Source organism: Tenrec ecaudatus, chromosome 13 (assembly GCF_050624435.1).
Source record: "Tenrec ecaudatus isolate mTenEca1 chromosome 13, mTenEca1.hap1, whole genome shotgun sequence".
In the NCBI taxonomy this organism is placed as follows: domain Eukaryota; kingdom Metazoa; phylum Chordata; class Mammalia; order Afrosoricida; family Tenrecidae; genus Tenrec; species Tenrec ecaudatus.
The window spans coordinates 55,796,213-55,868,301 of NC_134542.1; the positions used below are offsets into that span (position 1 = coordinate 55,796,213).

Sequence of the window (72,089 nt, forward strand, 5' to 3'; positions counted from 1 at the left end):
GTGGTTAAATGGAGGGTTGAAGAAAATCAAGCTCAGCTGGTTTCTGTGACCCTGCTTCTCTTTTTGTTGGGAAAAGATTTATTTTTAAGAAGATGACAATAATATTGGGTAGGTATGACAGCAAGTAGGTGCCCAAACCAAAACCGAACTCATCACCAGTGAGTCAGTTGTGACTCACAGACTCCGTCGGGTAGAGTCTAGCTGTCCTGTAAGGTTTCCAAGACTACACAGTTGACCACTGAGCAATGTGGACATCGGGGAACCAGCCTCCTGCACAGTTGAAATTCATATATAAGTTTTGATTCCCCCAACACTTTACTACTAATAGCCAACTGCTAACCGGAAGTTAACAGTAATTAGTAGAGATTTGGGGAGTTACAGGAGCTATGAGTCAGCTTCAACTCATATAGGTCTATGAGTTAGAATTCACTCAATGGCAGTGAGTTCTTTTAATATATGTTTTATAAACTGGATTATATAACACAGTAAACTAAAGAAAATAAAATATCAAGAAAAGTGAAAGGAAGAGAAAAATACGACAGTGTTGTACTGTATTTATGGATACTGTAGGTTTATGTCATTTGCTTAAAAGATGCATTTTCTTCACATATAGAGTGAGTGGAAAGAGGAGGAGGAAGAGAAGGGGTTGGTTTTGTTGTCTCGAGGGTGAAGGAGCCTGAAGGAGTGGCAAGAGAGGCAGGCATCCTGGGTGTAACTGTTTGGAATACATTATGATTTTGGTCTGATCATTTTTGCCTTTTCATTTCTCTAAAACTGTTTGTATTTGGTTACATACCAAATTCTATTGGGGTTCTCTTCCATAGTGTTGGCAATCCTCTCCATAGCTTATTACAGCTACACCATGTGTAATAATCTCTAAAGGCCTTATGACCTCTGGATCTAGAAGCTGGATTACAGACGTGTTTAGGGGCAAGCAGACCACTCTGATACGTTTGTGTTGAATTTATGGTTCTAGGTTGCCAGGGACATGGTTCAATACCAGAACAACTTTAAAAGGTAGTTCCTTATTGACATGGTATTTCCTAAACTCAGGGACAAAGCACTGACGGGAAGCTACCCACAGAACGTGTTCTCCTTACGTAGAACTTCTTATTGTACAACCAAAAGACTATTTCTCTTTTCCCCACAATCCTTGAGTGGTGTAATTTTACAGTTTCACAGGTGGTTCTGATTATAAACCCAGTTGCATTTGCATAAGACAGTAGCCCTAGCCTAGTCACTCCCTCCCTTCACTCCCGGTGATCGCTTCTCTTCTGTACTAATAAATGTTCTTTGTGGCTCATTTTTTTGGGGGGGAGGGGAGAATAGGATACATTTGTCTACATTAAAAACCTGTTCAGGTAGATAAACTTTCTCTTAAAAGAGGGCTTTTGGTTTTTTTTTTAGATTTTAATTTAAAAAATATTTTTATTGTGAATTGTCTTCAGGGTCTCAGAGCAAATCTGTTTTCCATTTAATAGTCCATACCCATTAAATTGTTTCATGCCATTGATTGTGGGTCCCAAAATGGAACATCACTTTCCCCATTTCCTCTCTGTGTTCCCCATATCAATTTTTATTCTTTCATAAACTTTCTGGACTTTGTCCAGAAATACTCCCTCTTTGATCTTAAATGATTGATTATGCTAAATAACGGGTATGTACCTCCCACTTTGTACTATTCACCTTATAGAGCTGTCTATTGTTTGGCTGAAAATTGAGCCGCGGAGGTGAGTTCTACTCCAGACCTGAGTGTTGACAAAGAGCCTATTCTTAAAGACTCCACCAGGCTCCATTAGACAAGCAAGCCTGGCCCTTTCAAAAATTGTATATTTTTGTGACTTTGTGTTTTGTTCCACATTTCTCTCCCACTCTATCGAGGATCTTCTAATGTGATCCCTTTCAGGGGAGCCAGTCATGGTCACCAGGCACCATTCCGAGTTATGGAGACTGATGTTTCTAGTATGTAAAACAGAACAAAGTACTTCCTGGTTCTGCACCATTCTCACATTTTTTCTTATGTCTGAGGCTATTGCTGTAGTCACTGTTTCAGCCAGTCTCGTGGAGAGCCTTACTCTTGTTCACTGGACCTCTTTTACCGAGCATGATGTCATTCCCCAGGGACTGGTCTCTCCTGATAACATGTCCAAAGTTCACGAGACCAAGTCTCATCATTCTTGTTTCTAACAACCACTCTGGTTGATCTTCTTCCAACATAGATCAGTCTGTCCTTTCAGCAGTCCATGCAACATTCAGTATTCTTCTCCAGCACCACAAATTAAATGCATCAATTCTTCTTCATTCAATGTCCAACTTCCACAGGCACACGAAGCAATAGAAATACCATGGTTTGGGGCAGGCGACCTTTAGTCTTTAAAATAACATTCTTGCTTAAAAAACACTCTAGAGAGATCTTGTGTAGGAGATTTACCTGATGACTCACTTCATTTGATCTTTTGATTGAGGATCCAAGCAAGATCAGATAAATGTTCCTTTCCTATCCCGATGCTACCCATTGGTCAGCTTGTGAGGATTTCGGGTTAGTTGAATGTGAGTGTCCCCTGAGAACATGATCCTGAGCTCTCAGGCTGAGCAACCCATTCCCTCAAGGTGTGTAGTTATGTCTGAGAAGTCTGATCAGCTTTGCCCCTGTGTGCTTCCTCACCACAATGATTTCATTAATGGAGTCTGAGAATCCTTTCACTGCATCACGGTCAGCAGATGTGACTACCCTTGTTAGATTGACATTTTAAAAAGCAAACCTCTTGTGGAATTGTCCATCCGTCCTTTGCTGGCATTGATTCTCTATCTTTAGATTCTTCACCTCTTTTTGCTTTAAGTTGTCATATAATTACTTTTTATTTCTCGAATCACATTCAAGGGTATCGATATGTTTCTTATCGCTTCATGAATTCCTGTTTCATTTTGTACGATAGTCTTATGTTGGATTCATTTATCTTGAAACAGCAGGTGACCACAGCTGTGGATTTCAATCTATGGTACATAACAATCTATTAAGTTTTTTCTTTTAAAATATGACTTTTCTTTGTTTCTAGGGAACACATTCAACATCACTAGGCCCTTCATACAATTCCAGAGTATTAGTGCAGGGTAGTAATATTGCACGAAGCATACTGAAAACACAGGAGAATGGTGAATGATCGTTATTTCTGTGGTACATAATTTACTGGAGAAATGAACTGCTTATGTAGAGATGATTAGTGTTAAATGGTGTTTTAAGTGGATACTTGCAACACTTAAAACTCACTGCAATCCAGTCAAGGCTGACTCATAGTGACCTATAGAACAGGGCAAAACTGCCATGAGTTTCCAAGACAGTTTATAGGGGTAGAAAGCCTCATCTTTCTCCCCCAGAGTGGCCGGGAGTTTCAAACTGCTGACCTCGCTGATCACAGCCCAATGCATAGCCACTGTGCCCCTGGGCTCCTCAGGCAACAGCAGCAGCAGTGGAGCATGTGCTCCACTTCAATCAGTGCAGCTATGATGTCATACGAGCTCTTTACATTCCTGCGCGCTGCCTCTGGCCCCCACGTATGGGCTTTCAGTGCATGTATACATCATTTTGGCAGATTTTAACTTTTTTCATAATAGATTTGTATATATTTTATGGTAACAAAGGATAAATACTACTACTAATAAATAAAAGATAAAATAAACCAGTATCTACATGTAATTTATGCGTTTATGACACGCCTAATTTTTCTTATTTGTTTTCAATAATTCTAGGTTATGCGGTGCATCAGAACACTATAAAAAAGTTATTGCAAATCTCCCAAACTGATTCCAGCCTATTGGTTCATTTAGCTTTTTCTTGTGCATTAGGTGGGGTTTACGTATCAGGTACTAGTTTTGTGTTCCAAGACTTAAACAGCTCTTCAAACCTGTCAGTGGTTTTCCTCGCCCCCCCCCCCACTTTGTTTGCCCAACCTCCTTGTAGGGTACTATCACCCCTTTGCCGATTCATTCTTTCAATACCTGGGTGTCCGTGTGTCCATCCGGTTCAAACCCTCATTGTTTAGGGGTCACCTGTAATCTTCACGGACGCAGACTGCCACGTCTCTCACCCACAGAGCTGCTCGAAGATCAAATGACCTTTCCGTTAGCGGTCGAGCGCTTCAGCTACTGTACCACAGGGCTAAGAAAGTGCTAGAGCAGGCAAATGAGTTCTTCTGACTTCATTAGAGGACTCTTTCTCATATAAAATTTGTATCCATCAAGTTGTATTGTGGGAAATAGAAGACTTTCTAGGTATTTCAAGCAGAGGGAATTTATTAGAAGGAACTGGCTACCGAATAGAAGACACAGGCCACTGAGCAGGGAAGGCTCAACAGTGAGGAGGGTAACAATCCCCACGAGCTGCGACCAATCCTAAGAGGGCGGATATTGTCGGAGCCTAGCTGGTGGGAACTGAACCAGGGCAGAGGCTGCTTATCAGGGAAGAGCTGTCAGGTAGGAGCCGAGCCGGAGCCGGAGCCAGAGCACAGTCATTACTGAGAAGCCTCTCAAGGCGCAGAGAGACCAGGAGAAATATCTGCCTTCTCCCTTTATCCTCTCCCCCATTCTTACGTCTGTGTCTCTTCTTCCTCTGCCAGTTCTTCCTTGTGTGAAATAGATATGTAGTCATCTTGACAGTATTACTTAGGAAAATGGGTAGCAGTGGACTAAGGCGTGTCTAACTACTTGGCTCTAACGGTGCACATTTAAAGGTAAAAACAAACGCTGGCCAAGGTGGTTAATTGATGATTCAAATAAATATTATATGAACGGTAAATAATGAAAATACACAGGGCTGTCATTGCACATGGTCATTTTTGTCCTCACCATGCCCGTTACTCTAGTTCACTTCCTTGCTTTCTCCATCACTGGAGTAGGGCCCAGTAAGGCGAGGGGCGGGTGAGCACCGCACTAGACAGAGGCGACCTGTGGAGGGTGGGTAGATGTGAGGGTAGGGGATTTAGGAGAGGCGTGAATGTGAAGGGAATCAAGAACCTGAAAGGCAAGACTTGTAGCTACAAATGTGAATGAAAATGAAAATTGTGATTGACAACATGTGTTCAAAAGTGCTTGATAAAATTGATGTACGGACTGTTAATAAGAGCCCCCAAAAAGATGATTTATAAAAATAAATATATAAAAGCTTATTTTTTTACAGAAAAAAAGAAAATGTTTTGAGAATAATATGCACATAGAATTGTAATAGCCATTTTCCTTACTTAAAGCAGAAAGAGAAGGGCGTTATGGTGGTTAAGTGGTAAAGGCTATGCAAAAAATCCTCTGCCGACGGCCTCATTCTTCTCGAGGCTGCCCTTGATTTCTTGCTGTCAGAGCAGGTGCCACAGATGTCGACTCCTCCGAGCTGATGTACGTCCCAAATCTCAACTCTTTGTGGATATTTTGAACAACATTATTTTTCTTGTGACAGATTTGTCTAGGCTCATAGGGCTAAGTGTGGACAGCAGAAGGAAGCATGAACGGCAAAACAAAGCCTCAGCTTCCTGTGAAAATGCTTAACTATTGACCATAAAGAGGGGAGAGAAGCCAGACAGCTAAAGAACATGCCAGTTCTTTGTTCACTACTGCCTGCCAGGGCTGGTCTAGCTGCAGCTCTGAGCTAATCTCCCCGCTCCAACTTCCTCTGTGTCTACTTATTGCCTAGCCCTCATCTCCAATTATGGTAAGGCAATTATCTTGTCACCTCTTGTCTTCATTTGGAAAAGTTTATATGCTCACAGTCCTATATCGTGTGAAACGGGTCACTGATTTTTACTAAAGTTAGGGTTCTTTTTAGTTCCTGTCTTGGTTAGAAAATGCTTACTGAGGAACACAGGGCCACCATGTAAGTAATTTATACCAAAGACACCCAGTATCATGACACAGTTCAGGATGTGGTGGGAGACTGGCATGCGGGGAGGCAGAGGCAGAGGGGAGGGGTTGGCAGGACTGGTGTGTCCCATCTTCTGTGTTTAGCAGCCCATGTGCCACTTCGTAATGCTTTCCCCATTGCCATATAGTTTTAGTCTGCCTCTTCTTAGAATCACCTCTATTAAGAAGAGCACCTTCGTTAAATGATAAGTTTCACATCTTAATTCATAAGATTGTGTTCAGGAGGAAAATATTTAATTTAATATAGACTGACTTTAAATGATAAGTAGAAATATCTGTATTTTAATGAAAAAGAAATTGAACTTATCTATATAAGAAATTTAGCTATTTAATTTGTCAGGGATATAAAGATTCAATGCTCTTAATGATGCACAAACTAAATAGAAAAGAAATATAACAAACAACCCACTTCCCTAAAACACTGTATTTGAGACTTGAGGCACGCCTTCTTCCCTCTTGTGGCTTGATGGACCAACGCATGACCACTAGCTTTCAGCCCTGGAGACATTCTCAAAAGGATCTTGTAATCTGGGTTCTCTCCTGAGAAATAGGTAAAAGAGCAAGTTTTTATGGCTCACAACAATGGCCGGTGACTTAATCTCGTTAGGGGAGTTAACCGTTACTTGGACTTAAGTATCCCAGGATGTAAATTCTACTTAATTATCAAGGCACTTAAAAATGCATAACATAAAGAGACTGATGCTTTTTATAATATTGATATTTTAATTTCTGAGCTATTTGTACTATCAACATTTAGTGTGCTACAAAGCATATGAGGGGATAGCCCCCCAAAAATCTAAACTGCTTTTTTCTAAGCTATGTATTTAATTTTTTTAAAAACTAAACAACCTTATCACCTTCAAAGTACTCTCCATTACACTTAATACAGTTGTCAAATCTGAGATTTTGTTCTTGGAAACAGTTTTCAAACTCATCTGTTTCAATGGCTGACAGCACCTCCCTTGTTTTTTCTTCATCTTTTCTATGTCATCAAATTGCTGTCCTTTTATGTCCCTCTACATTCTCAGAAACAAAGGAGTGAGGTCAGGTGAGTCAAGTGCATGGGGCAAGAGAGGCATACTGTTTTTTGCAAAAAACTGGTGTACTGCTGCATGAGCAGGTATATTGTCGTGGTGGCAAAACCAGTCCCCTGTTTGCCACAAATCAGGACTGTTTTGTCACACCCTGTTACACTATCTTTTCAGAACCTCAAAGTAGAAAGCTTGATTAACAGTCTGAACTGGTGGAATGAACTCCAAATGCACTACAAGTTGACATTTTTGTCCATTTGGGAAGTTGACAGATGTCAATCGACATTTCATCTTTGTCAACAATCAATATCTCACCTTTTTTTTGAAATGAGAAAACCACTCATACGCTTGAGTTTTTCCAATAGTGCTGTTCTTGTAAGCTATGTTCAACACCACAATAGTTTCTGTGGCATTTTTCCTGAGCAGGAAACAAAATTTCACAGCCACAAGCTGTTCTCTTAAATCAGCCATCATAAAAAAATGTGGTTTGAGTGAAAGTGTTTTTACAAAAAATTCACTGTGACCAGAGAGAACATTCCCAGGCGACACCACTGGGTGCACTAAGAGCGAGTTGCTTGATGCTCGCCTACCTGGAAAAATGAGTACTATGAAAGCTCTGCCCAGAGGAGCTTGTGTGTGTGTGTGTGTGTGTGTGTGTGTGTGTGTAGGGGGTTCATCCTTGTATTGATGGCTTAGTTTGTCTGCAATATCCACATTGCCTATGCCAATGCAAGAAGGGGCCCGCCCCTTTTACAACACACTCTGTTGACGGTCCTCACCACTGCCAATTGCTTCCTAGATTTGTCGCTTAGGGGAAAGAGAACAGCTGCCTGGAGCAAACTCACTCAGAGCACACTCACACAATACAGGCTCCTACAAAAGCCAAAGGCAAAAAGAGATAATGAAAGCAAAGTATATTAGTGATATTTCTTATAAGTGTACTCCCCCTCCGTGTTTTTTTGTCATTCCCCCAAGTGTTCTGGCTTCCAGGCCTGGAGATATATGCTTATTTTCATTTGCCTGACTTCCCCTTAAAAGATAAATGCATGACTTTGTCAGACATGTCAAAACAAATGAGGAAACCGAGAAACATCCAAGTTATTATCTTGACAATTGACTTTTATAAACTAGTTGGACATCTTCAAGAACCAAAAGTTTATCATCCATTGACGTAAACCCCTAGTGTACAAATTCAAAAGCTAGGCCATGGATCCAAGATATTTCTATTCCCAAAATAGGTGTTAATTCCTCGCTTAGTAGAATAATAAAGTATGGTACGAAGGATAAAAATGATATTCACTATGATTCTTAAGACTTAGAATACAAATATGGTTCACCATGACTTTTATAGTTCATCATGATTTATTTGGAATATATCAGATATAATATCTAATTTGACTAATTCTGTTTGAGCATAAAGAGTGAGACTTTTCGGCATATTGAGTAATATTCTAGTTAACAGAGTGTATGTATATTATGTTCAGCAGCCTTCTAAAGAGGTTATTGCTAAAATTAAACAAGTTACAAAGTTTTTTTAAAAAGCACTAATATACAATAAGTACACTTAATCAATGTTCTCCCTGATCCAAGGATATGTCAGAGTTATCATTTAAAACATGAATTGTCTTTCCAGCAACTAACTACCATGTTTCTCAATAAACATGCCTTAAATAATAAATATATAATAAGTAAAGCTAATAAAGTGCTTGTTTTGGAAATGAATGGCCAAGAAATTAGTTATTGTAAGCAGAATTTATGTGAAACGTACAAAAAATTTAGTTCATGCAGATTGTTAGCAGTTTTTCAGTCCCAGTATTTTTTTCTTCCAAAATTACTTGGTAAATTAGTAGCAGTTGATAAAACTTGAGCACTTTGGTGAACATTCATGATTATGGAACACAATACATTCACATATGTTTCTAGCATTAAAACTCACTACCATTGTGACCCTATAAGGTATCTGAAAGAAACCTTTATGGGAAGAGATTTCTTGTTTAAGTGCTTTTGAGTCAGTTCCCACCCTGTACCCAACAGAAGCAGACACTGCCCGGTCCTGCGCCATCCTCACAACTGTTCCTGTGCTTGAGCCCATTGCCGCAGCCATTGTGCCATCCTCTCGTTGAGGATCTTCCTCTTTTTCCCTGGCCTCCACTTTACCGAGCACGATGCCCTGCTCCAGAGGCGGAACTCTCCTGACAACATGTCCAAAGGATGTACGATGACGTCTCACCACCCTTGACTCTAAGGGACACTCTGGCCATACTTCTTCCAAGACAGTTCCTGTCCCCTCTTAGCAGTCCGTGGTGCTGTCAATATTTATCTCCAGCATCACAAGACAAATGTATCAACTCTTCTTCAGTCTTCCTTTCCCAATGCCCAACTTTCACATGCAGATGAGGCAGCTGAAAACACCATGGATCAAGTCAGGTGTGCCGTAGTCCTCAAAGTAACATCCTTGCTTTCCAATACTCAAGAGGTCTGGCGGAGCAGATTCATTCACCTAATGCAACCCTTTGATTTCTTGACTGCTGTTTCCATGAACATTGATTGTGGATTCAAACAAAATGACTTGCCCCTGTTAATCTTTTCTCCATTTACCATGATGTCACCCACTAGTCCAGTTGTGACAGTTTGGGTCGTCTTAATTCATTGAGTTGTCATCAGTATTAAAGGTTGCAATGATTCTTTTTCAGAAACATTTATTATTAATTTGGAGTAATACATATATAATAGCATTCCATAGTTCAACCATGTAAAGCAGAACTGCCCAATTGCTACCAGTTTCCAAACATTCTTTTTCTTCCTGAAGTCTTTGACATCATCTCTATTTTACCCTCCACCACTTTACCCCTGCCTCCTGAAACCCTTATTCTACTTGCTGTCCCTATAGGTTCATCAGTCTCGAGTTTCATAGAGCAAGACACAGAAAAACATATAACACTACTTCAAGAGGGTGACCTCTGAGGTACATCGTAATATGAATGAACAAAAATATAACAACACAACAATACAAACCGTTTAGAAAACCAGCATGCAGCAGAGGGGGGATCAACTGACAGCGTTTTAACTGTTCAAGTCAGTTTTGAGCCTTCGATCTTCTCATCTCATCTCTTCAACGCCTTCAAGGTAGCAATTCTTGCTCTTCATCAGCAAGCGCTCCGAGTTCTCCTCACCTTCAGCAATCAAGGTTGTGTCATCTGCACATAAAAAATTGTTAACAAATCTTCCTCCGTCCGGATGCCACATCCCTCTTCATATAATCTGGCTTCTTTGATGATTTGCTCAGCATACAGATTGAGTAAGAGTGGTGAGGGGCGCACACCTTTCCAGACCACATACCATGCAGTATTCCTCTGTTCTGTTCACGCATTTGCCTCTTGGTCCATGTACAATTTCGTCATAGACTAAGAATTCCCATTCTTCCCATGATTATCCAGAGTTTGTTATGATTCACAAAGTCAAATATGTTTGCATAGTCAATAAAACCCAAGTAAACATCTTTCTAGTATTCTCTGCTTTCAGCAAGGAGCCATCTGATATCAACAATGTGTCCCTTGTTCCGTGTCCTCTTCGGGATCTGGCCTGAACCTCTGGTAGCTCCCTTCAATGTCCTACTGCAATCTTCCTTAGATGGTCTTCAGCAAACTTTACTTTCATGGGGCATCAATAATATTGTTCTATAATTTGAGCTCTCTTTTGGGTCAGTTGGGCCATCTTTTTGGGGAACTGGTACAAATATGGATCTCTTTTAATCAGTTGGCCAAGTAACTGTTTCCCAAAATTCCTGGGAAAGATGCATAATTGCTTCGAGTGCTTCATCAGCTTGTTGAAACATTTTAATTGGTATTCTTTTTTAAAAATTTAATAAATCATTTTATTGGGGCTCATGCAACTCTTATCACAATCCATACATATATCAATTGAGTAAAGTACCCTTGTACATTCGTTGCCCTCATCATTCTCAAAATTCACCTTCCACTTGGGTTCCTGGAATCAGCTCGTTTTCCTTTTTCCCTCCCCCTCCCTCCCCGCTCCTAATTGGTATTCTATCATCAATACCTGGATCTTTGTTTTTGGCTAATGCCTTTGGTGCAGCTTGGACTTCTTCAGCACCATTACTTCTTACTCGTATGAAATTGTGGAATGCTCACTAGTCTTTTTTTAGTCTGCAACTCTATTCCATCCATCTTCTGTTGATGCTTCCTATATCATTCAATATTTTGCCCATAGAATCTTTTAATATTGCAATTCAAGACTGGAATTTTTTGTTTTTTTTTTTCTAACTCCAGGTCTTTGCTCATTTCATTTGTCTTCTAGAGCTGTCCTTTGAAATGTTTCTATTCATCTCTTTGACCACCATTTCTTCCATTTGCTTTAGTTACTCTATGATTAAGAGCAAATTGCAGAGTCTCTTCTGACATCCACGTCCATCTTTTCTTCCTTCCCTGTCTTTTCAATGGCTGTTTGCTTTCTTCTTGCATGATGGTCTTGATGTCCTCCCACAACTCATCATGTCTTCTGTCGTTAGCGTTCAATGCAGCAAATCTGATCTTGAGCTATTCTCAAAATTCAGGTAGCTAGCCTCAAGGTTAAATTTTGGCTCTTGTAGATTTGTTTTCATTATCTGCAGTTTTAACATGAGCCAACAGATGAGCAGTTGATGGCAGGTTTCACAGCCAGCCCCTGGCCTGATCTTAGTGCTAATATTAAGCTTCTCTATCACCTCTTTCCACAGATATATTAAATATGGCTTCTGAGTATTCCGTTTGGAGAAGTCCACAATTACAGTCGCCTGTTGTGTTATTGAATAAAGATATTTGCAATAAGGAAGTCATTGCCCTTATCAAAATTCTATCATGTGATCTTCAGCTTCATTTCTATCATCCAGACCCTATTTTCCAACTACTGTTCCTTCCTCTTTGTTTCCAACTTTTGCATTCCAATCACCAATAATTATCAATGAATCTCGGTTACACATTTGATCAATTTCTGCCTGAAGGTATTGGGAGAATTCTCAAAAGCTAGAATTCACTAGCTTTTGTGGTTTATGTATAAATTTAAAACATTTTGAATAATAGTTATAAGGAGTCGATTTCCTTGAAGGCAGAGTTGAGATATATAATTCTATCTCAGCATTGCACCTCAAGGTTGATTTTGAAATGTCCTTTTTGATACTGAATGAAATGTCATTCCTCATGATTGTTTCATTCCTAGCATAGTAAATCAGATGATTTCTCAAAATGGTCAATACCAATCCATTTCAGTCCACCAAAACCTAGAATATATCTTTATGCATTCCATTTCATTTTTGATGACTTCAAATTTTCCTAGGTTCATTTTTCACACATTCCAAGTTCTGATCATTAGCTGATTTTTTTCAGTTGTTTCCTTTTACCTTAAGTTGTGCTCCAGCAGCCAATGAAGACCCCCAAGGATCCACTCAAACAAGCTTACCTGGCCTCGTGCCATTGTGGTGAGCTCTACCCCAAGAAAGAACTGCTGCACCATCCCCCGCAATGTTCTGCTTCCATTTATGAGGCTTTCAGTATCCATTAGGGTTTCGAAGTGGGCAGCCTATACCTTCTTTGTTGTCTGTTTTTAGTCTGGAAGCTCTGCTGAAACCGGCTCACTTGGGTGACCCTGCTGGCATTTGAAATACCAGTGCTGTAACTTCCAGAATCACAGGAAAAGTCATTATACCGACTTTGAACTACATTTACCTTCTTAGGCATGCATTTCTATTTCTAAGATTTCTAGCATTCTAGTTTATTCATATATGTTGTTCTTTTAATGGTGTAACTGCTATAATGGTATATCAGAGATATTAGAGAATGGTAAAACACTTGGGTTTTCTTGCAAGGAAAAATCATAAATATATAATTAATTAAATACTGAACATTCAATATTTTATGGTGCTAACAGGAGAGGGTACTGTGACTATATTACAAATCTAGTCAAATGTGATTATTAGTTATATGACCTGAGGCATGCATGCATAATATATTTATATATATCATATTTATCAAAACTACCCAAAGAGTTTTGGTAAAGGCTAGATTCCCCTTTAATAATTTGTATAGTTACCTTTCAGGAGGACAGGGTAAATTTTGGATCACTAACTACAAGGCCGTAGTTCAAACTCACTAGCAGCTCCTTGGGAGAAAGTGGAGGTAATTTGCTCCTGTAAAGACTTACAGCATTGGCAATCCTGTGTAAGTTGCTATGAGTCAGAATTGACTCAATGAGTGGATTTATATGATTTGGTTAACATTGGTTACATTTTTCACGGTATATCAACATTCTCAATATTTCTGTTCTGGTGATTCCATTTTCCTTAATCTAGTTTATGTGATAGATTTCCCCTTAGGAGCCCTGGGAATATGGTGGGTTGAGAATTGAGCTGCTAACTGCCAGATCGATGGTTCAAAATCAGCAGCAGCTCTTAAGAGAAGGACCCTGTAGCAGCTCTGCCCAGCCCTGTGGGGGCTGCTAGGGGTCCAAAGGAACTTATTGGAGGCAGGTTTGGGTTCACCTTCTTTTACCTTATCTTTGTAGTAAGGTCACTATTGACCATTTGGTTTCCTAGTAGAACTAGGACAGCCCTTGATGCTCTTGAAGAATATGCAAGTGCATCCTTGTGATGGAAAAAAAACCCAATTAATGACAAAGCTTTCCTGGCTTACTTCTCACAATACAGTTCCACTTTTCCTGAAAATGATCCCTAATAAGCCCTGATGATCACCCTGTACCCTTCCAGACACTCTACGGGCTCGGTCCCTCTGAGACCCCCTGCACAAAGCACCAAAACCTTCGGAACCGACTTCTTTGCCTTGAATTCATTTTGCAGTTCATGAAATCCTTCCCTAAAATTCACGATCCACTTAAGAATGGTTGTTTTATGTGGGCAGCTTTCCTGTGCACTTGCTGTGAAGCCTCAGTGATTTGGGAAGATGTCCACTTTTGTTAAAAATTTGGCATTAGCCCTGTTCTAAATTATATTTTCCATGTCCCCCCAATATTTTCAGAGGATACCCCAATGGGACAAAGACAAGTGCCTTGCCTGTACCCATGCACTCATTGCGCAGACGTGGTGAGGTACATTTTGTTTGTAATAAGCCCATGTGTCCATGGACAGGAATCCCGGAGTCATGTGTTTTGAGTTACTTTCATATTTTGTCTTAGCAATTTAGCTCACAACTACAATTTAGCAAGGTTTTGAAGTGGGAGAGATAAACCACTGAGGAAACAATCTCATCTTTTGTCAATCCCTTTCTAATGAACCACCCTCATGCACTGATGGCCAAATGCTCACTTCTAACTTCTTGCCTCTTTCAAGAAATGACCTGACATCTGTAAGATTCACCTCTGTGGAACTTTAGGTCAAACGTTACTTCAACCTTATTTTGCTTTTTAATGCTTTAACGTCATGATACACCAAAAAGCTTGCTCTTGGGGAGAATTTTAGGCAGTAACAAGAAAATGAGGGACATAACTGGGTGAATAGAAATAATTTTTTGAACATAGCTGAGTGAACTTCTATTCACGATCTTACATCCCAAAACTGAGTCTTAGTTTTGGTTCTGGAAGGGACAAAAACCAAAGATATATGGTATATAAATTAGAGATAAGGAGTAAGATATTGTAAGGTTTGATAAGTTGTTTAAGTTGCTTAATGCAAAGTGGATAATCTGAAGTATAAACCCCAACTAAAATCTACATACACACACACACAACACAGGATGAGCATTTCCAGAACATACATTTATATACTGGATGCAGTTCATACTCCCAAGGGAACTTGCCTTTCAATTGATTGACTGCTCAAAACAAATGTAATGGACAAATTCATTGTTTGACTAGGAAACTTAGGGAGAAAAAGAACAAACTTTGAAATCCCATGTATTTATGATGACTCTGGAACCTGTCCTGCTTCTAACTGGTCATGAGGTGTATTCTATAGAATTTGAGTGTGATTCAGATCTCTCAGGAATGCATCATGAATAAATTGTGGGGTGACCTCTATTGCTGATTTTGGCAATGGGCTATTTTAGAGAAAATGTGGATGCTTTGGTCATTTCTTAACAAGTTAGGTACAAATAGAGGAAATTATCTTCTTAAAGACCCTAAGACAGGAAAAATATCTTGTGCAAAATCCTCCAAGATATTCCCATTTAATCTAGAATAAAATAACCACATTTTCCACGGGCTTCCATGGCTCTGCATAATATGACTTTGTCCATCTATATAATCACTGTTCCTCTGGTACATCCCCGACAGAAGTACTGAGATGGCTTCCCTGTTTGTCTATGTAAAGTCTACTCCCTGAAATTCATCTCTACTCCAGTATCTTGAGTCTTTCCATTACTATTGTGGTAATGCTTTCTTTTAGAAGAATTAATATCAGAGTGGTCTCAAGGAGTTAGAGATTAAAGATATCTCAAATGTTCAACTTTTCTAAGATGCTATTCCCTCCATTTCCCCCTCCTCCTATGAGGATATTCCCTTAGGTTGTGGGCTCCATGAGTCACTGCAACATCCCATAGGAACTCACAAAACTTTGAGCAAAGGTCTCTTGATGGTGGGTGCTGCTCAGTTCCAAACCCAAAGGTCGGTAGAAGTGAGCCAAATCCAGGGTCAAGAACCAGAAGTGAAAAATGGCCAAGAGTCACATCAGGTTTTCAAGTTTCTACCAAAGCTCAGCCAAGAAATAGCAGTCTTTCGTAGGGTCCCTGTGAGATGGAATTTCCTTAATGGCAACCAGATAATGTGTAATATCATTGGAGATGAGCTGTGTGATACAATTACTTTTATCCATGAATTCTGACTTTTGTTCAGTTTGCCATTTTTAATGGGTTTAATTTTTTGCCTTTAAAAAATATTGAATGTAGACATCCAGAAAGAAATTTCTCATTGGTTCTTCACTTAAGAAGTCAAAGAATATTCCATTAAAATTCATTTCTCACAATACTAAGTAAAGCAGTTGGTGACAAACACAGGGGTTGTGTCTTAATTTTGTCATCTTAATAACAGGTTTAAAGACAGGAGAATCAGGACAAAAGGGTAATTTTCTCTTAAATTGAAAGGAACCTAAATATTCAAAACAAAGAAGGTGGTTGAGTAGTTAATTACATGCTATCAGATAATGTACAGGCATTTAAAAACATGTTGCAAATGAGAAGGCAAGAGATCATTTTCATAGTTGACAGGATTATCTCAGAAAAACACCTAATTAACTAAAAAAATTAAATGGAGATATAAAATAGCATAGGTAATCCAGGAAAATATACTAACATATTATATGATTTGATAAAGGTTATAATTCATATTAACTAGGACAGAAGAAAAATTCCATAAATGGTTAAGGACCATGAGTGAAGTATTTGGAAAATATACTTTCCCCCAAAACTCTGTACACTTCAGAGAAGCTCTGGTGGTGTAGTGAGTCAGTGTTGCTTTGTAACTGTGAAGTCAACAGTTCAAAACCTCCAGCTGCTCCTGTAGGAAAAGATGAGGCCTTCCTTGTAAACATTACAATCTCAGAATCACATAGGGCCATTCCACTTTGTTTTATAGGGTTACTATGACTCAGGATAGATGGATGGCAATGAGTATAAATATTATACATACTTACATACAAAGATAGATAAATTATGTAAAATTATCACATTAATATGAACTTGGGTATCAATAAGATTCAAATATAGGCTACTGAGTATTGGATATTGACCTGGGGTAAATATCTGTGGCAAAAATCAAGGGACCTGTGAACAAACAACACAATAGACAGGGGAGCAACTAGGGAATTAAAATCAACAACAAGGAGGACGCAGAGATCCTGGAGGTGTTGGAGCAACAGCAATCTAGCTGAGAGGAATTACTAAGCGGTGGTAGTAGAGTGTGCTGGTGGGGCAGGAGGAAGGTGAAAGGAAATGGGAATGATCTAGGAAGCAAAGCTTTGGATAGAGGTATAAGCATAGGTGTGTACATATGTAAATACATTAATTCATAAAAATACAAGTATTGGCCTATGTACATATATTTATATGTCAATACACTGAGGTAGTGGATGGACTTTGGACATCTGCTCAAGCCCTCCCTCAATACAAGAACACTTTGTTCTAAGAAGCTGACATTCTGTGATGCTCACCCTCCTGGCACAATCGCTGAAGACAAAATGAGTGTATTAGCAAATGTGGTGAGGAAAGCTGATGGTGCCCATCTATTAAAAGATACAGCACCTGGGGTCTTAAAGGCTTGAATTTAAACAAGCAGCAATCTAGCAGAGAAGAAACAAGCGCACATGAAGGAAGCACGCTAGCCTGTGTTACCATGTTGTTGGGACTGGGTAACAGGCATCAGAAGACCCATAACAAACAAACAAACAAACAAACAAACCCATATTGTTGAGAATGAGGGGGGCTCAGAGCAGAGACCCAAAGGCCATCTGTAGACAATGGGACATCCACCTACCCAAGGGGTCACAGGGAAGGAAGGAATCAACCAGGGTGCAGTAAACCACTGATGAAACACACAATATTCCTCTGGTTACTGGAGGCTTCCTCACCCCCTACTACCATGACCCAGTGCTGTCTCTCACTTTGGACTAGATCAGAGCATGTACACAGGTACAGTTAAGAGATAAGGGGGTCACAGCACATGGAATCCAGGAACAGGAATGAGAATAGTGATACCAGAAAGTTAGGGGGCAGGGGAGGAGAGAAGGGGAGGAAGAGGGAACTGATTGCAATGATTGACATTTAACCCCTCGCCCCTTTCAAGGGGACAAACAACAGAAACTGTAGGGGAAGGGAGACAGCGATCAGTGTAAGATATTAAAATAATAATTTATAATTTATCAAAGAATCACAAGGTAGAGGGAGGGCAAAAACAGAGGAGTTGATACCAAGGGCTCAATAGAAAGGTAATCTCTAGAAAAGAATGATGGCAACATATGTACAAATATGCTTGATACAACTGATGTATGTATTGTTATAAGAATGTAATAGCCCCCAATAAGGTGATATTTTAATAAAAAAATCAATTGTGCAAACCTACAGCATGGGCAGATGTGATCATTTAAAAAATTAGACATAAATGCCAGCAAAATATAATCGAAAGTAAAATATACATGACAAACATAAAAAATATTTGGCTTATACACGAGAGATCAAAGATCGTGCAGGCACACCTCAGTACTGACAATTGAATCATAAATATTGTACAGGTACACCTCAGTACTGACAACTGAATCATAAAGATAGTATAAGTACACTTCAGTACAGACAACCGAATCATATAGTACAGGTACACCTCAGCACAGACAACTGAATCATAAAGATAGTACAGGTACACTTCAGTACAGACAACTGAATCATAAAGATAGTACAGGTACACCTCAGCACAGACAACTGAATCATAAAGATCATACAGGTACACCTCAATACTGACAACTGAATCATAAAGGTAGTACAGGTACACTTCAGTACCCACAACTGATTCATAAAGATCATACAGGTACACCTCAGTACCCACAACTGAATCATAAAACTTGTGAATCCCTAAGAGAAAATTGCTTTTAAAAATGGAAGCAGATAATTGAAAAAAGCACCATTAAGAATTCAAAGGACAACTCAGTGCATAAAATTTCATTAATAATGAAACATTAAATTAAGACATTTGCAGGATATAATTTTTCCTGTTCAATTGATAAGTCATTTGAAAGATATATACACTACCCATTGTGAGTTAGAGGATGCTACTGCAAGTTTGTTCTTTAGAGGTAATTTGGAGACACAGAAGAGCATTGATATAAGACAAAACAAAACAAAACAACCCTCGTTAGCTTACTCTTTATCCTAGAAGAATATTATAAAGAAAAATTAGAGTTTGGCTAAATCATTTTAATACAACACAACTATGGTATCCTCTGCATATATTACATGAACAATTTTGAAGAAAAGTTTTGAGGGAATAGGAAACAATTCATTACAGACTTTTAAATGGAAAAAGGAAGTTTGTAAACTGTTAGTGTCATAGTGAAATTTTTACTGGTTTTATTATAGCCATACTTATCGGTGACTCACTTTTCTTTTTACCATTTGGTATTATTTTCAGCGTTCTATAATAATTGTATGCAGTTTTATATTGAGAAATTGTGTTAAATGATTATTCTGATATCATATTCCCACAAATAAATAAATAAACAAAAGCTGTGCCATGAGTTGAGTCTGACTCGTAGTGATCCTACAGGATAGGGTAGTGCTGCTCCTCTGGGTTCCAAGGCTATAACTGCTTATGGGAGTAGAAAGCCTCCTTTACCTCAAGAAGAGCAGCCGGTGATTTTGAACTGCTGACCTGATGGCTAGCAGCCCCATACATAACCCACAATGCCTCCAGGACTCCCTTAATATTGTATTAGGTTAGTAAACCTGTGATATAGAGTACATGTCAATTTATAAATTGGAATATATACACATCTACTAATATTTCAAATATATAAATAAGAATCCCAGAGAGAAACTTAAATGCGTGAGTTCTAACAGTAGTTGGGGAGCAACAGAGAACCTGAGAAGGTTTGTGGCCAGGGCCACCATGTGATCAGAAGAGCGGTTGTGAAGCACTTTTCACGAGGGCTTGAACAGCAGTTGGTCTAGTGGGTTATGTGTTAGGCTGCTATCCACAAGGTCAGCTGTTTGAACCTACCAGCCTTTCTGTGAGAGAAAGAAGAGACTTTCTGCTCTTATAATTATGAGTCAGAATAGACTCGATGGTGTTGTTTGCGTTTGGAACAGCAAGTGGAGAAGGGTAACTCAAACTAGGTGTGGTAGTGGGAATGAAATGAAGAGATAGAATTGAAAGTACTTGGACACTGGGTGTGGGACCAGAAGGTGCTAACAACTTTGAGGATTTCTAAAAAAACAAACAAAACCCCAACTCCAAATTCACTGTGTGAGACTGGCTTGATTAGAGATACAAATCCAGTGAGAATTTTTTGTAGGCATTTCCTATACTCATTTAAGAGAACCAATTTAATGTCTGAAGGCAGTGGGCTCACAAACTATGTATTTATACTTCCCAATAAGTATTTCTATCATACATTATATCAATAAGAATAGGTAAGAAATCAATATAATCCTAGTACAGTCAGATCTTAAATACAATTACTAAAATAGTCAAATTAAATAATTTCTTATCTAAACTGTCCTACTCATATGCAATATGGTTTTAGGCTTCTGGGTGTATTAGCCAGGATGGGGTGTTTAGTCGGCCATTTTTACGAAACAGCATGGCCTCAGAAAAGTTCCGGAGCCATTTTCAACCTGAGCTGCCATTAACGTCCATTACCTTCATATGCGCCATTTCAGTTAGGAATAACCAAAGACAACATCTAAGAATCAAAACCTTCACTTCCCATGCCCTTTCCAGAAAATAACCGAGCAAACCACATGGCCATAGTGGACCCTTGGTTAGACAAAGAAGAAAATTTGCCATGGGCAGAGGTCAGACAAGCCTTCTTTCTCCATCTTCATGATTTGTTTCTCCAATATGTTTGGTGCCCCACTCCTGGTACCAAAATGTGTTAGACTGGGTTGACTAGAGAAACAAATCCACTGGCACTCATATGTGTAAGAAATAACTTTATGTCAAGAAACATCCTAGTCCAGTACAACTCCAGTCCATAAGCCCGATATTAAATCCCTCTTCAGACTCATGCAATCACATGCAATGATACAGAATGCTGGCATATCACAGACCAGTGATTGCAAAGTTGCATGGATTCAAGGTTGGTGGAAACATGACAGGGCTCCATCAGCTAGCTCTCAGGGTTAGGAAGCAGGAAACTGAAGTCAGAGACACAGGGTGGGAGGTTCCTGGTACTCCTTATGAGAAGGCCATGCCTACATGAAGGTACCCTCAGGCTGTGTGGCCTGATCGATGGGTTGGATACCACCCCTACACTTGCCTTTATCTTCAAGTGGGCATAACATTATGTAACTACCACACTGACTACCACTGAGTCGATTCAGACTCATAGAGACCCTAGAGGGCAGGATAGAACTGCCCTGTAGATACCTGAGACTGTTAACTCTTGACAGGAGTAGAAGGTCTGATCTTTCTGCCTTATAATTTTATCCAGACTTTACTCCTATGGTTAGCAATAAAAAATTGAATAAAATATACAAAAATGAAATAAAAGCCCTTCTTCTCAAAGAAAAACGTGTGTGGTAATATCTATATGGAAGTAAGATGTTTCATGAAGGCATATCCAACAGCATGCTGTAGGGCGGGAATCCCTAAAATGTTCTCTGAGTAGAGGAGACAGTTCAGAGCACAGCTATGCTAATCTTACTGAAAATATTGAGCCAACATTTAGAAGAAAAGGAATTAGGCAGAAAAGGGGCTCTAGAAAATTCACAGTAGTCCTTTGAATCTTTCCTGAATTATATGTATAGGAAACTTTCTTTTTTCTTTTGTTAATATAGTAGAATCCTGTGTATGGTTTTTGAATGTTACATTCACTTACATGGGATAAGCCTTATTTGGTCAGGGTATAGTATTATATATGTATATAGTTGGATTCAGTGCACCAGAATTTTATTTAGAAGTTTTGTATTTATGTTTATGAGGAATTTGGATCTGTGGGGTTTTTTCCTTGCCCTTCAGCAGAGTAATGCATCATTGAATGCATTATAAATTTTCTCTAAGTGTTTGTACAGTGTTGATATTCTTGAAACGTTTTCTAGAATTTTGCCAGTGAATCAATCTGGACTAGGACTTTAAAAATGTTAGTGTCTGGAAGAATACAATTTAAACTAAAATTTTGTTTTATTTTTTTTAGGTACAATTGTAAGTAAAAAAGTATCACTATTAGGGTGCCAGTTCATATATGCACAAATTTATTCCAAACAAAGCATGCTTTAAACATATCTCTGGGATCAGTGGATGGCTGCAAACAAATTCCCTCAGTAAATACAGTTGTCTTCATTTCATTAGAGTACCTTAAAGGAAAGGGCTACTTTTGTGCATGGGAAAAAGTGGTTTTCAGGTCAGTACTAATAGAACAATTTTCACAAAAATCACCTGGATAGCTTCCTATTGAAGCCTTGCAATATGTGCATGGGAACCTTGCCCCATATAAAACAACGGTTTTTACATGGTTCAAGCACATTAAGGAGGTAAAGAGGACCTGGAAGGTGAGCAAAAAGAGGGAAGACCGACAACCTCCCAGAGTGAGCCACCTGTGGCTGAGGTCCAAAAACTGATGCATGAAGATGGAAGCATTACCACTGGTGCCTTAGTTACAGAAGCTGGGGTAAAGCGTGGGTCAACATTTTGTATTTTAATCAACATCTTGGTTTCAGTAGCTTTTGGCTTTACGCATGCCCCAGGTTTTATGTAAAAATCACCTAACTCAAATAACTGATCTTTTAATCAGTTTTTAAAGCAAGATTGAAGCTACTTAAGGTAAGTTTGTACAATGTCTTGCAGAGTATGCCTCTTCGATTTACCAATATGACCCAGAGGCAAGGTCCAGTCAATGCAATGGCTTTCAGGGGGATTTGCTGTTCCAGTTAAATTCAAGGCGGGGAGGCCATCTCTCAAGGGTAGGGTAATTGTGTTTTAAAACGTCAAAGTAGTAATCTTGATAGATTTTTTTCAAAGGTTACAGAGCTATCTTGGGGATGGTGACGGTGGCCATTAGAAAGATGCTTTAAGAAAATGAAAATAGCACTGGAGAGTAAAAAGGTCAGGAAAGTTCCACTGAGGAATCCCTCCCCCACCCCCCATCCTGACCAAGCATCTGCTCATTCTTCAAGGAAAACAAGGGATTTACTATGATAATTTCACTGGAAAAATTTCTCCATGCACCCTATGGCTTTATCTTGTCCTTCAAACGTCTTGTTTCTCAAATTCACAGACACTTTAAAAGAACATGGTTTGTATCATTTGAGGATGCTAAAATGCCATTTTCACATCATATAAATAGACGAGGACGGAACTTTTTTGAGGAGTGTGAGAGGAATGAAAGTGCCACCTGCAGAAGTGCACACACCTAGATGGAAGATACGTCAAGAAACAATAGCTGTATCTTTTGATGCTTTCTTAAAATAAAGGTTTCTGTGACTTGATAGCAATATTTTTTATCTAACCTCAAACAGAGATACGTAGGTTTATCTATTTATCTTTGAGTGAGTTTTGGCATTTATATGTTTCGAGAAGTATGCCCATTTTATCTGAATCATTAAATTATTGATATGAAATTCTTTATAAAATTCCCTTATTGTTTTAGTTTTTGTAGAGTAGTAATATTTATTTCTCGGTATTCCAGATTTTTATAATTGATATTCACTTCTTTATTTTTCTGATTAAATAAATTCCTAATCTCAGTGACTTTACCAAAGTACCAGCTTTCGGTCTCATTTATTGTCTATTTTAAAAATCATTTTATTGGGGACTTGTACAGCTCTTATTGCAAACATACATACATTCATTGTGTGTCAAGCATATTTGTTCATTTGTTGCCCTCATCATTTTCAAAGTAGTTGCTTTCTACTTGAGCCCTTGGTATTAGCCCCTCATTTATCCACTGCCTCCCTGCTCCCCCCCCCCATGAACCCTTTATAATTTATAAATTGTTATTATTTTGTCATATCTTACACTGTTTGACATCTCACTTTATCCACTTTTCTGTTGTCTGTCCCCCAGGGAGGAGAATATATGTAGATCCTTGTAATTGGTTCCCCCTTTCTACCCCACCTTCCCTCCACCCTCCCGGTATCACCACTCTCACCACTGGTTCTGAGGGGATCATCTGTCCTGGATTCCCTTCGTTTCCAGTTCCTATCTGTACCTATGTACATCCTCTGGTCTAGCTGGATTTGTAAAGTAGAATTGGGATCATGATAGTGGGGTGGGGAGGAAGCAATTAAGAACTAGAGGAAAGTTGTATATTTCATCTTTGCTACACTGCACCCTGACTGGCTCATCTCCTTCTGACGACCCTTCTGTAAGGGGATGTCCAGTTATCTACAGATGGGCTTTGGGTCCCCAATCTGTACTCCCCCTCATTCACAATGATATGAATTTTTGTTCTTTGATGCCTGATACCTGATCTTTCAACACCTTGTGATCACACAGGCTGGTGTACTTCTTCCATGTGGTCTTTGCCGCTTCCCTGCTAGATAGTCGCTTATTTACTTTCAAGCCTTTACGACCACTAGACTCAATATCTTTTGATAGTCAGGCACCATCAGCTTTCTTCACCTTTGTGTATGTACACATTTGTCTTCAGCGATCGTGTCGGGAAGGCGAACATCATGGAATGCATGTTTAATAGAACAGAGTGTTCTTGCATTCAGGGAGTACTTGAGTGGAGGCCCAATGTCCATCTGCTACCTTAATACTAGTCCTATAAATATGTTCACATAGGTCTATTTCCCCATCATCATATGTATATTTACATATGTACATGCCTGTATATAGACCTCTATAAATGTCTTTTGCATTCTAGTTCTTTCCTCTATTTCCTTTACTTTCCTCTTGTCCCACTATCATGCTCAGCCTTCATTTGGGTTTCAGTAATTCCTCTCGGTTACATTGCCCTTGATCAAGCCCTACCAGGCCTCTTAAATCCTCCATGCCACTGATTTTGGCTCACTTGTTGCTCCCTTGTCCCTGGGTTGGTTAATACCACTTCCTTTCCCACATCTGCCTCTCTCCCATGTCCCCCCAGAACCATTGGGCCCATTGTGTTCTCCTTCAGATTGTTTATCTAGCCTATCTATGTAGATAGATCTGCAGAGATAATAATATTCACAGAAAAGAAAGACAGAGCAAAACAAAGCAACAAAAGAAAACAAAACAATGGCAAACCAATGGCAAAAAAAAGGAAAAGCCTATAAATATTTCAAGGTCTATTTATTGACCTTTAGTAGTGTTTTCTGGTGGAGTGTGATGGAGTGCCACGCTCTGGCCCCCAAATCTAATTTTGGTATTCCCTCGGGACTTCCTTGTTCTGCTTCCCTTGTTGTTCTGTTGCATGCCCGTAGTGTTTTGCCTTGGTGTGGTGGAGTCAGATCGGGCGCAATTCCAACCCTGTGTCTCCAGTGTTGTCCTCTGTAGGGCTATGAGTCAGTGAGAGATGTCGTGTCTCATAGCGGGGGGCCATATGGTCCTCTCTGTGTATTGGCTGCTCTGAGCAGAGATATCGTCCTCAAGGCTTGGTGGGCCAGGATGTGCTCCACTTTCTCTTCCTCCCCTTCATTTGATCCCTTGGGCTCTGATCAGACATGTCCCTCTCCCTGAGCGGCAGCTCAGTGCTGTCCTCTGAAATAAATTATTCCAGGGGGAGGGGCAGCTGTCCATGTAGTTGGGATTGGGACTAGTCCCTCAGACCTCTCTGTTGGTTCCCTGCTTCATGACAGTGTGTTGCATTCACATCTTGGAGCACTGGGTTGAAGCCTGGTCCCTCTTTCCCTGTGGAGATATAAACAATGCCCTCCCCTTGGGTGAGTTAGTGGCCTGTGCCCTTGCTACCCATCTCTCTCTCTTTTTTTTCCCTCCCAACCCCCCTCCTTTCTAGGTGGCTACCATATGTACCCCTGGATTTGGTCTGGCCCCTGCTGTACTACCTGGTCCTTACCCCAGGAATGTTTGTATGCAGTAGCTTTTTCACTATACCCCCTTTACATTGTTTTTAAGCTTGCCTCAGCAGAATCATTTTGTACTTATCCTTTTGTGCTTGGCTTACTTCGCTTAGCATGATTTCTTCCAGTTATTCCCATGCGGCGATATGCTGTGTGCGTTTATCACTGCTCTTTAGCGATGTGTAGTACTCCATTGTATGCATGTACCACAGTTTTTTAATACATTCATCTGTTGATGGAAATTTGGGTTGTTTCCAACTCCTTGCAATTGTGAACTGTGCCGTGATGAACATTTGAGCACAAATGTCTGACCATGGTTTGTTTCTTGCCTCTTCTGGGCAAATGCCCAGTAGGGGGATTGCTGGGTTGTATGGTAGCTCAATTTCCATCTGTTTTAGAAATCACTAAATTGGTTTCCATAGTGCCTGTACATACCTACAGGTTCACCAGCCATGGACGAGAGTTTCTCTTGCATCACAGCCCCTCCAAAACTTGTTGCTTATTGTCTATTTTTTTTTAAGGAGCCCTGGTCGTGCAACAGTGAGTATTTGGCCACTACATGATAGTTTGGCAGTTCGAGCTGACAAGTGGATCTATGGGAGAAAACACCTGTCAATCTGATTCTGTAAAGATTGTTCAGAATCAGTTTGATTCACAGTGACCCCATGTACAACAGAATCAATCAGTGCCCAGTTTCGCGACAGCTCACTATTGTTAATCACCATGTTAATCCATCTTATTGAGGGTCTCCCTTTTTATGCCGTACCTCTACTTCCCCAAGCATGGCGTCCTTCTCCAGGGACTAGTACCTCTTGACAGTGCATCCAAAATCCATCCTTTTCAAGAGCATTCTAGCGATGCTTCTTTCACGAGAGATTTACTTGTTCTCCTGGCAGCTCACAGTCTATTCGAGAGTCTTCTCCAACCCACAAATTTTACAAATGCGCATTTTTTTCTCTGGGTTCCTTATTCATGGTTCAGCCTCCACAGGCACATAAAAAACCGGGGAATTCCATGGTTTAGGTCTCATGAACTGTCAATCGAGAAAACCGTCAGGAGCAGATCTACTCTACTCTGTCTTCCAGGGGCTCCATGAGGCAGACCTGCCTCGATGGCACTAACAACAACATTGTTTGGGGTTTTCTATGGCATAAAGTTCTGCTCTGATATTTATGTCTTATTTAGAATTACTTTGCCTTTAATTTGCACTACTGTAATCTTGTATCTTAATAGGTAATATCCAAAATTAGGTTCGAATAAGCTCTCAATATTAGCTATCTATTTACCTCCCTTAACAGGCAAGTTTTCCTGTAAGGAGAAATACAACTAGATCTGGCTTTCCGAAGAGTATGGAGACCCAGCTTGCAAGTAGATTTTTTCCCCTCTTAGCAGCCTGTAATAGCTAGTGCTCATACTCAGTCTTATGCTTTTTTCCTCTGAGAAAATTTGCCATGTGTTGGAAGCTTGCTAAATGGTTCCGTTCGCATTCCTTTTATGTCCACATTCTCTTGTTTTTCTTCTGAAAATGCACAGGCAGCACAGCATCAATTTCCCTCATATCATTATATCATTCTCTCTCTCTCTCTCTCTCTCTCTCTCTCTCTCTCTCACACACACACACACACACACACACACACACACACACACACACACACACACACACCCGCTCCATTCCTTTCACATGCACACATGCAGGCACACCACTTTCACCTTATGTTTCAGTCCCCCAAGGATGCATGAGGCAGGCTCTGTGCAGCTGCCGCTTTCTCTGGTTAGCTTGGCAGGTGCCTCCTGCGTGGAGTTGCTAGGAGAAGGTGGAAAAGCATGATGGCAGCGGTAGTTGATGTACACGTTCTTTCAGTAGCAACCTGTGGAGCTCTGTCGTCTGTCTTCTCTATGGCTTTGTATGTTGCTTTCTCTTTGTTGTCATTCATTTTGCTCCCATTTACTGTTAGAGCATGGTATATTTCCTAGGGTGGATTCGGGATCAGTTAAGAGACAAAACCCTTGGCTTTTAACAGGCACTTTTTTTTCTCAGGGTGGTGCTGCTGATACGGCTTCCTCCCATCTGTTTTCTCATCACATCCTTCCGTGGCTTGAGAGGGATTCATCCTCTTCTGGAGTGCTAGTCATTCACGTTTCTCTGGTTCATCAGGCATCTCACACACTGTTGGACTCGGGTGTGCTTCTGTGCACTGAGCAGTAACAAACGAGCTGCTTTGGGGGAGAGCTTGAGGGCTCAGTGGGTCAGTAGTCCAGTGGCAGGCTCACTTGTGCTGATTGTTCCTGTGAGGTCAGAGAAACTGTTTACACTGCTGTCTCTTGAGGGGGGTGGTGTGGGGAGCAGGGACTGTCTGTCAAAGGGACTAGTAATCTTGCAGAGGGTTCCCTCAGCTTTGTAAGTCTGCAATGTTTTGATCGCTGAGAGATGCTACTGTATATCTGTGTGGGCTCGTAGTGGATTGAAGAATACTTGTTCTCGCTGCTGCAGCTGACGCGCACTCTGTTGCCCCAGGAGCATCACCATGGGGTCTACTGCTACAGAAACGGAAGATTTGGAAAACACTGCTTTTAAGTACCTTATAGGAGAGCAGACTGAAAAAATGTGGCAGCGGCTGAAAGGAATGTGAGTAAGCGCTTTGCTCTTCAGTTCTGTGTCTTGATTTCAATTCTGTGTCTTTATTCCCCTCACCCCTTCTCTCAAAGATTTGACTATTAACATGACAAATTGTGCATGTTACCTGCTTTTGTGCACTAGTGTTTCCTTTGGAATGTTTTTCTCCTAAAAGAATATACTATGCCAATCTCAGCTAACAACTTGCTTGAGGGATTTGCAGATACATTTTCTGTACAGTAACTCTTCGAGAAGTCACCTCATTATAAGACTGTTATACTCTATGACTTCTTTGATATATTCTCTATGTGTTATCAAGATGTGTGGCTTAGACAGGCAGAAAAGTAAGTAGGAAAGTGGCTGGCTAGCATGGTAGGGTACTTGCAGAAATAAAATTTCCTTGACGTAAGTAATTACTGGTGTGATTTCTGTGATTAATTTTTGAAACACAGGACAGGGTGCATGCAATAATAAATTATAACTCATCTGCTTTTCTTTGACTGTAATAATATTGCTATATGAAAAATATGTATATGTGTTAAAAATTTTTATTAGTATAGGATACTTATTGGAAAGTTCAGCTTTCCATTAGCTGGCTCACTTTGAGATGGTATAAAATGGTGCTTAGTAAGGTAGGTCAAGAGTTAGTTGTTCTCATGTCAAGCATGAGGTGTAAGTACATTGGGACCTGGGCTTATGAATAGCCACCTCACCGAAAACGCATACTTGTCCTGTAATATGATGCCAATTTGCCCTCACTTTGGAAGATGTAAACCAGCTCCTCCTTGCAGTAAGTGTCGCGCTGCAATCACCTTCACTTCTGTGCTTGCAGCTTTTAAATAACCGAAAAGGGCTCATGTTTTTTCCTTTCACCGAGGAGGCTGAAAAAGATAGATGTCTGTGTACTTTTTCCAAGTTAGCTACAAAGTTGACTTCAAGACAGGGAGATGGGTCTTATTAATAACCTGGGGACTGCCTGAACCTGTTACCTTTGGTTGCGATGCTGTGCCCCTTGCTATTTGTGTGTGTGTGTGTGTGTGTGTGTGTGTGTGCGCGTGCTACTAATGTAATATTCTAGTGTGCGATACTTACTTTGCTTCATTTCACATGTACCATGATGTAAAAAGCAAATAAATATTTAGATAGAAATGTGAAATATGAATAGTTAAAGGCCACTGAAATCATTTGTATATTTACAGTTTTCAAATAAAACAGAATTACTTTTCTGTAACCATACCTGAAGTCATTTTATACCATAGAAAAGGGTGATTTTCTTGAATCCCTGTCACAATGTTCTGCTTACATATAGTTTTAGAAGATGCAGTATCTGAGTTAATGTCACGTTTTGATATCTATGATATTTTTAAATGAAAAATATCACCAAACTTTATGTAGAGATGAAAATTCCATCATTTTTCTCTTTGTCCATTTGAATGGACTTAATGATGTTGCTATCATTTAGGCAATATTCCCTGTACATTTTCCTAGTATTTGAAGAGCTCTAGGACATTATAGTGTACCAACGAATTACTATAAGAGCTTACAAATACTGCAAATATCTAACAGAATAGCTTTTTGAAAGGGACCCATCTTTAAAATTATTTGAACAAATTATAAGGAGAAATCTGGATTCAAGTTTGACTGAAGAAGTAGAAATTACAGCTTTGGAGTAAGATCGTTTTCCAGAAAAACAATTTATCTTTAAAAACAAGTAATAGCCCCCAGAATTTAATAGCAGAGATGCAAATTAAGCATTACCAGCCATCTGATGATTTGAGAATGAACATAATCAGTGTGTAAATATCTAGACCAGAAGGATCCCTCCAACCTATTTCAGATGTTCAGTGTTTCCCTCAGCTGTGCAGAGGGTGACGAGCCGGAACCTACCGGATTGCATCTAACGACATTTGAGAAGTTTTTCTTCTTTTTCCTTTTATAGGATGATAATCCTATTTTATTTGTATTTGTTCTATTTTTTAATCATTGCTTGAAGGTGTGCAGGTCAAAATATAAGAAATTTGAAAGTGTTGTTCAACACTTTAGCACTAAGTTATCTGACTTTCACTCTGTCAATTGTTCTCAAAGACCTACTTGCTGTTTCAGGAGAGGGTGCAGACACATTCACAGTAGATCTTCCTGAGTGGATGCTGAGCTTGGATGTAGGGCTAGAGAACATTAAATGTGGGCACTTCCTAAATGACTTCTGAGTTGTATTCATGTAAATCTAGAGGACAACCATTTTAGGTGTAAAAACTGAATGGACCAGATTTCTCTTTCCAGAAGCGATCATTATTATTGAACTAACTGGACTGACATCTATTGTAGCGCAAAGTAGTCGTTTGCATTTTGGCACGATCACTTTAACTTGTACTTTGACTTAAGACAGCGCCAGTGTGCTAGGTTTAGAATTGTCAAAATAAGAAGCTCTAAATCTAATATCTGCATGACTAATGACAACCAAATTGTTTAATTATGGTCTTTAGTATAGTCTGCATTCAAAGCACGGATATGAGGGACTCCCTGCTTCATTGCAGAAATTTTCTTGCCTGTTTGAAATGCAATATTGAATCAAACAGCATTTTACCTTTTAAAAATTGCTCATCTTGGGGTTCTATTTTTTAAGTATTGACCATTGAAAGCATGCTATCAAACAATTTTTGCAGTTTTCTTAGTTTTGCTAAAATGGATGTAGTTAAGGCCTTTAGATAGCTGTTTGAAAAGTGGTTTTTTAAATATGGCCATTTTTACAAATGCATTCATTTATTTCAATAGACGATTTTACTTTGAATTACCGATATATAATTTTTGAGGTTAAACTGAAATAGAGACCAGGGGGAAAGTTAAATAATAATTATTCAACTGTACCCTACACATGGAAGTGATGGCCTGTGACAGGAAAATGGGTCTTTAGAAATAACTCTTTATGAACATTATTGTATGAGGGGATTTGAAAAAGTTTATGGAAAAATGGAGTTAATTGATAATGGAATTTTTCAATGAACTTTCAGAACCTCCACCATATAACATTTTAGAACACTGCTTTGAGTTCATAGAAATAATTTTGTAACATGTGAAAAACATTGGTAAATGAAATTAAAAACTCAATTTTTATCTACCTTTTTATTTTATTTCACTGAACTCCTTTTACGGTCCTGGCATGTAATATGTGAGACATCAATCATGTAAAGTGATGGGCCAAGGAATCCTAGAGCAAAGGCGAAACAGTTTCCTACTTCCATTCTACTGCTGAGTTCTGTATGTCTTCCTGATAATTTTCTTTTTATAGATATGGTTTTTAAAATTTCACCTTTCTTTAATCCATCTTATACCACTATTATGTCACCCAGCTTGAAAATTTAGATTGTACACTTGCACCTGATCACCTACAATGGTAGAAATATTAGTAAATGACTATGGTATCAAGTCCCTCATAAACTCCATTTCAAAAGAACTCAAAAGTACTTGGCCATAAGTTATCAATTGTTGAGGACCTGGGAAAATGTCTTCCCATTCCTCTGTCACCTCAACACCCGATTCAGAAGTTCCCTGCAACTCTGGGTCCAACGCTAACTCCTATGGAAAGCTTTTCTACACCAGCCTTGCAAAAAACATCTTACTGTTTCCCATATCAAGGTTGACTTGAAGCTATTAGATGATATTTTCCTTTGGGTAGCAAATAATAATAAATAAATAAATAAATAATGATCTCTTTTTTTTCTTCTTGAGCATAGAAAGAGTTCCACAACTGTAGATTTGACAAAAAACCCCACATGTTTAAAGGCACTGGTTCTCCTCCAGCTAGTTGATATCACTGTTCTAATCAATAGACCCAAGAGATGACAACCTTTCTAGAAAACTCTAACAAAGAAGAAATTCCAGTGAAAGCCACATGGGATGAGAGGAAATTCTACATCAAAGTATTGTCTTAGTTGCTTTAAAGAAGACAATTCTAATTACTCAAACACCGTACATAGTTGACAGACATGTGAATGACTCACTATGTCATAGTACGTACTGTCAATGTCTTCAGATCTGATAAATGGAGGCCTACCGACAAGCCAAACACGGCCACCCAGCCAGTTCTTGCTACCAGTGACTCTATAGGACAGACAAGAACTGCCCTGGAGGGTTTCTGAGACTATAACTCTTAACAGGAGACCAGCTGGTAGTTTCAAACTACTGGTTTTGTGGTTAGCAGCAACACATAACCTACTACATTACCAAGGTTCCTTTATATATACATGCCTGGGGTAAAGTTTAACTTACAAAGTATGTATAGTAACAGATTGACAATAACTAATAATAATTCACTCCCTTCCACTGAGTCAACTCTGCCTCAGTGATCCTATAGGACAGAGTAGAATGCTCCTGCAGGTTTCTGAGAACTGTAACACTTTACAGGAGTAGAAAGTCTCATCTTTCTCCCATCGAACGGGAGCTTAGCGGCTTAATGCCCAATCCATGTCGCTACCAGGGCTCCTATGAAAATTTCAGGTTAGAAAATAATTTAACATAGATGAGTGATTTTTTAAAAATCATTTTGTTGGGGGTTCTTACAGCTTGTATAACGATCCATTCATCCACTGTGTCAAGCACATTTGTACATTTGTTGCTGTCATCCTTTTCAAAACATTTTCTTTCTACTTGAGCCCTTGGTGTCAGCTCCTCATTTTTATCGTCCCCCCCCACCCTCTCATCCTCATGAACCCTTGAAAAATTATAAATTATTATTTCATATCTTACAGTGATCACTGTCTCCCCATGTTTCTATGTTCATTACCCTGGGTGTGTGTGTGGGGGGCTATATGTTGATCATTGTGATTGGTTCCCCCTTTCTCCCCCCACCTTCCCCCTACCCTCCTGGTATTGTTATTCCCATTATTGGTCCTAGGGATTTATCTGTCTTGGATTCCGTGTGTCAAGAGTGCTTATCTGTATCAATGTACATGCTTTGGTCTAGCTGGATTTGTAAGGTAGAACTGGGGTCATGATGGTAGGGGGATATATTTATATGTTAAGTATTAAGGTAGCAGATGGACATTGGGCCTCAGCTCAAGTACTCCCTCAATGAAAGAACACTTTTTTCTAATAACCTGGCATTCTGTGATGCTCACCTTCCCAACATGGCTGCTGAAAACAAAATGGGTGCAGAAGTAGATGTAGTGAAGAAAGCTGATGGTGCTGACTATTAAAAGCTATAGCATCTGGGATCTTAAAGGCTTGAAGTTAAACAAGCGGTCATCTTAGCAAGGAAGCAACAAAGCCCACATGGAAGAATCACACCAGCCTGTGTGATCATGAGTTGTCGACAGGAATAGGTATCAGACATCAGAAGACCTACAGCAAACAATCATATTGACGCGAACGAGGGAGGCCGGAGTGGAGACCCAAAGCCCATCCATAGGCAATTGGACATCCCCTCACAAAAGGGTCAAGGGAAGGGTCGAGCCAGCCAGGGTGAAGTATAGCACCAATGAAACATACAACACTCCTCGAACTGAATGATTTTAACAATGCAGACACAGATCGCCGACTCTCTGCCAGCCCACACATATATCTGTATTGTCAAGGTCTGTCATTATGCACATGCCATTTAAATTATCCTAAGATTTTTCTTTTCCACTTGATTGGTAATGGACATGAGCATATGCATGAAAGAATAAACCGAAGAGAACCCACTACCATTGCTCTTCCCTGGTCCGCTTCATGGTGACGCTCTAGGACAGTGGACTGGTCCCCAGGCTTTCAGGCTGTGCATCTTTATGGAGGCAGGCGGCCTAGTTTTTCCCTTGCCAAACAGGACAGTGGGTCTGCAGGGTCTGACTTGCCTAACACTAGCTATCATGACCGCTCATGGAACAGAAAGGGAGACGGAAGGAAGAACGCTATGAAAATCCTTCACGAAGTTCCATTATGCTGTGTAGTTGGACAGAGCAGTGCACTGTTGAGACAAGCGATAAAAAATGCAACATGCAGGCGCGGTTAGTGTCACAGTCCCCAGGTGGAGTTGTGGTTTGGGATAAATAAACAAGATAATAGATGCTCTAAGTCAGAAGCAAATGTGACTTTTTTACTCTCCTACGTAAACCCTTCAATCCCTCCCGTACCCTCTTCCCAAAGTCTTCCAGGACTTCTATGCACCTGTTTGATCTCCGCAGCCTCCTCTCCCGCCTCTCCTCTGCGCCCTGCTCTCTGCCAACTTCAGAGGCCTCTTTCCTTGCCCAAAGAAAAAAGGGCTTCACTCCCTGCTTGTCTGTCTTTACTCAGTTTCTTCGCTCTTTGCAGGGGAACCCCTTCTTTCCACTCTCTCTGCTAGGGGTGGCCCGACTAATTAGGAGGTATGGGGTCATGGACTGCACTGGGTGACACTGTCACCAAACTTATCATAAAACCTTTTTGGCAACGTTTCAGCAGAAATTTAGACATATCCCTGTACTTAATTCTGACAACAAAACTTTTTTTTCCTGGTAAGTTCAGCATGCATGTTGTTGTTGTTGTTGTTGTTAGGTGCCCTTGATTTGGTTCTAATCCATAGGGAGCCTGTGCACACCATCCTCACAATTGTTCTGATGTCTGAGCCCATGGTTGCAGCCACGGTGTCAATGCATCTTGTTGAGGCCTTCCTCTCTTTTGCGGTGCCTCTACTTTCCCAAGTGTGATGTCCTGCTCCTGAGCTTCGTCTCCTCTGAGATGTTCAGAATATGTGACATGAAGTCTCACTACACTTGCCTGTAAGAAGCATTCTGGCTGTACTTCTTCAAAGGCAAACTTGCTTGTTCTTTTTACAGTTCATGGTACTTTCAATACTGTTCACCAGCACTGTAATTGAAATGCATCAATTCTTCTTCAGTCTTCCTTATTCTTTGTCCAACTTTCAAATGCATAGGAGGTGATTGTAAATAAGGTGGCTCGGGTCAAGTGCACCTTAGTCCACAAAGAAACATCCTCGTTTTTCAACACTTTAAAGAAGTCTTGTGGAGCATATGTGAGGGGGTTTCAGAAAGCTCATGAAAAAAAAAGAATTAAAAGATAATGCAATTCTCCATAAACTTTTTGAGATGTTTCCATAGGTGACAATATACCTACCAGGCTAAAACTCCACTCTTATGTAGCATATTCTGTTGTTTTGGTTCCTGCTGGTGTTTTGTAATCACTGATTTGTCCAAATGTCTCATGATTTACCTACATAAGACATTTTAGCAGTTACTATTTGTGAACCTACAGGACTAACTGTTTTTGAGAATGAAGTAGTAATTAGAGAAAAGCCAAAAATGACTTGCCTCTGTCACTAATGATGTTGTAGTTAATGCTGTAGTTCAATGTAGATTTTGCAGAAAATTTGCTGGTATAATTTATATAATCTAAGATATATTAAATATAAACACAACTATATCATGTATTATTTTAGCATTAAAATAATGAACACTGTGCTCGCTTCGGCAGCACATATACTAAAATTGGAAGGATACAGAGAAGATTAGCATGGCCCCTGCGCAAGGATGACACACAAATTCGTGAAGCATTCCATATTTTTAGTCAAAGTCATGTGCATTTGTATGCACATATTGCTATGTCAGCAGGTCCACCTAGACAAGATAGGCTGGGCAAATAATGAGAGAAGAAAACAACAGGACCAATGGTCCTGGAGGGACATGAGAGCGTGGGAGGTAGGGGAAGGGAGGAGGTGTCGCCCAACACAGGGACAAGGGAACAGCGAATGGTTCAAAACCAGAGGAGGGAGGGGAGGGGAGGATTGGTAGTGACCAAGAGCAAGGTAACTGAGAGGAATTACTGAAACCAGAATGAAGGCTAAACATGGTAATGGGTCGGGAGGAAAGCGAAAGGAAATAGAGGAAAGGAGTAGGAGGCAAAGTGCATACAGAGAAGCCTAAATACAGACATGTACATATGTAAATATATTTATGATTATGGGGGCAATAGATTTATATGCATATATTTATAGGTTCAGTAGTAGGGTAGCAGATGGACATTGGGCCTCCTCATGCATAATCCCCCAATACAATAGCACCTCGCCCTGCTAAACAGTCATTGCAGGATACCCATCTTCCCGACATGATCACTGAAGACAGACGTGTGTGTAAGCAAATGTGGTGAAGAAAGCTGATGGTGCCCAGCTATCAAAAAGATATAGCATCTGGGGTCTTAAAAGCTTGAAGGCAAATAAGCGGCCATCTAGCTCAGAAGCAACAAAGCCCACAGAGAAGAAGCACATGGCCTAAGCGAATACAAGGTGTTGAATGGACCATGTAGCAGACACCAAGGAACAAAAACAATCATTGTGTGATCACCTTCCTCACATAATCGCTGAAGACGAAAGTGTGCATAAGCAAGTATGGTGAAGAAGGCTGATGGTGCCTGGCTACTGAGAGCTATAGCGTCTGGGGACTTAAAGGCTTGAAAGCAAACAAGCGGCCATCTAGCCCAGAAGGAACCGAGCCCACACGGAAGCAGCACACCAACATAGGTGACCATGAAGGACAGAGGAGACCAGGTCTCCAACAACAAAGGTGGGGTGGTGGTGAGAATCACATCACCGTGAAAGAGGGGGAGTGCATGATGGGGACCCAATGCCCATCTGTAGACAGCTGGACACCCCTTCCAGAGGGGTAGTGAGGAGGAGATGGGCCACTCAGGGTTCAGTGTAGCAACAATGAAACTCAAAACCTTCCTCTAGTTCCTGAACGCTTCCTCCCCTCCCAATCATCATGACCCCAATTCTACCTTGCCTTGCAGACCTGGTTATACCAGAGGATGTACAGCGGTGCGGTGCAGTGGGGATCTGGAGGCACAGGGAATCTAGGACAGACAAACCCCTCAACACCAGCGGTGGGAGTGGCGACACCAGGAGGGAAGGGGGTGTAGAAAGGGAGAACCGATCTCGGAGATCTATGTGTAACCTCCTCTCTGGGAGATTGTCAAGGGGGAGGCGGGTGAGGGGAGACGCCGGGGAGTGTAAGATAAGATATAATAATTATTTATAAACTATCAAGGGACCAGGTGTGGGATCGGGGAGGGAGGGGAATGGGGGTAAAAAGGGAAACCGAGCTGATTCCAGGAACCCAAGTGGAAGGTGAATTATGAGAATGACGAGTGCAACGAATGTATAAGGGTGCTTTGCTCAATTGATGTATGTACAGACTGTGATAAGAACCTTATGAGCCCCAATAAAAAGATTTAAAAAAATAATGAACACTAAGGTTATGAACATTGCTAAGGACCCGGTGTGGTCTGATTGGAGAGGATGTGCATCTAGTGACATCACTCTTCCTCAAGAGGTTTGGAGCTGTGTGGGGTATTTTGGGTTGCTACACTCACTGGGAAGTGTGTCTGCATTTCAAGCTTTATGTTTATTTTTTTAGTGATTATCATGAGCTAGTAGGTAACACTTAAATATAATATGATGCATACTTTAAAATCAACAAATGCATAAAGATTGGAATCATATAGTGGATCTAACTGAAAGTGAAAAGATTGGTTTAGGTTCCAAAACATAAAAGTAAACCAACCTACAATTGTCAGGTTACGTCTGACTCACAGCAACCATGCCAATCAGAGAGGCTGGGTCTGCCTGCTCCATGCAGTTTCCTAGACTGTCAACGATGCCTTGTCTTTCTCCTGGATCAGTCAGTAGATCTGCATCGTGAACTTTGGGGTTAGTCGCTCAATGCTTACCCCACTGCGCCACACAGCACCTGGTAGGTACCGAGCTAAATAGGCGTACATGCACAGATCTAGAGGTTTAGTAGTTACAATATTAATTTTTGGTGTGCTCGGGGAGAGAATTCAATCTACAACAGCTCCATAGTGACAAATGTGTCGCATGGAACTTGAATTTAAAAACAGACCTGGCCTGCAGGGCTGACCCCAATCCCAACCATGGACTCCCTCTCCTCCCTGACCCCAAGAAGAATGCACTTCAGAGGACGGCACTGGGGCTACAGCTTGGGGAGAGGGGCGCGTGTGATCAGAGCACACGGAGAAATGCAAAGGGATGGAGAGGGAGGAGAGGACATCATGCCCACCAAGCTCTGAGGACGATATTCCTGCTCAGCGCAGACAACGCACAGGGAGGACAGTAGGGCATCCCGTACTGAAACCATGGCACTGTGGGGGACAGCACTGGAGACACAGGGCGGGAATAGTGCACGGTCTTGCCCCATCACGCTGGTGCGAGTCACTGAGGGCATGCGGCAGAGCAGCAGGGGGAGCAGACTTGTGAAACCCCCGGGGGAATACCGAAATTGACTTTGGAGACAATCTGTGGCACCCCATCAGACTTGACTGGAAAATACTCAGAAAGGCCAACGAACAGACCTTGTACTATTTATAGGCTCTTCCATTTTTGTCAGTAGCATTCTTTTTGTTATTGTTCCTGTTTTTTGTTTTGTTTTTTGCTTGTTATTGTTTTGTTGGTCTTGACTTCCTTTGTTGTTTTATTTGTCTTTGCCTATTTTTGCATTTATTAATGTTTCTGCATGCCTATCAGATAAAATAGGCAGGATTAATAATTCTGAGATGGAAACAGTGGGACCAATGGTTCTAGGGGAAAACGAGAGAAGGGAAGGTGGCAGAAAGGAAGGTGGGGGTGGGGTGGGGAAACAACCCAGGGACAAAGGAACAACAAGTGAACTAAAATCAATGGAGAGAAGGGTATAGGATGTCTAGTGGGGCTTAATTAGGGCAACTCAGCAGCAAGGAATTACTAAACCTGAATGAAGGTCAAACATGATGGTGGGACAAGAGGAAAGTAAAATGAAATAGAAGAAAGAACCAGGAGGCAAAGAACATTTATGGAGCTATAAATGCAGACATATGCATATGTAAATATATATATATATATATAACAAGAGGGAAATAGAACTATGTATTCATATCTATATGTTAAGAATTAAGGTTGCAGATGGATATTGGGCCTCGACTCAAGTACTCCCTGAATACAAGAACACTTTCTTCTAACAATCTGGGATTCTATGATGTTTACCTTTCCAACACGATTGCTGAAGACAAAATGGGTGCATAAGCAAATGTGGTGAAGAAAGCTGATGGTGCCCAGATATTAAAATATATAGCACCTGGGGTCTAAAACGCTTGAATTTAAACAAGTGACTATCTAGCTGAGAAGCAACAACACCCACATGGAAGAAGCACACCAACCTGTGGGATCACGAGGCATCCATGGAATCAGGTGTCAGGCACCGAAGATCCAGAACCAAACTATAACCAATGTGAATTGGGTTGGGGGGCACCATGGAGTGGAGACCCAATGCCCATTTGTAGACAATTGGACAGCCCCTCACAGAGAGGTCACAGGGAAGAAATGAACCAGTCACGGTGCAATATAGCACTGATGAAACACACAACTTTCCTCTAGCTTTTTGGTGCTTCCTTCCCCCCACTATCATGGCCTCAATTCTACATTACCAATTGGATTACACCAGAACATGCACACTGCTACAGATAAGAGCCCACAACACAGGGAATCCAGGATTGATAAACCCCTCAGGGTTAACAATTAGAGTAGAGATACCAGGAGGATTAGTGGAGGGTGGGGGGAGCAAGGGGAAATCGATCACAAGGATCAACCTATACTCCACTCCCAGGGGACAAACAATGGAAAAGTGGGTGAAGGGCGACAGAGGACCATATAAGATATGAAAATAACAATCCATAATTTATCAAGGGTTCCTGAGGGAGGGCAGGTGAAGGAGGGAGGGGGAAGAAATGGAGAGCTGATATTGGGCTCGAGTGGGACAAGAATGCTTTTAAAATGATGATGGCAGCATATGTGCAAATGTGCTGGACACACTGGATGAATATATGGATTATGATGAGATGTAAGAGCCCCCAATTAAAGTTTTTCTTTAAAAAAAGAACCGAGAGGGGTGTGAGTAAAAGAGTAGTAGAGAAGAGAGACTGCAGCCTCTCCCCATGTAACATGTCCTTTACGATGTCAATACTGACACAGTGTATGTATGTATTGTGATTAGAGCTGTATGAGCCCCCAGTAAAATGATGAAAACACAAAACCAAGCAGACCTGACTTCCAAAGCAAAAAAAGGGAAAAGGTTCTCAGAATGGTTATGAAGAAAGGTTAGCAGGACCTAGAGTGACTTTCAAGCTTAGTCTTCGGCAATGACTTGTAGCAGTTAGATGCATTACCACCAGAGATGTCTGTTCTCATCAGTTGAACTTGTGAATAACATACATTATATCAAAGCAAGGAATTAAGGTTGCAGATGGAATACGAGATGCAGATTACTAATCAGGTAAAATAAGATTAGCTTGTATTGCCCAGGCAGGTCTAAGACAATCATAAAAGCCTTCTAATATGGAAGAGGGAACTCTAAGAGGTCAGGGTCATGGGATGTGAGAAGGACATGATTAGCAGTTGATGACTCTGAGCATGGCAGAAGAGTGAGGTCAAGAATGTGGGCAGCCACACGAAGCTGGACACCCAAGAAACCATTCTCTTATACAAGTGCCTGGAGGAACACAGACCATTGTCACCTTCTTGGTCCAGTGCGGCAGTACATTTCTGAGCCACAGAACTGTTCGGTAATGACATTGTGTGGTGGTGTTTCAGTCAGGAAGTTTGTGGTAATTTGTTATTACAGCTATAGGAAACTGATGATCCTTTTCTCTCCCTCTTCCTCCTCCTCCTCTTCCTTTCCTCTCGGCTTTCCTCCCTTCTCTCTCCCCTCTGTGTTTGTTCACACACACCCACACACCCACACCCACACACCCACACACCAGCTTCTGCCCTGATGTCATTCTATGGTACCCTGGAATTTGATCCTCCTGACTCTCAGCTATTACACCGCCCACCTTTAGCTCACACTGATTTTTGGCTCTATCTACCCCGGTCACTAGTTACCCTAGCATGCACTGAGATTGGGAATATATAGTGAATTTGTTTAAAGTGTGAGAAATAATGTTTACACTGTTTTTCTAGGAAATCATTAATCAATCTCAGTCTCAATCTTCACATTGTTGTGTATGTGATTTTTCATGGATTCATCAGGCAAATAAGTTATTAAAAATCTGCTTTTTAATCATAATTAATTTGGTTTTAAGCCAACCACTTCTTCAAAATACGAAAACCTGTTTTGGTGCATAGTTTAAGTATCAATCCTTATTTAACCTTAAGGCTAAGGCTTTCTAGAAGCGTTGTTGGGTACTTTTTGAACAGCTAACCACAAGGATAGTGGTTCAAACCCACCAGCCGCCTGAGGGAGAAAGATGAGGTTAGTTGTTCTCATATAGATTTTCAGAGCCTCAGAAACCCTATTCCGAGGAGCTATGTGTCATAATCATCCCAATGTCAGGAAGTTGAGTTTTGTTTTTTTAATTGACTGGATAACTGGGTTTTTTTTTAATTGAACCTAACATTATTTTATGGCTTATAGAGATAGAAAAGAGACCTGGTGGCATGGTGGTTATGCGTTGGGCTGATAACTTCAAGGTCAATAGTTTGAACCCTTAGCCAATCTGGGGGAGAAAGATGAGACTGTCTACTTCTATAAAGAGTTACAGTCTCAGAAACCTGCAGGTGCAGTTATAACCTGTCCTGTAGGGGTCACTCCGAGTCTGAATTGATTTGATGATAGTAAGGTTTTTGCTTATCAACAATAGATTTATAGTCTTGGAAATTCTAGGGCAGTGGTTCTGAAACTTCCTAATGCCACGACCCTCATGTTGTAGTGACCCCCAACCATAAAATTATTTTTGCTGCCTCTTCAAACGGTGACTTTGCTACTGTTATGAGTCGGGTGACCCCTGTGAAAGGGTCGTTCAGTCCCCAAAGGGGCTGCAGCCCATGGGTTGAGAAGCACTGCCCTGGGGAGTGTTACTACTTTGTTTTACAGCGTTTCTATGGTTGGGAGTCAACTTAATGGTACATAGTTGGCAATAAATGGCAATGGGTGCATAATTCTTGGGATTTTGTACATAAATCTGGTCCTTGGCTAATTTAGAAAAAAAAATCCCAGTACATTCCGTATTAGACAAACAGCAGTGCTTAGATTCTAGACTTCTTAAGACTGAACTCTATGAATTGGTTGAAAATTCTGTGTATGTAGAACAAGATAAGGAAAAACGCTGAGGAATTTAGGTGATGATCACGGTTCTGATATAGTGAATTATTTAGCATCACTCACAGCCAGCTGCGCTCGCTCGTGCTTTATGGCTCTTTTGTGATTTATCATTTCTAAAATATTTTTCTCTTAATCTGCATGGTTCCATAAAATTCCCTATAGTTTCCTTGATAAGAAACAGCCTTAGGGGAATGAAATAGCCGATGTGTAATTTCACCATCAGTAAAGGGAAGATCAGAGCCCTTGGCCCACACTCGTTTCCTTCACAAGGACTTACACAATGCAGTTTGTATTTAGAACTCCCAGTGAAAATGTACATTTCTGGTGCTACAGAGTATTCTCTTATCTTGATTTTTCCATGACCAGGCCATCTGTTTGCCTTCTTCAGCACACACTCTAAGCCGAATCCCAAAGGAACCCATCACTTGGCATTTGCTGTGAGATGTCGGAAGCTTAGGATTTTCTCTCCTTTTGTAGTGCCATACACAACCGCGGCACTTTGATTTATTGATTTAGAATTATTTAAGTTGGTATCTGTCAGGAATTCTGATTTTCCCCACCACCTCTTGTCTCACTAGAGCAGCGGTTCTCAACCTGTGGTTCACAGCCCCCTTGGGGGTCAAATGATCCTTTCACAGGGGTCGCCTGATTCATAACATAAATTTATAGTTATGAAGTAGCAATGAAAATAATTTTATGGTTGGTGGGGGTCACCATAATATGAGGAACTGTATTAAAGGGGCACAGCATTAGGAAAGCTGAGAATCTCTGCTCTAGAGTTCAGACCTTTACGAAAGCATTCTTTATGCTTGCTTTTGCTTCCTCTCTCCTTAACGTTATGAAGGACTGGAGCCAAGTGGATGAAGTTGTTCTCACTCGCTTTCTTTAGGAAAATCATCATCATAGAGTTTGCGCTGCTTTATGTCCAACTGAGAACATCAGCCAAGTAAAAGAGCACTCAGTATTGTTTACATCCTTCCCTACAGTTTATTGGGAAGGGTTAGCATATGGATTAGTGTGCTCCTTTCTAACGTCTGCTACTCTAGTACCCACCTCCACAGCTGTCTTTATATTTGCGTCTTAATATTTCACTCCCCTGAAAATCTCTTCTTCAGTAGCCCCAGTTTTCCAAAGAGCCATCTAACTTCCAGAATTTCTCCCATCCCCTTATTATTGTTACTGTCATAGCTCCAATTTGTTCACGACTGCTTCAGTCCTGGATCCTAGATAATCCCTCTCAGGCTTTGACTGCAGCCATAGCAACTGTGAGGCAAGCAGACTCGGAGAATGGACTTGCACAGTGGAGTTGGCTCTTTGGTTGCCCTTTAAGGCCTTAACTCCAATAAGTGAAGAAGCCTCCAGGAGCCTCCCGGAAAATGAGCCTGTTGGAGCAGATAAGAACCTCCCCAGCTGGGGGCCCGGCCGAGGCCAGATGGCCAGCCACCCATCACTAGAATGAGCCACCCTAGACGACCCAGCTTCTTGAACACCAGAAGGAAAGAGCACACATTTATTGTTTCCAGCCACCAAATAGTAGAGTGGTGTGATGCACAGCAAGAGGTAGCTGATAAACACCCCTAATCACCTCTTAGCCTCTAAATTATTCATTTGCATCTTTGCTTCCTTTCCATTTATCAGCTCTTATCATTTGTTTCTTAGACTCAATAAAAATTAACAAATGTTTCAGAGTTATGAAAATAGAAATCAAGGTCGTTCGTTTTAGAAAGTCAATATAAATTTCTCCCACCCATTATTTCCTGCAGTGGTAGTGCCAATGGCACATACCCAATCTTAATATTTCTTTTAATATAAGCTCTCTCAGTAGCCTGTGCATCGAAGCTGTTTCTTTTATATTTCTGGGCATGAATAGAATTTCCCACCAAATGGAAGAGAAACAGAGTACAGCATGAAACATAGTTTCTTAAGAGAAAGATAGTTCATATCCTGTTACCCTGGCAACAGTCACGGGGAAGACCGGATTTCCCCACACATCCTGTTGCCTTGAAAACAGGTCATACGGGGGCATGGGAAGGTCCAGTTGCTAGTCTTCTGGGCATCTTGTTTGCAACTACAAAGAAAAAGAAGAAAGTGATGATGCATCCTGTAATTCCACCTACCTATTGCTCAATTATCTGAGCCTCTGCAGAATAACAGCTATCCAGATGGAGGAGATGCTCAGAAAACAGTGACTTCAATTCTTGCCTTCAGAAAGTCTAAAAGGTAAAGTTAAAAACGTTTTGATTAAGTGAACAAAATAAATGAGGGCCACATGAGACAGCAAGAATCATATAAGTAATGAATTATGAAAATGAGACCAATCATGTAAGAATAGTTTAGCATCTACGAGCTTATTTGATGTGTGTATTTCATACCGCTTTAGTAATGCTTAGTTAATTTTTAGGAAATTCGTTTGAGGAAGTCAATCTATGGAAAGAATTACTGCTGACTCTATTGTTGCCTAGTTATCACCATTTGCTGAGAAACAAGGCTAAACCATAAAATGATATCTTATTAAAATCTTTATTAATTTAATTCTATCATTCTGTACAGTTTTCCTTTTATGTTGTTTTTATTTGCTTCATCACTCTTTTTTTTTACCATGTTGAGTTAATAAGAAACAAAATTTTATGTTTTCTCTCCTTTTATTTGATCTTTAAGCAATTGGTTTGATTTTATAAAAGAAATACCCTTTATATTTATTTTTGGCATTATATATTCCTTTGTTTTCATAATTTATGGCTCATATAAATTATGACTATTGAAAACTTATAAACACCATTAGTTCAGCTATAGGTAATCATCAGTTTTCCTGCCATTAAAAAAACCTTGACTCTTGGCTTCAGTAGTAGAGTACTAACTTGGAATATTGCCTTACACACGAAGTCTTATCTCATGAAGAGAAATTATGTCTGCCAGATTCTACTACCAGAAGAGAGGAAAAGGAATTGGAGGGAAGTTTTTGGTTTAACTCTGAGGAAAGAGGAAACTAGGCTGATGAAGAGGAAGCGTCTTCAGGAGAAAGTGTCACATCAAAACTGAAGTTTTGTAAAACCTAGTGGCAAAAATGGAGGGTAGTATTGATGTCACTATGCTCATTGAACAAGTACTCACCATTGGATTAGATTAAATTAGATTAGATTCAGGGCATTAGATTCAGGTATTTTTGTTAATAATGAAATCATTTTATTGGGCGCTTGTACCCCTCTTATCACCATCCACACATACGTCCATTGTGTCAAGCACATTTGTACATTTGTTGCCCTCATCATTCTCAACACATTGGCTTTCTACTTGAGCCCTTGGTATCAGCTCCTCATGTTTTCCCCCTTCCTTCCAGCTCTCCCTTCCCCCTGAACCCTTGATAATTTATAAATTATTATTATTTTGTTATATCTTACACTGTCCAATGTCTCCTTTGACCCACTTCTCCGCTGTCTGTCCCCCAGGGAGGGGGTTATATGTAGATCCTTGTAATCGGTTCCCCCTTTGTACCTCTCCTTCCCTCCACCCTCCCGGTATCACCACTCTCACCACTGGTCCTGAAGGGATCATCACCCCTGGATTCCCTGTGTGTCCAGTTCCCATCTGTACCTGTGTACATCCTCTGCTCGAGCCAGATTTGTAAGGTATTTTAATGGTACTTATGTTTTTCTGTTATTGGCCATTTAATTGTTCTACATTTTAGGTAATTTTTTCTCTCCTTGAGGAAATAAGAGGGAAGAAGTAGCCTCTACCTTCTCATTATTATGTATCCATAGTACCTATCGTATTAAATGGCATATCGTCAGAACTTGAAACTAGTTCCAAATAACAAAAACAGTAGCCAGGAAACATGTGACTACTGTACAATTGGAGGGTACAAGTCAAAGGCAAGTTGTTCAGAAGCAAAGTTAGTTCAGGCTAAAAGGACAGCGAGTTTCATGGAGGCGATTGAAGTAATGGAGAAAGGGAGAATGAAGTATTGGAAGAATCTGACCAGGTGAGATTATTGGTAATAAGACGATGTCACAGATAAACAAGCAGGCCTGATTATCTGGAAATTGGACTCAGGATTGTGGGGAACAAAAAAAGAATGTGACCAAAGTGCCAAAATTCTGCGTGTGGAACAGAGTCAGCATTTGCGAATAGCACCTGTTACTGTAAATTCCTATTGCGGTGCAACTTCATGTAAGACAACGTTTATTTATGCAAATTGCTCCTACAAAGATAGGATTGAAGTAAATGGATAACCACACTTAGGTAACTCTGGCTGGGTGGGTTATAGAGGAGATGTAACACTGAGCAGGAGTCTGAGATTCTAATTGCCTCATTTCTCTTCCACTCAAACTGCTTAGGAAAACTCACATTTATTTTTCACAGTATAGTTGAATAATTAGGATCATGGTTAGCATATCCTCCAGTGATTCATGAATGTCTGGCTTCATACGGCGTTGCAGCCTAGGGAAATCTTGGTGAGTGGAGACTGCTGTGATCCTGTGAATTAATTGCTTGTTGAAATTCGCAAACTTTAATGAGTACGACTGGAAGAGATAAGATGTCTGAACTTGGAGGAAATCAAGCTAAATACTTCAACATTCGCTTGTAGGCTAGAGTTACGTCAATAAACTTCTGAATTGAACATGCATCCTCTCATTGCATAGATCCTCCAAGGGAATTAATTCATCATGGTAATTCCCCCCCCCCCTTATTTTATTTTTATCAATCATTTCATGTGTGGGGGGCTCTTATAAATCTTATAACAATCCATCATTCAATTGTATTCAGCATATGTCTACATATATTGCCACCAACATTTCCAAAACATTTTCTTTCTACTTGAGCCCTTGGTATCAGCTCCTCTTCCCCCGCCTTCCTTCCCCACCCTCCCACCCTCATGAATGCTTGATCAAATATATTATTATTATTTCGTGTATTACACTGTCCATTGTGTCCCTTCACTCACATTCATCTCCCTGGGGGCTGGGCTGTATATCCAACCTTGTGATGAGTTCCCCCTTTTCTCCCTCTATCCAGCCACCCCCCACCTGCCCTCACTATCCCCCTACCCTCACGATATCGCTACTCCCACTCATGTTCCTGAGGGTTTTATCTGTCCTGAATTCCATGTGTTGAGAGCTCTGATCTGCATCTTATCTCACTGTGTACTCCAGTCTAGCTGGATTTGTAAGGTAGAAGTTGGTCATGGTAGTGGGAAGGAGGAAGTATTCAGGAACTAGAGAAATGATGTGTGTTTTGTTGGTTGAATCGTCTCTTCCTTGGAACCCTTCTGTGGAGGGATGTCCAATTGTCTACAGATGGGCTCTGGGTTTCTCCAACTCCACTCTTTCACATTTAAAATAATTGTTTGTTTGGGGTCTTCTGATACCTGATACCTGATCCCGTCCAGACCTCCTGGTCTCACAGGCTGGTGTGCTTCTTCCATGTGGGCTTATTTTGCTTCCCTGCCAGATTTCTGCTTGTTTAACTTCAAGCCTTTAAGGCCACACATGCTATATCTTTTGATAGCTGGGCAACATCATGGTAATCTCAAAGTTTTACAATGTGATTAAGCAATTCTAAGTTTCTGAATATTACTTTTTACCAGTATTATTGAATATTCAAGTCCAGGGTGTGTGATAAGGATTGAACTAAACACACTATTTTCAACTATCATTTAATATATATATATATTTTTTCTTTTCATCTTTTAATTGGAATCAATTTTAACTAGGAATAAATATTGGAAAATATGTATACTCACATTAATTTTAAAAGTCAACACTTTTTAAGTTAAAAGACTGTGTGTGTGTGTGTGTGTGTGTTATTGTTTGACATGAACTTGTTTGCTACAATACTCCAGGTCCACTTCAGTTTCCCTTTCCTCCTTTGTTCTGTAAGCCACTCAGACACTGTTTAGGTTTGAAGGCTAAGGAATCTGGAGGGGAAGTTAAAACACTTTTTTGACCTTTTTGGTAATAAACACACTCTCTTCAAATGGAGTGATAGATTGAGGAGACCACAGATGCTTCGTTTTGGAGCCCACAAGACCCAGCCCCTCTACCATTAAGTCCATCCTGATTCACAGAGACTCTGCATAGGGTTTCGGGTTATAAATCTTTATGAGAGTCCACAGTGTCATCTTTCTCCTGCAGAGTGATTGGTGGGTTCGGACCGAGATCTTGTAGGTAGCTTGCCCGACAGTGCCGCTGAAAATAGTCCAAAAGGAATTAATGTCCTGTTTATGCAATTAAAATCCCCCAATTTTAAGTTCCCAACTGAGTTCATTATCTATACTTTCCCTGTATTTTATATGTGGCATTGTAATAAAACTGGTTATCTCAAATTATTTTAGTTTTCTAAAGAGAAAAAATATACTACATTTATTTATAAATAGCATTAAAATTATTTTGTTTACTTTTATTTGTATATTTCTTTGATTTCCTGTTCTGTATTAAAATGGCCATAATGTCTACTTACTCTTATTAAACCGTGATAACTGGACTTGTGTACTGGCAACTCTCGTACCATTGTTAGATGGCCTTCGAATTGGGTCCTAGGTGACCCTGCCACTGAAATCCCACCAAACCTGTGCCTTTGTCACAATGATCCTTACGCTTGAGCTCACTGTTGCAGCCAGTGTCCATCAATAGTCTTGATAATGTTCCTCTTTTTGCACGATGACCTATTTTAGTAAGCATGGTGTCCTTTTCCTAGGACTGGTCTCTCCCGATTACCTGTGTGAGGTATATGAGATAAAGTCTTACAATCCTCACTTCCAGGGAATAATCTTGCTGTGTTCTTCCAACACAGAATAGCTCCTTGGAAAGAAGAAATATGAATCACTTTAGAGCACTTTGACAGGAAAACATGTTTCCAAGACAGGGTTTTGCATCGTTATTTGGTGTGTATTGGATGGGCTCTTAGAAGTGTGTGAGTGGCCATCAGAGGCACAATTATTAGTCTCTCCCCATTCAGAGAAAGAAGAGCGATGGAAATAGAAAGATCCTTGGATATGATTAGGTCAATCACATTAACATTTCCTGGATGCAGTGGGAGCAAAATGTGGAACAGAATTCACGATCATAAAAGAGATAAGACTTACTGGTTGGATAGAGATTGGTGGGACCCTCAAGACCATATGACCTTGCCCTTCAGGTCCCAAACTGAACTCACTTCCGTGATAGAATAATCATTTAAAATGGAAAAGGTAGCATTTACTAAATGATAAAGTAGAGAGGGTCAGGGAAGAAGGAGGAATGGAACTAGGAAGCTCTGATGGAAGTGGGTAAGGATGGTTCAGTGAGAGGACTGTAGTGGATGAGTGGACACCAAATGTGTCCGAATTGCTGAATATCAAACCTCTATCTACTCTGTAAACTTTTACCTAATTCACAGTAAAAAATTTAAAACAAAACCATGTTGCCAAATATTCTTCTCCCAAAGAAAGAGGAAGTATTTTAGTTCATAAGTAGTGAATTAAAAAAATACTCTTTTCGATAAATTCTGATTGTTTTGTTAAATACGCGTATATGTAGTAAATAATATTTTTACAGTGTGAGTCAAACTATAGTCACTGTGAAGAACTATCTTAAGAAGAAGAATTTAGAAAGAAAGTTGTAGTATGCATTCATCAACATTATAGTAGACTTGTAAAAATACTGGCTTGGTAATAGAAATGAAGCTGAAGATCACATGAAAGAATTTTGCAAGGCCAAGGACTTGTTCATAGAAAATGCTTTTTCTTTCTTCCAATAGCACAAAAGGTGACTATCCACATGGAATTTCCAGCTGGAATACACAGAAATAAGATCTAATACATCTGTGGGACGAGACAGTGGAGAAGCTCAATAGCAGCAGCTCAAACCAGGCCAGGGGCTGACAGTGAGACAGACCATCATTTGTTCATATGTAAGTTCAGGTCAAAGCTGAAGAGAAGTAAAACAAGTCCATGAAATCCAAAATACTACCTTGAGTCTATCCCAGCTTAATTTTGAGAACATAACAAGAACAGATATGACATATTGAAAACCAATGACAAGACCTGCTGAGCTATGGAATGACATCAAGAATATCATATATGAAGAAAGCAAAAGATCATTAAGAAGACAGGAAAGAAAGAAAAGATCCAAGTGGAGAGCAGAAGAGATTCGAAAATTTGTTCTTCATTGTAGAGAAAAAGCAAATGGAAGAAATGATGAAATAAATGAACTGAACAGAAAATCACAAAGGGAACCTCGAGAAGACAAAGTTAAACTTATCATGAAATGTGCAAAGAGTTAGAAAAGCAAAAGGGAAGATCATGCTCAGCATGTCTTAAACTGAAGAAAAAGCTTGTATCAGAAAGGACTAGTAGATGACCATTTCAACAACCAATGGGAGCCCTGGTGTTACAGTGGTTAGGCATTGGGCTGCAACGTGCATGGTCCATAGTTTAAAACCACCAATAACTTCTCGCTTCTTCTACTTCCATAAAAAGTTACAATCTCAGAAACCCCCATGGGGTCGTTATGGGTCAGTGTTGACTAGATGGCAGCAATTTTATTTATTAATTCTTTTATGGTACTAAAAGAAATCCAAGCTCTACCGAAAGCATTAGCCAAGAATATTGCTCCAGAAATTGATGGAATACCAATAGAAATATTTCAACATGCTGATGAAGCACTGGAAGTACTTACCATATATACTCATGTATAAGCCATCCTGAATATCCACTGAGGCACCTAATTTACCACAAACATTGCATTAAAATTGTGCCGAAAAACTTGGCTTATATTCGAGTATATACGGTACTAGCCTATGCCAGGAAATTTGGAAGACAGCTGCTTGGCCAATTGACTGGAAGAAAGCTATGGTTGTACCCATTCCGAAGAAAGATGACCCAACAGAATGCTCACATTATAGGACAATGTCATTGATGTCACATTTAAGCAGTATTTTGCTGAAGGTCATCCACCAAATGCAGCAGTACATTAACAGGGGAGTTGCCAGAGGTTCCGGCTGGATTCCGAAGAAGACAAGGAATCAAAGGATTGCATTGCTAACATCAGATAGAGCTTTGCTGAAAGCAGAGGAACCAGAAAGATGCTTACTTGTGTTTTATTGACTGTGCCAAGGCCTTTGACAGTGTGGACCATAACAAATCATGGACAACCTTGAGAAGAATGGAGCTTTCAGAACATCTGCTAAATAATCAGAGAAACTGGGTTATATAAAGAAAAATGCAGCATCAAGATTGGAGGAAAGCTTATTATCAACCTTTAATAGGGAGATGACACAACCTTGCTTGCTGACATTGAGGAGAACTTGAACCATTTGATGATGAAGATCAAGGATCGAAGCCCTCAGTATAGATGACAACACAATGTATAGGAAACCCAAACCCTCACAATTGGACCAATAAGTGACATCATGATCAACCGAGAAAAGATTGAAGTTGTCAAGAATTTCATCTTTTTTGGATCTACAATCAGTGCTCATGGAAGCAGCAGCCAAGAGATCAAGAGAAAAGTTGCATTTGTGTAAATCTGCTGCATGAGGCCTCTTTAAAATGTTGGAATCAAGGTATTATTTTGAGGACTAAGCGCACCTGATCCAAGCCATGGGATTTTTCCTTGGCTCATATGCATGTGAAAGTTGGACATTGAATAAGAATGATGGAAGAATGAATGCTGTTGGATTATTGTGCTGGAAGAGAATATTGAAAAATACCATGGAGTGCCAAGAGAACAGCAACATTTATCTTGGACGAAGTACATCCAAAATGCTCTTTAGAGACGGGGATGATGAGACTGCCTCTCATGCACTTTGGACATGTATCTGAAGGATAGTATCCTTGGTAAAGCGGAGGGGCAGCAAAAGAGAGGAAGGCCTTGGCAAGATGGATGGACGCCGTGGCTGCCTTGATGGGCCCTACCATGAGAACAATTGAGAGGATGGTCGGGGTGGGGTGACAGTTTGTTCGGAGTACCTAGTCACAGAGCTGCAATGAGTGGACCAACTAGATGACACCCAACAAGAACAAGAACAACAGCCATATCCTTAAATGACTGAGAGACTAAAAGGCTGGTTTTGACCTGTACATTTTGAAATGCCTGTTAGTTATACAAATACCCTTCAAAATTAGACCATTGGATAGATGAGAGATCGGATATAAAGATATAATTTTGGGAGTCAACAGTATGAAAATAAAGTTAAATTGTAGGGTGAATGAGATTACTTAGGGTGTGGGCATGCATTTATATGATCAGAGAATGAAATGTCAAACTGTCAGGCCCTCCTTCATTTATCAGTTAGGAAGAAAAGCAGGCAGTTAAAAACCACAAGCTGCTCCACTTGGGAAACAGGAGGCTTTCAGTGACAATCTCAGTAAAATAAAATAAAACAAGAGTCACCATCTCAGAAACCCACAGGACACTGGATTTGGAGTCACTTGGAGCCGAGCTCAGCTCGAGGGCAGTGCGTGGGAGAGGGCTGTTCAGTGGGCCGGGGCGTCCTGTCAGATGCAGGAGGACACTTGCTGATGAAGGAGACTCTCTCCAGGTGTCAAGGGTTGCTGAGAGGTCACATGTCATGGACTGACCATTGACCAGTGGATTTTGCTTTTGGGAGGTTTATGACAATTTTGGAAAGATGGAGAGAGGGAGAATATGAGGTTTCAAAGCCTTCCGTGGGCCCTTAAGACCACTGAAGTGTGTAAATGCAGGAATTGGATCTAGGAGCAGGGAGCTCAGCCAGGACAGCAGGGGAAGGCAGAAGGGATGGGAGCATTTATTTGCCAGTGCGTTGGTGAACACTTGGTGGTGGTCCCTCCGGTTGCTTTATTTCCTCAGGGAAGTGACAGCAGTTTATTTTCAGCTGGAGATGGGGAGAGGGAGAGGAGGGATCTGAGGCAGGCTGAGGAGAAGTGTAACCAGCACTGCAGAGTGGGATTGATGAACAGGGCGGAGAACCCTCTTGCTATCCTGGTTGCTCAGTCTGCACCTCTGTGTGTGTGTGTGCTTCCTGTTATATTTCATTTAGCTTACTCCATATAGGCTCAAAAATGAGGCAGAGCTAGTTTTTTTGTGTGGCTGAGTCACGTTTTGACAGAAAAATAAAGTACAATTAACAGAGAGAAAATCCATGTGTGAAAGTCTTTTTAAAGGCGTTAAACCTTGCTTGAATATGAGTTCTAGGTTGGACCAAGAAAGAAATGTGAATATGAAGGACTAGTGAGCAGGGGAAAGTGAGTAGGGTCCATGGATTGGCGGTGGTTATGGTTAGCTCCCAGCAGATTGATGGACGGGTACCTTACATACAAGCCAGTCCTGCTTCCACAATCCCCAGCATATTCAAGTTCCTTCAAGGGGATATGGTGCCCATCATCCATTTCTGATGCCCTCACTGTCCCGCAGGTTCACCAACATAAAACCCAGAGAGTGAGCTCTCCTAATGACGTGTGCGAGCAAACAAGCCAGACAGTGATCTAGTGCGAACCATACAGTTTTCATGAGCTAATTTTCATTAAGTAGATGATTAATCTGTCTTCCTAGCCTGTCTTGGTCTGAAAGGTCCATTGGAAACAGTCCACCGAGATACCTGAAACACCGTGGGAGAGCTTCCACCGTCACAGCCACAGCTCGACCTCCGCAGAAGGACGAGTTCACCAAAGACTTGGAGTTCTGCAGGGCAGATACGCTACATTTCATGCATTCTGTTTTTCCCAAAGACACAAAAGGTTATTGAAAATATAGCATTATTGTTTATTTGATTCTATACCGTTATTTATATTGCATTTATATTCTTTATTATATAAAATAAAACATTTAACCCATGTAAAGATTATGCCAGAAACCCATTTGTAAAATGAATTTCTGGTAGTCAGTTAGCATTTCTCCGTTTGGGGCAGGCTGCTCTGACTGCTTTGCACTTGGTTACTAGGTTCCCTCTTCACCACAGAAGAGGCTGCTGGCAGCGGCCCTTCCGACAAAGAAAACAAAGCTGGTTGATCTAATTTTAGGATGCTTTCCCTTGACAACAGCCTTTTAAGTATTGCCTATAAACTAATGGAAATTGGCTGCAGAGATTAATGAGAGTGGGTTTGGTGAAGAAAAGGAAGTTCTTTTTTTCACACACAAACTTTTCACAGTGCCATCAGACCACCCCTACGGTCACCCTGCTTCAGTGACAAGCTTGTATGGTGGTAGATGGTCAAGTTTAAGGTACTAACAAGCTAAACAGGTAAGCAAGTACTGCTTCTAAATATGGATTTAATCTCATGGTTATGGGAATTTAACTGTATCAATGATACCATTTCTCTTTTAACCTTCATAGCAGTTTTACTTAACCTGAAGATGTCCGTCTTTAGGTCTCTTCTTGAGAACCAAAGAGTTTTCTAAGTGTGCATATACTAAGCAAGCAATTAATTGTTGTTTTCCCTCATGATTTGGTTGCCAAGAGGAAAGTGAGAAAAAAACAACCCTCCCACTGCCAGTGAGTCTGACTCATAGCAACCCTATCAGGTTGAGATGTGATAACTAAATGCAGGCATGAGCACAGACACTCCTATATGCAGTAGATACAGCACAATGTAAGTGTGTGCTTTGCTCTAACGAAACTGCTCTTCACTAAAGACTGTGATGGTTAGGCATCAAGAGAAGTTAGTTACTGTTAGTTATTTTCTTTTGATTTTTATCACAATTGGTGTTGTTATATGCAAATAGAGTTTGGTGGGTAGTGGCATTAATAGAATTGCAAGACCTCAATATAAAGGTAATTTGTGAATAGGGTTTTTTATGAAATGTAATCTTTTTTCTTAGCAAAATAATTTTAGTCGGGTACCACCATATATGAGTTATCTGAATGTTTAAACACTACTCTTCTAAAATATTTGCTGAATTTCCTATTTGGGATTGCAGGGTTGCTTTTATTTGAAGGTTAGTACCAGGTTGCTTACCTCACAGTACTTCCTATGATCGTCTTAATTGGGTCCTTGGTGGGTTGTCCCCTGGGTAATTTTCTAGCTGGTAAATTGAATTTTGTTCTCAGCTTTTAGAGATCTTCTTTCCTCCTCCTCGAGCGGACTGGACTGACTATGTGGAAACCGTATGACGCCCGTCTGTCCTGCCATCAAAGCTGTAGTTGCATGTCTCACTCTGCCAACCAGATACTTTGTCCGCCTCTTTAAAGAAAAGCACATTTGGTTTTCTTTTATACTGTACCTCCAAAAACTGATTATTTTTCCCTCTAAATGGTAAAATAGTGTAAGAGATTATGAAACTAGCAATCTTTTTTGCTCCATCTCTCAGTGCTGCCCGGGGCTATATCTGGAGGTGCCCACTTTCTTCTTGAACTCGTTCTTTGTACTTAAATCCATCATTTAAAATCATAATATGCAGCAGTTTCTTGATTTAACAGCTTTAGGTGTTATCCATTGATTTTTATATAGCAGAAATCAAGCACATTTATACCCTGCTCTAACTGCTTCCTTCCCGGCCTGCCTGCCTTTATTCATCCAGTGTAGTCTCACAATGCCAGTTGAGTGAATCACTATTGGATATTTACAGTCCCAGGTCTGAATTGTTTTCAGTTCTGAAACAAGTAATGCAATGAAAATATGGTTCTATAAAGTATTCTTTCTGGAACAAATAAACATCTCATTTCCATCAAGAGTTTGTTGACCGAGTGTAATGCATATCAATCACTGTTGTTGCTAGGTGCATCAAGTCTGTTCCCACCCACAGGGACCCTACGCATAATGCAGCACAACACTGCCAGTCCTGTGCCACAATTGTTCCCACGCTGAAGCCTGTTGTTGCAGACACCGTATTATTCTGTTTTGTTGAGTGTTTTCCTCTGTTTTTGCTGTCCCTCTACTTTATCAAGGAGGGGCAAGTCTCTCTGACAACATGTCCAACATATGTAAGAAGTCTCTCTATCAATGCCTCTAAGGCTCCTTCTAGCCATACTTCTTCCCAGATTGATTGGTTTATTCTTGCATCAGTTCATGATACTTTCAATATTCTTTGCCAGCTCCACACTCTAAACTATGAACTTTTCTTTGATCTTCCTCAGTCAATGTCCACCTTTCACAGGTAGATGAGGCAATTGAAAAGATCATAGTTTGGGTCAGATACACTGTGTCGTCAAAGTAACATCTTTGCTTTTCAATACTGACAGTATCTACATTTCTCTAAAAATGTCTTGTGTAGCAGATTTCTGTCTTTTGATCTCTTGACTGCTGCTTCCATGAGCATCGGTTGTGGGTCCAAATAAGAGAAAATTCTTGAAAACTTCAATCTTTTCTTCCCTTCTCATGATATTATCTGTGATCCAGTTGTGAGGATTTTGGTTTTCTTGACACTTGTAATCCATAATAAAGGATGTAAATTTACTGACATAGATGTAAATCTATTTTACACATTTTCAAGCACATCAGATGCTTCTTCTACTTTCTTTCTAAGGAGCATTATTTTGTGTCTCCCAGCTCTGTCTAGGGATTACGAAGCCTGAGGTACAGCTGTTGCCTTTTCTGTTGTTCTGGGAAATCTCTTTAGTTCCCTCTTGTTGAATCTGTTGTTTTGCTCATCTCATTCATTTTTGGTTTGTCCTCACTCAGAGGATAGATTCTCCAATAGCCTACTGAGACAGAGAATTTGAGAAATACATTTCCCCCCATCAAGAACCTCAAAATATATTTTCTTCCACTTTAATGTAGTTTGATTAACTCTAAAATAGTATATTAAACATTTTATCTCAGAATTTTGATGGTGCTGTTCATTATCTTTTAACTTTTAGAGTTGTTGATGCTATCCAATTTTTATGCAATATTTCAGAGTCACCCACCCCGTTCTTAAAACAATAAAACAAGCTCAAATTCACTGGCATTGAGTCAACTCAGACTCATAGAAACCCTATAAGGCAGGATAGAATTTCCCTGTGGATTTCTGAAGCTGTAAATCTGTAAAGGAGTAGAAAGGTCTCATCTTTATCCTGTGAAACATGGATTCGAACTACTGACCTTGTGGTTAGCATCCCAGTAACTGCCCCAAACTCGCTCCCATCGAGTCAATGCTGACTCATAGCGACCCTCTGTGGGTTTCTGGGACTGTAGTCTTTCTCCGCAGAGGTGCTGGTGGTTTGGAACTGTTGACCTCGTGGATCGCAGCTCAAAGTGTTCCAACGAGTAACCGTCACACCACCACAGCACTTTAGTAAACCGCTCCAGAATGTAAGCTACTGCCTCACCAGGGCACCTTTCCCTGTGCCCCTTGTTCTGAAACCTCATGTTCGTAACCTCAGTGTGGGATTTTTGGTGCTTTGAAGTTGGTTGGTCCTTTCTATTGCAAAATACATTCCTTTTGGTTCTGGAAAATATTCTCTATTTTCAAATTGGGTAGTCTTCTTGGATTAAAAACTCAAAATGAATTAAGATTAAGATGTATTTTCTCTCTTGTCAGTCTCTCTCTTTCTGTCTTAAAATTCAGTACTCTTAACACTATCTTTTAAACCTCCATTACTTTCTAAGACCTGATTGCTTTCTTACTGTGATTGATATTTAAAGCATTCCATGCTTTTGTTAGCATACAACAGTGATAATTTTCCTAGCTCTGACTTTAATTTTAGTTGATTAAAATGAATTTCTTCTATTTGAGAATATTCTGTTTCTGTTGATTATTTTCCATGTGTGTTTCAGTCTGTTTTTCCAAGGAAAACCTGTCCTCAAAGGTCTGATGGCCCTTGGCTGTCTCCTCACATTTAAGAGTGAGACACTGAAAAGATAATCGATTCTTTCTATGGGTGGATAATGTTGGTTGACTATCAAAGTAGAGTTTGAGGTGCCCAGCCATTTAGGCAGCTGATTAGAGGTTCCCCCATCCCCCTGAAATGATTGATTTTATATAAAGGAAAACAATCTATTATTCTCTGGGATGTGTAAGGCATGTTGCCCCGTTCTAGAGGTAGGGGTTAGGGTGGAAACATGCATTATGTAATCTTTACTTTGTTTTCTTTTTAAGTATAATCATTTATTTCTCTCACTGTTTTACAATTTAATTTCATCAGAAAAAACATCTGATCTTCCAAAGTGATGTAGGAGTAGTCATTACCAGATACTGAGGGGGTATGTGGGAGTCTGTTTTGTGTTTATATAACCTTTTAACCCAAACCCTATTTTCAGCCCCGCTTCTGGGTCCCTGGCTTCTGAAAACACCTGGTGTCTCAAGTTGTAGCATTTATTTCCTGAGGCTTTTTGACGGTGAAATATTTACTTTTAGCTTTATCCTTCGTTCGCATTTCCACTTCATTTACTTTCCAAACTGTGAAACGATTAATTCTTTTGTTCCGTGCTGTCTTCCTTCTCATTACAAGGTAAAGTTTTACTGTCATTTCAGTGGAGTTTTGGGACATAGCAACTATAAATGCATGCGCTCAATTAGCCATAGTTTAAAAGACACACTGAACATTTTCCGTAACTTAAAATTAATTTGTATTTTCTTTTCAACTATAGTTCTCCCCAAGATCTTGTGAGGTAAGACCATCTATTAACTCCACTGGTCATAAAAGGAAACCAAAAGAGACTATTTTCTTAAGGTAATTGGATCATGTATGGTTCAGTGTAGAAACAGAGGACATGCTAAAATCTCAAGTAGAAATGGATGAAATCTCGGACGTCATAGGAATGATTTGGGAGCTGGGGAAAGGGTCATTACTAGACTTGCTAACTGAAAGCTGGCTGCTTTCACTGTCACTGAGATGTCAGGAAGCGTCTCCTGGGCTACCAGCATGCACTGGTTCTGGAGATGCACAAAGCTGGTAACTGCAGATGAGATCCGAAATTGAGAATAACTGTTTCCTGCTCTGTTTGTCAGCCCACACCAGCCAGGAGAGGGCCCCTCCTCATTGAGCCATCCAGATGTTTGCAATCATTTTCAGTCTGTCTGTTAGGCAGCCGAGTCAGCTCTTCCTCGGAGTGACCCTATGTAAGACAGAGCAAAATTCTGCCTGTCCTGCTGCCCTCACAGCCACTGCTGTGCATGAGTCTCGGTGACAGCCACTGTGCGATGCATCTCAGTGAGACCCTTCTCTCTTTTAGGACCCCTCTACTTTTTTGCCAACCCTCTACTTTACCAGGCATGATGTCCTTCTCCACGGACTGATCCCTTCTAATAACACGTCCCAAGTAAGACAGAGTCTTGCCATTGTTTCTTCAAAGAAGAATTCTGGCTATACTTCTTCCAAGTTAGATTTCTTTTCTCTGGAAGTTCATGGTATATTGAACATATTTGCCAAGTCCATAATTCAAATGCACCACTGCTTCCTCCGTCTTTCTGCTTCAGTGTCTAGCTTTCATTGGCATATGAAATAACTGAAAATGCTTCATTTTCAGGCACATAGTCCTTAAAGTGGCATTGTTCTTTCTTTTTAATCCTTTAAAGAAGTCTTTGCAGCAGCTTTGGTAAGATAATGCATCATTTTATTCCTTGGCTTTTGTTTCCATGAGTCAGATGAAACCCTTGATAACTTTAGTCTTGTCTTCATCTATCACGATAGGATTTACTAGTCCAGTTGTAAAGTGATTTTGTTGTTTGGTGTAATTTGTAGTGGGGCTGTCTTCTTTGAGCTCAGTAAGTGCTTCAAGTCCTCTTTCCTTTCAGCACGTTAGCTTGGTCACTTGAAAGGTGTTAATGAATTTCCCTCCAATTCTCACAAATGGACCAATGAATAGTATCATGAAGGAAATAAATATCATAAATAGAAAAAAAGATTGAAGCTGTCAAAGATCTCATTTTACTTCAATCCACAATCAATGCCCATGGAAGGATCAGTCAAGAAATTGAGTGACATATTGCACTGATTGAATCCACTGCAAAGATCGCTTTAAAGTGTTAAAGAAAAGATGTCATTTTGAGGACAGGGGTGTGACTTTCCTAAGCCATGGTGTTTCCTATATGTTTGTGGGAGTTGAACAATGAATAATACAGATGGGAGAAACTTTGATGCATTAGAATTATAGCACTGGCAACGAATATTGAATATACTTCGGGCTGCTGGAAAAAGAAACAAATCTGGCTCGAAAGAGAAAGTACAGCAGAATACTCAGTAGTAGCAAACAATGGCGAGAGTATGTCTCATGCACCCTGAACATGCTATCAGAAGAGACTGGGAAACCTGGTGGTGGAGTGGTTTTGCTTTGGACTGTCATCTGCATGGTTGGCAGTTTGAAACCTCTAGTAGCTCTGTAGGAGAAAGACTGCGCTTTCTACTCCGGTAAACAGGATGATGCTTATTTCAGTCATGATGCTGTTTATTGGTCAGGATATGAGGATTTTCAATGTACTTATCAATATAATATATATATATATATATGACATAGATATCTAAAACCAAATCCATTGCCATGAAGTCTATTCCCACTCACAGTGACCCTTCATAGGGTTTCTTTCGGAGTTTGCAAATTTTTTGCCAAAGAGCAGCCTTAACTTTTTCCCTTGGAGCTGCAGATTTGAACCACTGACCTTGCGACTAAAAGTCCAAATCTTATTTGATAGCACATATAACATATTTTTTTACCAAGCGAGTTGTCTCAAATACAGGTAACAGTGTAACCAGTTAGCTTTTCTATTAAAGTCTTTGCCCTCAGCAGTCTTCAGTAACATGTAACCGGAGAGATTCGTGACAATGTTTTGGTTATCATTGCACAGAGTCGACGGACCTGTATCACATGCTTAGCTTTAGACCAGGGCACTTACGGAGACAAAACTAAAACACATGGTATTTGTCTTCACTGGATAGATGAAAAGAACTCCTCCCGGATCCGAATGGATGATGATGATGGTATCGAGAGAGTACTCATTAATAAGACATTCCGACGTAGCCCTAAATTATAAGTGAGAAGACTCATCTGTCTTCTGTCAGAAAATTTATGTTTTTTTTTATACCACATAATCTTTATATGAGCCTCGTGCAGGTAATTTTACCATCCCCATTTTACTAGGGTGGAAACTGACACTTGGAAATTTAGGTACGTAAATGCTGAAACTATGCTGACATGGGATTTTTAAAGGTGGTGCTCTTGCTCTTACCGCAGTGTATCCTTGAGGAAGTTTGAGGTGAACCTTGGTGATGAGTAGGGTATTGATTTGTGGACAGCTCATAGCACAAGCATTTAAAACTCAGACTCCTTCAAGAGCTGGGTGAGTGACAGGAACCGGAGTAAGGACTGTGACACCCAGGGAGTAGCTGCTGCCTCCCAGCCTCCCAGCCCTGAATCGCTTTGCCATCTTGGTACAATTGCATCAGTTTTGAATTTTCTTTCTTCTTTTAAAATTTTTTTTCAGTTTTGACTTTTCGAGAGAAGTCAAAATCTACATTTTTACATGCAAACTTTTTACTTTGAAATGTTATGAAATAGCCACAGTTTTTAAAAACACCGACTGAGTCAACACCTTGATGAATAAGCCAAGCCTGGGTATCACAATCTTAAATTATACTCTTCGAACTTAAGCTTTGACTGAGGCATCAAAGGCCAAGAAAAATGCAGAAGTTGTCAACCAACGTCAGGCTTTAATACCTGAACCACTCATACCAAAACACGAAGTGAGGTATAAATAGATTTGCTAGTAGTAAGTCCAGCCTTTCTCCAGGCTAAAATGGGTAGGGGATGAGAATTTCAAGATTTCTTTGGCGAGCACTGTCAATCTATTGGGATCCTTACCATTTTTAAGGAAAACCTAGTTGAGAGGCTGTGGTCGGTGCTGCCTTCATTTGTTAAGAAAGAGAACGAGGATCTAGGACAGGGAAGCACGTGTACTTAGGCCAAATGGATGCTTGGATAGAAGTCCTCTTGGGCCAATGTAATGATACCCTGCCTGACATGATTCCTTGGTCCTCTTGGGCCAATGTAATGATACCCTGCCTGACATGATTCCTTGGAAAGGTCGAGCAACCCCAGCAGGGTGAGGCAGAGTAAAGTGGACCACAGAGCCAGGGATGCGGAAAAAAAAAAAAAGTCCTTAGCTGTTTGGTACCAAACATGCAGCACCTGCCTTTGGAGCTGCAGTCAGTGGACTCCGCTGGGAAGGTCTCCACAACCCTCACAAGGCGATGAAGGTGCGACTGGAGCAGTGTTTTCCCAAGTGGGTGGTGCCACCCCCAGGGTGCTGAAAGGTAGGGGCTGCAGAGAAAATACCAAACTTTTATTCTAGATTATAGACTCCATATTTAATGACTGGGGGTGCTGAGTAATATATATATATATATATATATATTTCCCCTTGAAAACGGGGCAGGGGACCAATAATCCTGGAAAACTATGGGCTGAAGGAAAATGTCAGCAGATGGAAGGAATCGATCCAGGAAAGCCGCTGTCTCTGGCATATGAAACTGCATCGTCCCCCCCAAACCTCCTTTCAGAGAAGCACCAGTAAATTGGAGAGTTGGGGAGAAACGCAACCCTGACCTAAAGCAGGCAGGAGCTTGGAAGAAATAAATATAAAAGTGTAAAATGCTTTGCTGTGGAAGAAATGGGAGTTCTGATTACTCTGCTAGCTCTTGAGCATTTTGACTTCTATAATCAAGCTCTATTGACTGAAAGGGGTAAGAAAATATGTAGTGTCTGGATTTTATCCAGACGTAGAAGTAAACAAAACCGTGAGGGTGAGAATGAAGGACCAAGGAAGACAAAAAAATAAAAATAAATGATTCTTTATGAAGCTCTGGCGGCGTCATGGTTACCAGTTGGGCTTCCATCCGATCCGCACTGTTGGCAATCTGAAACCATCGGCAACTTCTTGGGAGAAAGACAGGTCTTTCTGTCCTACAGGGTCACTGTGAGGCAGTATTGACTCAAGCGTCAGTGAGCTGTGCTGACTGCAGTGTTGTCCTGAAGCATTTGCACATGGCTGCAAGGTCAACCTACAGGGCTTGGGGTTAGGGACGATGACTGGGAGGAGTAAGGAAGGGAGCACGGAATGGAAAAGGACAGTCATTTACAGTAGGTACCAAAGGATGTAATGCTTTCTGTACAAACAGTCTGCATTTTGTTATGTTCTAGGGTAAAGCAAGACACCCAGGTAAAATGCATTTTATAGATATTCCTTCATAAAGATTTTTAAATCATTTTATTGGGGGCTTGTACAACTCTTATCACAATCCACACCTACATCCATTGTGTCAAGCACATTTGTACATATGTTGCCATCATCATTCTCAAAACATTTGCTTTCTTCTTGAGCCCTTGATGTCAGCTCCTCAATTTTCCCCTCCCTCCTTGCTCCTTCCTCCCCATGAACCCTGGATAATTTATAAATCATTGTTATTTTGTCCTATTTTACACCATCTGATGTTCCCTTCACTCACTTCTCCACTGTCCGTCCCCCAGGGAGGAGGTCATATGTAGATCCTTGTAATCTATTTCCCCTTTCTCCCTCACCTTCCCTCCACCCTCCTGGTATCACCACTCTCTCCACTGGCTGGTCCTGAGGGGTTCATCTGACCTGGAGTCCTTGTGTTTCCAGTTCCTATCTGTACGATTAGACCCTGGCACACCAATGTCCACCAGTCACACCCTCTCCAAAAGCCAAGCTTTCTACAGTGTCTGATGTGGTCAGACCAATTCAAGTCGAAGCTGATTATATACCAAGACTCACAAAGGAGTTAGGGCTCCCACCGATGTGGCCCCCACAAACCAAGTGCTTAGAATTTAAACTCTAAGACAGTTGCCTCATATGCTTATCATTTCCTCTGGAGATTCCATACACAGTACATAGATACTTTTATTCCAGATAAATATAAAGTTATACTTAGATGATTACTACACACAAAATTAGTTGTTCTAGCGCCTACATGTAGACAGGTAAGAAAGTTGCCTGCCCAGTGAAGACCAATGAATGAACTTTCTTTTAAAGATAATACATTACATGACTCAGTTAGCGCCTCAGAGGATAATTCTTTAAGTGCCTTGAGAGCCCTCTGCTTGGGAGAAATGTGAGGCTTTCTACTCCCGTGTCAGAAATCCACAGGGAGAATTCACCCTTCCTGCAAGGTCACTCAGAGGCAGGCAGAGCCCTCTGCAAGCCATTGTTTTCCTTCAAGTGTGTGTCTCAAGGACTTAAAACTGTCACATGAAAGAAAATTACCCTTCTTTGGTTTCTTCACTGCTAAAGTTCCTTCAAGTGGATTTTGCTCAAATACTGAGTGTAAATTGCATTGCAGAAGATGGTGCAGAAAGCACCTTGCTGATTGAAAGATTGTATCAGATTAGGAAGGGTGGAAGTGAGGGAGGGGAGGGGCAAGGCTTTTTCATTGTGTATTCTTGAAAATTTGCTCAAGTTTGTGTTCAATTTGAGTTCCTAATTGTATTTTGCTGTTTGGGGCTCTTGTGTTTGTAACAATGATAATGATTAGGTTCAAGTTAACACTTAGTAGACGTGTTGCCCATTAAAGAAAATGTGGTTGGAAAATGTGCTACTCCCCTGCCCGTTTGCCACCCCTGCAGTAGGACACCCGGGCATTGCACTGTCTGACACCCATTCTAAGCTGGGAATTGTTTGCCTAATTCCCCAGATAATTAAGCATGCAAGGAACAAAGGGAGCATTAATGCCCTTTTGGCATGTGGGTATCTTGTCAGAGGATCTCTTTGAGAATGAGACCTTATTTAATAACATGTTTCATTGAATCAAAATAAAATTCTTTCAGCATTGTTGTAGTGCACCCAATAAGTCGCAGTCTGTGTTTAACAAAAGCACAAGCGAGGACAGCGGATTCCTCCGAAAGGCAGCGCGGTCACAAGGTAAACAGTGTGCTTTTGGTGCATGATTGATTTTCAGATCAGACAGGCCAAGGTTCTAATTTACCAAAAAAGAGAAATGAATAGCAGATACCTTACTGTGATTTTTGAGGTTTTATTCCTCACAAAATCAAATATCCACTTTAAAGAAATCCCTGACAAAAATGAATTCTCCAGAGGTTTTTCTTTCACCCAGAGTTGCAAATCTTTTTAATTTTGGTCTGTTCAAAGCCAGGCTATTAAAGTTAAATTTAAGAAGCTATGATTGGGCAGAGGCACAGAGGCCATCTTTTGACTCATGACCAGTGGATATTCATGAAAGGGAGAGTTATAAAAAAGGTTCCGTTAATTATGTCGAGAGTAGCCAGTGGTTGATTTTGTATATTTATTCCACCTCTTCTTTTTCTTCTCTTTTTAAACCATTTTGTTGGGGGCTCTTTCAGATCTTATAACAATTCATACATTAATTGTATCAATCACATTTGTGCATATGTTGCTACCATCATTGTTAAAGCATTTTTCTTTCTACTTGAACCCTTGGTATCAGCTCCTCTTTTTTCCACTCCCTCCCCCGCCCTTGTGAACCCTTGATAAATTATTGTTATTTCATATCTTATACTGCCCATTGTCTCCTTTCACCCACTTTTCTGTTGCTCGTCCCCTTGGGGGGAGGGTATACATGGATCATTGTGATCAGTTCCCCTTTTCATCCCCTTCTTCCCCCACCTTACCCCTCCCCTCATGGTATCACTATTTCCCTTACTGTTCCTGAGGGGTTTATCTGTTCTGTGTACCGTGTGTCGGAAGCTCTTCCCTGTACTGGCGTACATGCTCTGGTCTTGCCAGATTTGCATGGTAGAACTGAGATCATGATAGTGGGGGGAGGAAGCATTAAAGAACTAGAGGAAGGTTGTGTGTTTTGCCGGTGCTATACTGCAGCCTGGCTGACTAGTTCCTTCCTTGTGATCCTTCTGGGAGGGCATGTCCAATTGTCTACAGATGGACTTTGGGTCTCCACTCTGACCCCCTTGTTTGCATCAAAATGGTTGTTTGTTTGGGGTCTTCTGATGCCTGATCCCTGATCCTGTTGACACCTCATAATCACACAGGCTGGTGTGCTTCTTCCATGTGGGTTTTGTTCTTTCCCTGCTAAATGGCTGATTGCTTAGCTTCAAGCCTTTAATACCCCAGATGCTATATCTGTTAATAGCTGGGCACCATCAGCTTTCTTCACCACTTTTGCTTACGCTCCCGCTTTGTCTTCAGCAGTTATGTTGGGAAGGTGAGCATCACAGATTGCCAGGTTATTAGGACACAGAGTTCTTGCATTGAGGGAGAGCTTGAGGAGAGACACAGTGTCTGTCTGGTACTTTAATACTTAACATATAAATATATGTGCATAGACATATATCCCTATCATTATATATTAGCATATTTACATATATACATGCCTATATTTATACCTCTATAAATGTCTTTTGCTTCTTACTTATTTCCTCTATTTCCTTTTACTTTTCTCCTGCCCCACTATCATGTTTGACCTTCATTAAGCTCTCTGTAATTCCTCTTGACTACACTGAACTTGATCAAACACCATCAGGGAATCTATGCCTTTGCCATCAAATTTAGATCTCTTGCTGTTCCCCTGTCCCTGAGTTTGTTGGCTCTCCCTCCCCTTCCCCTCCCTCTCCTCTCCCAAGTTTTCCCAGAACTTTCAGTCCCATTGTTTTCTCCTTGGGATTGTTTATCCTGCTTATCTTATATAGATATACATAGAAAACAAAGAGAAGAACAAAAATAATAGAGAAGACAATGCAGCCAACCAAACAAAAACAACCTTTAAATAGTTCCAGACCTGTCTGCTGACCCTTATGAATGTTTTCCAATCAGGTCTGATGAGGTGCCAAGCCCTTCTCTCCAAGTCTGAAATCTATTTTCCGGATTCCTCGAAAACTTCCTTGCTTTGCTGCTTTTGCTGCTCTGTTGCACTCTTCATGTTTTGCCCTGGTGTGTGTGTGTGTGTGGCGGGGGGGGGGGGGAGCAGGGGGGTCAGACCGGGCACAATTCTTGCACTGTGTCTCCAGTGCTGTCCCCCGTAGAGCTGCTGGTCTGTGAGGGATGCCATTTCTGGTGGTGGGGCTGGCCCTAGGAACCCTCTGCATATTGGCTGCTCTGAGCAGGAATGTCGTCTTCAAGGTTTGGTGGGTCAGCTGGATGCAGCATGAAGGTTCATTCTCTCTTTCTCTCTCCACTCTTTCCAGTTTTCTCTCGTGTGGTCTGGGCAGACCTGCCACTCTCCCTGGGCTGGATCTTCAGTGCTGTCCTCTGTAGTGCATTCTTGGGATTGGGCTGGCCCCACCCACTTCTGGTTTTTCTTAGCCTCATTGTACTTAGTTTATTTGGGTCATTTACTTTTTCTGGAAATCAAAACGGCCTTCCAATTGGACATGGTCTCGGGAGAGACCAGACCCTGAGAAAGAACATCATAGTTGGTGAAGCAGAGAGACAGCTAACTCTCTCGCCCTCCCCCGCACCAGATTCTCACGAAGATGGATTGACACAGTGGCAGCAATGAAGGGCACAAGAGGAGAGTAATTGTGAGGATGGTGCAGCACTGGGGGGTGTTTCATTCTAATTCATTACCCCTTTTCCTGTCTCCCCACTCCCCTCCACTGCCCTTGTACACTCAAGTTAGCGATTCATTATTATATCACTGACTGCATACTCATTTATTGCTGTACTCTTCTAGAAATTCCCCATTTGGGTTAAATACCATTCTCTACCCATTCTATAGCTCCTTTGGTGTACCTGAATGTGACAGAAGAAAAATATACAGTATGCTGATTGCTCTTTAAATATGTGACCAGAAACCTTAAGCTTATCCTAAGCACTACCTAGACGTCCACTATTACTGTTACTCTAAGCTTTCTCCCATCACATAAAAACCTCAAAACACCTCCTTCCCCCTTCCTTCCTACTTCATTGAGTAACAGGACCACTAAGAAGAGCCCCTGTTCCCATGTTCTCTTCCTCACATGTCTTTCCTGACTTACTCTGCCTTACATTTGTTCTAATGAACAAGCATCGCATCTAAGGACAACCCTTCCTTGTCTGCTAAAGTACTGTCATTACTCAGTCCTTGCTCCCACAGTTGTGCCTGGTTCTGTCTGCATTTTAACCCTTCCTGTTATACACTTATTAGTAGATAAACACACCAATAGCTCCAAGTTAAAGAGTAAACAGTCTTTTAACCTATATCATATTCCATGCCCAACTTCCCCTTGACAGTAAAATTTGTCGAGTTGTCCGCATTCATCGCTCCCAAGACCTATCTTTTACTTCTTCTGAATCCTCTCTCATAATTAAAAAAAGGTTCTCCCTGTTGTCCTTGTTAAAAATCATCAATGACCTCCAAATCACCATATTAAAAGTTTGCTTTTCCGTCTTCGTCTCTCTTGTTCTCTTAGCAGAATTTAGCTGTGGATCCTCTTTTTAAAACACTTTCTTTACAGCGAGGACAGCATGCTCTTGTTCTCTGTCTCTAACTTCTCAATTGCGTTCATTAATTTCTTCTACAGCATTTGAATTTTGCACTGTCCCAGGATTCGGTTATTGAATTAGTCATCTTCTTTCTCTGTGCTCACTTCTCATGGGAAACATCTAATGTCCTGATGTTGTATCAATGTCCAATTATTAATCAGCACTGATTAGTGCTCAGATCTCTACTGACTCTATATCCAAAGGTCATTCAATATCTCCACAAGTATTACATCTACTGCATAGTTCACACTTAATGTTTTCCATACTAAACCCTTGATCTCCCGGTCTTTCCCTCTATAGATTGCTGTTGCTAATGTTTCCTCATCTAAATAAAAAACAACTTCATTTTGTCAGTTACTCAAGATAGAAACTTGAGGCATTTTTTAGCTTAAAAATTAATTGAACAATCATTTTATTGGGAGCTCTTACAGATACTATAATTAGATCAAGCATAATTGTATAATTGCTACCACAATGTTTCCAAATACTTTCTTTCTTCTCAAACACTTTCATATCAGCTCCCCGTTATCCCCTCTCTCCCCACTCTGCCCCCCAAGAACCCTTATTATTCTTACCTTTGTGTTTTGCTGTATCTTACCCCATCCAATATATCCATTCACCTACAATTCTGTTATTTGTTCCCCTCAAGTGGAGTTACACAGTCATCCTTGCTATTGACTTTCCCTCCCCCCCACCCCTCTTCCCATATCCTCAGAGGATCACTATTCCCATCACTGTGTCTGAAGGGTTATCTATCTTGACTTTCATGCATCAAACGATCTTAATTATACGTATGAACATACAGAGGTCTAACAAGATTGATGAGGTAAAACAAAGATCATGATAGTAAGGGGAGGAAATATTAAAGAACCAGAGGGTAGTTATGTGTTTCATCAGTGCTATACTGTACCCTGAATGTACCATCCCTGCCACGTAGCCCTCTGTAAGGGACTGCCCAATTATCTTACAGGTGGGATTTGGGTCTCCACTGTGTCTATGCTCCTTCACATCAATTTGGTAGCTTATTTTTGAACTTCTGAATGTTGACACCACTTGATCACAAAAGCTGGTGTACTTCTTCTATGTGGGCTTTGTTGCTCCTGAGCTAGATGGTCACTTGTTTATCTTCAAACCTTTAAGCAGCCGCTGTTTTGATTGGCCCCAGATGCTATATCTTTTGATAGCTGGGCACCATCATCTTTCTTCACCACATTTGCTTATGCATTTGTTTTGTCTTTGGTGATCATGTCAGGAAGGTGAGTATTGTTCATGTCATATTATTAGAACAAAACCTTTCTTGTACTGAGATAAGATTTAAGTGGAGACCCAAAGTCCATCTGTTTTCTTGTTGTATATATATATATATATACACACCTATATTTATATATTTACATATATGCACATCTATATTCATATCCATGCATATATCATTTTGCCTTTCTTTTTCTTTGCTTTTTTCAGAAACTTGACTTCTTGACTTTTTCCTTGACTTCTTTCCTTCACAACTATATCCAGTTTATCAGGAAATCCTGTGCACTATACCCTCAAAATATATAGAGAAGGAAAAATATATGTCAAGATACATAAATAGACCAGGGCCTGTTTAAAAAGTGTTTCTATACACTCATAGAAAACCTTTATTAAACAAGAATATAAAAATGGAAAGCTACATTTTCTTGGCTTGTTTTGAATATGGCAGTGCACCTGTGAACATTGTGTTGCCATCTCTTTATCTCTTCCCCAAAGAGTTCTTTGCTCTTCAATGTACTCCCTTCTGAAGGGCAGGTTCTCCATCCCAGGGGAACTCAAATCGTGGATCCTTTCACTGTTCATTTAGTTTAGGGAACAAAAAGAAATCTGAAATGACAAGAATAGGACTGAAGGGTGAGACTGTCGAGCAAGATTTCCCAAGGATGTTCTCACAGGACAGCCATGGACCATGGATGTCCTCCAAGAAGGAGCAGCATCGTTGTCAGGATGGAAAAAAGAAATGCTTGGCATAGCTTTCCTGGCCTTTTTCTCACCAAGGCTCTTCTCAATTTGCTACAGTCATCTTCATAAAAAGCCCCAGTGAAGGTCTGGTGATCCATGTCTAGGCTTTGGAATAAAAAAATAAAAATAAAAAACAGTCCCCATCACCTTCAGAGGCAACCAGCAGACTCCCTCAGAAGCCACTGTTTCGTGGCCTTTTTATTTCTGTAAAGGCATCTGAGTGAGGATAAGACAAGCGTATTACTGAGAGAACTTATCTGCGGTTATCCAGTGATGCAGAGACAAACTGAAACACAGTTTGTTTGGAATAAACCTGTGCATGTATGAATTGAAATCCTGGGAATAATATTCCTTAACTTGCCCTTGGACATAGTCACAATACACTTAGAATTCAACCTATCCCCTCTTATCCTGCAACTTTCCTCCTTCTACATGGAAATGTTCCTGCCTGCCACGGGCTCCAAAGCACCCCCTGCTTCCACGTTGGTCTTTCCGCCATTCTTCATGGGGTAGAGGACTAATCCGTGGAGAATAGAAGCCACATCATGTCAGCTCTTAAATAATTTTTATTGACGCTCTCAGGGGAAGATAAAGAAGCTCTGGTGAGGTAGTGGCTATGAATCGTGATCTGCAAGGTCATAAGTTCTAGACTAGTAACTGGGGGAGAAAGACGGGGCTTTCTAGTTGCTTAAACATTTTCACTCTGGAAATGCACAAGAGCATGAGTTGTCATAGACTTGATGGCAGTGAGTTTGGTTTTGAGTTTTTATACTTTATAAGGATCCCTGATGGTGCAGTGGTTATGAGTGGGGCTGTTAACTGCAAGATCAGCTGTTCGAAATCACTGGCCACACTTAGGGAGAGAGGGCATTTGAGACAGCGCTGCCTCTTGGTAGCTGAGAAGTCAAGAAAAGCTAGCTTAACTTCATCTTAATTTCTTCAATAAACGAGTCTCATGATAACAAGGTTTGTTGTAAAAGAGCATATGGAGACCCAAGGCCCAAGTGTCGACCAATGGAGATCCCCTCATAGAGGGGTTTAGGAGAGGAGATGGGTTAATTAGGGTGTGAGGTAGTACCGATGAAGAACACAGCTTTCCCCCAGATCCTGGATGCTTCCTCCCCCCAACTACCATGATCCGAATTCTACCTTGCAGGGCTGGATAGGACAGAGGCTGTACACTGGTGCATATGAGGGTTGGAGGTACAGGGAATCCAGGGTGGATGATACCTTCAGGACCAAGGGTGTGAGGGACGATGCTGGGAGAGTGGAGGGTGAGTGGGTTGGAAAGGGGGAAGTGATTACAAGGATCCACATGTGACCTCTTCCCTGGGAGAGGGACAGCAGAGAAGGGGGGAAGGGAGACTCCGGATAGGGCAAGATATGACAAAACAACGATGTATAAATTACCAAGGGCATATGAGGGAGGGGGGAATGGGGAGGGAGGGGGAAAAAAAAGAGGACCTGATGCAAGGGGCTTAAGTGGAGAGCAAATGCCTTGA

At 40.6% G+C, this 72,089-nt stretch overlaps 1 non-coding gene across 1 annotated transcript; it reads left to right on the forward strand.

Annotated features, from left to right (window-relative positions):
- Window positions 1-35,623: 35,623 nt before the first annotated feature.
- On the forward strand, window positions 35,624-35,730 carry LOC142425069 (U6 spliceosomal RNA). Its single transcript, XR_012779445.1, has one exon. It is a non-coding gene; the product is annotated as a U6 spliceosomal RNA (small nuclear RNA).
- The last annotated feature ends 36,359 nt before the right edge of the window (window positions 35,731-72,089 follow it).